The sequence below is a fragment of the Sceloporus occidentalis genome, unplaced genomic scaffold (assembly GCF_023333645.1).
Source record: "Sceloporus occidentalis isolate IW3139 unplaced genomic scaffold, rSceOcc1.0.p SCAF_11, whole genome shotgun sequence".
Classification (NCBI taxonomy): domain Eukaryota; kingdom Metazoa; phylum Chordata; class Lepidosauria; order Squamata; family Phrynosomatidae; genus Sceloporus; species Sceloporus occidentalis.
The window spans coordinates 21732311-21804399 of NW_028316991.1; the positions used below are offsets into that span (position 1 = coordinate 21732311).

Sequence of the window (72089 nt, forward strand, 5' to 3'; positions counted from 1 at the left end):
TGTCCTTGGTGTTAGTAGGATCGGTCAGACGTCTGTGGTCAAGTACTAATCAGAAAGCTCTCTTGTGTTCTCATTGTCTCATTGTACCAGAAATATTTTTGGTGTTGGGTTATGATGTCATAGCCTAGTTATCCCAGGCTTCCTGTACAAGGTAACTTTGATAGTCGAAGTTCTTATTGTGCTTTGTGGCAAGTAAACTGTAATCCAAGGAAGTTGGTTAGATGTCAAGTAAGGAAGTTTTACTTTATTGAAGAGATGGAGGTTAATACAGTGAGGGGATTTAAACACGCATGGGATAGACATACGGCTCCTGAATCTAAGACGAGACCAACGACTGATTAAGGTCGGAGTCTTGGCAGACTAGATGGGTCTGATCTGCCGGCAAATTCAAGTTTCTGTGGGCTGGACTCTTGCAAGGATCACATTTATATGACATACTTCGGGATAATATTTTTATGTGAAATGTACAAGTTCTGTTTTGAAAAGCTCACCCTCCCGAAACCCAAATACATTTCCAACCAGCAGCGACGGCCAAGCGGTGCGGCTGTTATTGTAAAGAACCGGTTACCATTTTTACAAAATCCTTCACAATATTATTTCTTACTAAAGGATGTCCAGCTCCAATATTGCTGTTGGATTCCGATGAAGGGGGCTATAAAAAAAAAAACAGAATTGTAATTTAAAAGTGTATTTATTTACTTAAACTGGACACGGAGACTGTATCAATCTAAATATTTTAGCCATGATCATTTTTTGAACAGGTTCAAACCAGGGAACAGTGATTTTTAATATATTATACGCCAGTCCCATTTATGCCAATGGGTCGTATTTACTGAAGGATCTGTTTGGGTCTATAAGAATAACACGCCCTTTGGTTAATATAGTGAGGGAATTTAAACATGGATGAGGTAGGCATATGGCTCCTGAAGCTAAGACGAGACCAGCGACTGATTAAGGTTTTACGCCAGGAGACACGGACAGACTAGACGGCCCAACTGGGTCTGATGTATTAGTAAATATCCCGTTCTTACAAAATACACAATGAGTCATTCTAATGTATACTTATTTTTTTTAATTTAAATATCCTGCTTGATCTTCTAAATTAAATAAAAGGTTCTGGGCTCGCCCGTCCCAAATTCCAGCTAATTGGTTTTTTTTTGTTTATTTTACTGTAAGCGCATAATAGTACAATATTAGTACTAGCAGATGCCTGATAAATATTAGTCTGGGCTGTATGACGCGGACACATCCAGGTAGCTGGATTCCTGGGACAGTCCAGATTTTTGGACGTTGTCCACTGTCCCTCCCGACAGCCCTACTTTCCTACTTCGGCGGGCAGTGGGGATTGTAGAACAGTTGGGGAGATCCTCAGATCTGAGATGTGAAATGGATCATGGACCCCAATCACAGCTCCTCCTCGCAATGTATTGAAGCTGCGTGACGGGATATGACATCATACCTAGGCGTTGGAGCTATAGTAATGCATTTGTAGGCTTATTGACTTCACAATCTTCTTAACTCTTTCAGCGTTACAGGAGCGACTGCTGAGATGTGGGACATAATGAACTGAATTCTGTCATTGACCGTGAAAGAAAGATTAATAGTAAGTCACATTCGCTGCCAGGGAGATCAACACCTAAAGGGATGATGCAAACGGTTAGTTTTATATTTTACGTCCGTGACACCTGTTTTTGTTTCCCGTGACATGTTTACGAGGTATATTTGAACAAGTCCTGTGAAAACGTGCAGGGAGTCACACAAGAGGGAAGGGTTAGGCTCTCCACCAAACTCCATTCATGTCTCACCAGCATGTGAGAAGACAGAAGAGTCATCAATGAAAAAGGAGCCCCGACGGGGTGTGAGTGAGTGTGTGTGTGTGTGTGTGTGAGTGTATGTGTGTGAGTGCTTCTGCACGTCAGCACCTGGCTGTGCCCCACCTGCAAATGTGTGCTCTCTACTATCTGCGAGAGACACTCCTCTCCTAAACCTTCTGGAGAGTAAACATTTACAGACTTCTAATACTCTAATAGCACTTCTGTGGAAGGGTGACCTGATGGTGACTTTACTTATCACTCACAAGTGTCTCCGTTTATGACGGCCAGTCCCTCTTTGGGACCTAAATCCCCCTTTTCCCTCCCTTGTCTCTGGGTAATCTAGGGTGACCAGATGAACCCTTTGAGTAGAGACTTATATAAAATATACACCAAGCAGCCCAGTTGCCATTTTTTTGCAATATTTATTAGCGTACCTGGTTTTTGCCCCAATGTCAGGGTCTCAGGGCCAAATAGTCGGGAACTGACCTATTGTACACTGCTGTGATCAAATATAAGACTCCCAGTGGGTGTTTTTTCTACCAGTTAAAATCTCTGCTTTAGATAATGGCAAGTCAAGGTTTCCATGAGGGCCGGTATTAGAGCCATTTGGGTAAGACATTTGGAGATCTTTACGATGGGCTACTAAAGGGTTAATATTTGAAGAGAAAGTTCCCAGGTATGTTTTTTTAGCACAGGTGTGCCTGAAGAAGATTCTTTAAATCACTTAAATTCATGAGGAATTCCTTCCTGTCCTTAATTGTGTTTGTAGAATCCCGGCAAGGATGAGGTCAATAGACACAATTGTTATCTCAGCGCTAATGAGTTTGGTAAACAGGCGATACTTAAAATGCTTTCGCCTTGTCCTGATTGTACCCATATATCAGGTATGCCCTAAACACATGCTAAATGTTTAGAGACTTCCTACCCATTCTCCAAAGAATGCTGTTTTGTGTCCATTGTAGACATGGGAAAAGCCCCATCCACGCATGAAAACAGCCACCTGTGACCCAGCGTTTCCTCCCCTTATACATCTTAGCAAACAAAACACAAAGCTCGTGTCTCCTGAAAAACCAGAATAGTACGCAAAACGTATTAATGGGTAACTTTTGGGTTAACTCTTTCTCCCAGCTATAAATGAGAAATCTGAGGTCACATGAGCCTATAAAAACATAGAATGGGGACAAGAGGACATGACTTTTAAGTATTTCAGATCATCCAACTAATTTTAATGTAAGACAAAGGTAACCCGAGTAAACAGACAATGCATTTTTTAACCCCCTAAGGCCAATGGGCGGTCCCTGAACCCATTGAAAACAATGCATTTTGAGCCCGTACATGTACGGGCTTTGTCATTAAGGGGTTAAATGATTGTTTCATGTATAGGAAAAAAGCTACCAACCCTACATGGCCCTAAGTGTAAAAGTAATTTCCGCTTTAGTTACTAAATCAATCAATTAACAAATTTTTAATTGATCATTGGGGATAATTTCAGTAGACGCACCCAGGAATGATTACTGCGGAACAAAGTGAACTCCGCTAAAAGAGCAGCAGATGAAGCCGCGATCTAAAAAATTAAACAACAGACAAGAAACAAAGTCTTTGGCATCTATCAGTCCGGAAAGAGTTACAGAGCCATTTCTAAGGCTCTGGGACTCCAGCGAACTGCGGCGACAGACATGATCTACAAATGGAGGAAACTTGGAACAGCGGAGACCCTTCCGAGGAGGAACCAAAATTCCTCCAAGAGCGCATGGACGACTCATCCAGGAGGTCAAACCCAGACCGCAGGCCTCACTTGTCTCAGTTAAGGTCAGTGTTCACAATTCCAGAACTTTTTTGGAAGGCATGGGTCCTGTTATATCTGAAGTAAAGCTAACACAGCATTCCGCAATGAGGACGTCATCCCAAAAGTAAAACACAGTGGTGGTCGTGTGATGGTCTGTGGCTGCTTTGCTCCTTCAGGACCATAATTGCCATAATTGATGGAACCATGAATTCTACGGCCGGCCATCCGTTTGTGACCAAAAGCTCAAGCGCAGTTGGGTTACGCAGCAGGATGATGATCTGAAGCACACAAGCAAATCCACCTTTGAATAGCTCGAAAGAAACAAAATGACGGTTTTGGAGGCCGAGTCAATGTCCTGACTTGAATCTGATGGAAATGCTGTGGCATGACCTTAAAAAGGAAGTTCATGTGCGAAAATCCTCAAATGCGGCTGAATTAAAACAATTATACCAAAACTCCTTCCCAGTTATCGCAAACATTTGACTGCAGTTGTTGCCGCCAAGAGGGTTACAACCAGTTATTAGGTTTAGGGGCAAGTACTTTTTCATGTGGGTGATATGGGTTTTGATTAACTGTTAACCCTCAATAAATCAAATGATGAAAAAAAAATGCATTTTGTTTACTCACGTTGCCTTTTTCTTTTATTAAAATTAGTTGGATGATCCCCAAATCGGGAAGGGGGTGAATACATTTTCACTGCACTGTATATAGAAATAACATTTACCAACAGAACGGCTGACTCGGAAGACTGATATTGGGGGTTATTGATACAGATCAATCATCCCGCAAATATTTTATTTTCACCTTATCACCATGACAACCAAAAGAACATTATATTGGTTGTTATGGTGATAACGTTGGTTATCACGTGTGGATTTTTGACTGCAAAGCAAAGGTATTTTAGACAAAACTTCGCCTTTATAGGATTGCCTTGGTACTTTGTGTTCTTGTAAACTCTCCATTAAACTTTTATAGGCGAAGACTATTAGACGTCATGACTGCACCAAGGCCATCGCTAGTCAAACATTTCTGTATATTTCAGATTTATTTGAGTTGCAGAAAGCTACCTATTTATGTCCTTAACTCCCAAGTGTCCCTGTTTAGGAGTGACAGTCCCTTTTCAAGACCCAAATTCTCCTGTCCCACGGATGCCTCTGTTTTTCTAGGAACGCAGAATGTTTGCTGGTAATGTGTGTATTGTCTTGTTCTACAGCCCTGGAAACCAAAAAAATTGTACAGAAAATATGTTTTAATTATTATAGTTATTTTTTTTATTGTTTTAAATAGCGCCGTCATATTCTACAGTGCAGTACAACTGGTAAACAGGAAAAATTTGTTCTTATAGAAGGAAAAGGTAAGAAGGGTTTATAAATTAAATATTGTAAGTCAAATACATTTTTCTTTTTATAAATGACTTACAAATGATATAAGTATCAAAACGTTACGTGAAAAGTCTTACTAAGGCCTTACTTTTTTTTTATTTTTGCACATTACCCGGTAACCATTTTTTGTTATTCAACTAGGCCAGATTTGTACCTCCCCCGGGTTAGCCCCCCCATATTAAATTTTTTTACAAAAGATCATGGCATTTATTAGATCTTTGTTAGATCAGGTTTGATCAACTGTTTTTTTCGTTAGATCTACTCTAAAATAGGCAATATTAACAATCTTTTTCAGGGGGGGCTAACCCGTAGCCAGCCCCCCTCAACAAAAATTTCAACAAAATGTTACTGATTATGATAGCTCTACGTTAGATCAGGTTAGATCAACAGTTTTTTTCGTTAGATCTACCACGCAGGAGGCGGTATTCACAATCCTATTTTGTGTGCGGGTAATGGGTATACATAGGATCTGGCCCCCCTCAACTGAAATTTGGATTTTTTTTAATGGATCTTGGTAGATATTCGTTAGATCAGGTTAGATCAACTGTTGTTTTCGTTAGAGGGGGGGGGCCAGACCCTATGTATACCCATTTCCCGCACACAAAATAGGATTGTGAATACCGCCTCCTGCGTGGTAGATCTAACGAAAAAAACTGTTGATCTAACCTGATCTAACGAATATCTACCAAGATCCATTAAAAAAAAATCCAAATTTCAGTTGAGGGGGGACCAGCCCCCCCTCATTAAATATGCAATATCTCAGTAATTAGACTAGATCTAACAAAAATTTTGTCTGATCAAACCTGATCTAACGTAGAGCTATCATAATCAGTAACATTTTGTGGAAATTTTTGTTGAGGGGGGCTGGCTACGGGTTAGCCCCCCCTGAAAAAGATTGTTAATATTGCCTATTTTAGAGTAGATCTAACGAAAAAAACTGTTGATCAAACCTGATCTAACAAAGATCTAACAAATGCCATGATCTTTTGTAAAAAAAATTAATATGGGGGGGCTAACCCGGGGGAGGTCAGATTTGTTTTGAACTTTGAGCAAGTGTTCCCAGGCTGGGATAATATCACTCCCTGTAGTAAAAAAACCTGTAGTTTAACTCCTTTAGTGCCGAAAACATAGGCGCATATGTGGAAACTCTCTGGGAGTTTGACCTGGAGTCTCTGAGTAAAGCCCTGCTTCCCCAGGTCTCCGGGTCACTGTAATGCCTGCTCCCTGCCTAATTCTCCTTCTACTCCCACTACATTTATGCCCTGCCCTTGTCCATGGCTAGCCACACCCCTTGTTTGTGGCTAGCCCTGCCCACTCGCAAAGACACTCCCTCACAGGAGAGAGAGAGGTCTGAATAGTGTGTTCTGGAAGGTTCCCAGGTATGCATTTGTGATGGTTGGCAAGTGGACCCAGGATACCACTTATGTGTCTCATATGTGGCGGAAAATCAATGTCTCCTCTCTCACAGATCGCTAAAAGCGATCACAGCTAATTCTTTTCTGGAGTGTGGGGGACTACTAAGGTTTGGCTTGTTTAAGTGTACATGCGAGACTTCTGTTAAAAGAGAGAAACACTCCTAGTTACATTAAACACAGAGGCTTTTCGGTCACTGACCAATTGGCAGCTTCCCTGACGATACAAAAAAAGTGAAATGAAAGTCCAATATGGCTGCTTTTTATATTTTTGTACCATTATGTCATGCGATTGGCTGCTCGCTTTAAACTAGGTATCTATGAATATACAGTAGGTTAAGTGGGTCGGTAACTATGTGCAAACCGATGGTATTTTCCCGTGGCACACGCCTGAGACGGCAAGAATTGGCTCTTTGGCATTATATATAAAAATAAATACACATTGAATTTATGCAATAGGCACCAAGTGGAGGCATTTGTAAAAGCTCATAGTTGGTCGGGGGAGGGGTGTTTCCCGCGACACTTTTTCACATATTTCCCATCTACTACACTTGGTAATTAGACCACAAACCCTCTGGGCCTATAGATGACTAGACACACGTTTAGGAAATCACCAGGCCACAAAATGTCACATTTAAGAAAAAAAAATATATATATATATAAAAAAGAATATTTTTTATGGAAAATAAAAATATTTTCAAACAACAATTATCATCAACTCACTTGAGAAATTCTTGGGCAGATGGCACCGTGATAAACTTTTGCCCTTTTTTTGAACAAAATTTTCTGGTCTAGCAAGATTCCTTCCGAATACAAGGCCGACAAAAAAAAGCGGATGAGAATGTTTCTGCAAGCGTCCTTTATTTTCGACAAAGAGCAATATGTTTCCATCGCCTTAAATCATTGGGAAGCACAGATTTCCCTTGTTGTTTTAGACACAGCACAATGCATAGTTTCATCGTCCATGGTGGGTGGGCGAGCCTGGTCACAAGATATATTTACTGGCCCTTTTGTCTGGCCACTTTTGATTAAATATTAACATTGTGGATACCGTAAGGGCCACACGGCATGGAATTAAAGGGAAAATGCCACCATCACAGCTTTTAAAAAATATGTAATTTTTGCATTTTTGGGGTTTTATAGTGTAATATTTTGGAGATATTCAACTGAAATTGACTTCAAGGAAGCTGATTTCTATGTAATCGATTTTATGTCTTGAAGTTCTCTTCCTTGTCCTCCCACCGTTACAAAGGCTGCGTGAACCAATCAACAACAATCAGCAGCTTAACAACATGGAAGAGATAACTTAATGAGGAGGAATAATTAGCAGATCATAACAACGGGAAGGTAATATGTTAATAGGTATCCCCATGAGGAAAAGTACAATTTCACTCTGTTTCAGAAGCCATTTGTACGAGTTCTCACTGTTATCTGAGCCCCAAACTACTAGACAAACTCCCCGACTTCTTATAACTACTGCCTGTGTGAAACAATGGAATGGCTCAGTCTTACTAACATAGTCAGATACTCTAAGGAAAGTCTAGGGATGAACGGACTTCATTAGCATTGCCATAAAGTATCAGCTCAGTGTGGTAATTGAGCCAGGAAAGTCACCCCATGACTGACAACAATGGCGGCTCCAGGTCTGCAGAAAAAGGGAGTTTATTGGAACAAAATTAGATAAAACCAGGTTTTAGTTACTGACCGACATTACTGTATACAGCGCTGGTGGGTATTACTGTATACAGCACTGGGGCATTATTAATATATACAGTGCTGGTGGTTCAGTACTGTATTCAGTACTGGGGAGGAAAATATTTTCCTTTATTTAAAAATGTGGATAGTTCACATGCAGCGTCCCGTTACAGTACAAAATGTACACCGCATCATATTTCCTTTATGCAAAAATAAAATTTTAGTTACAAAACTATATACAAACACAAATGCTTATTGTCAGTGCATTCTGAGATATCTTGTCTTAATGATCATTATAATAATAAAGCATTCAGTCCGTATATTGGTGTCTGTCTATGTTCTTTGCCGGATTGCTGGATTGCATCAGTACAGCTTGTGAAAGATATAACTGGTGAACTTTGAGTTCGGTTTTACGTTGTCAGCAATTTATCTGACCCAAGATGGAAGGTGTGATGCAACATCTCAGGTATTATGTGTTGTGAATCGAGAAACACACACTTCATACCTTCAGACCTTCACGTACCTCGTACAAACTGTACAACTTGTTCCATGCATTAGATAGTTGAGATATTACATACTTGCAAAGTGTCTCTGCGTAGGAGGGACAGCCTCTCATGAGAGGGTTGTTCTTTTAATAAAACAAAAGAGTTCAGTCTCATCAATTCGCGTTCAGGAGGACCCTGCGCTCCCACCCGTGTCTGTCTAAGAACCACAGAGAGAACATAGTTTTCAGCCAAAGCCATGGTCATGTGGCTACTGGGAAGAATATGAGAAGAAAGCTCTTCATGGGCCCTGCAAATCTCTGTACCTTCCCTCCCCTGCAGATTGTTTTGCTGGGTATGATAATAATGTGTATAGAAACGCATGGAAATTGGTCTATAAATTATATGAAAATAAATGCATTATTCTTGTAAATGCCGGACTCAATTACATAACCGCACTTGGCTTCTAACTCTGATCACTTTTTGTTCCGCCTAAGGGGGTTTTGACCACATTTTGGGGATACTAGAAATGCCACGGTGTGTCTCACTTTACGGTATAAACCTCAAAGTTGCAAAATATTGAAATATTTCTAGTCTCAGGCAAATCTACATGGGCAAACGTGGAGATCCTAGTGTCAAGTCTATGACAAGTAGATTACGTACTCCATAACCATCGAAGCGGCCTACGGGGGATGCTCCATTGACTTCCATCCCACTAATAGCCCAGGCTTGTAACCTGCATATTTATACGGCGTTTATTATAATGTTCTGAATACTTTTATTAAATAGTGTATTTAAAGGATGATCATTTTAAGAAATAAACTTTCCCTTTTAATGTTTAGTGCTACATTAAGAAAAGGCATGAAACGTCTTCTACGAAATGGAAAAATACTATTCGAATTTCAGAGTCTTATTTACAACCTCATTATAAATAGAATCCGAAGAAAAAACGCATGGCACAAGTATTACAAAATTGTTGTTAAACTGCAGGTAGCACATGTTTGCAAGCATGTTGAGTGAGATATGAGTTACTCAAATACTACAGTCACGTGCACGGTGTTAACAAGGAAACGCTGTTAACCTGTTCAGTGCCACAGCTAGTAGATCGAATTAGGCAGGTGATCAGTACGTTTTGGCCCATCTCAACTCTACAGAACACGTCTCTCTCAGGGTGAAGTCAATTTTGAGTATTTAAGTTGTGATGGTTCAGTGTCAAAGAGATTTGGTCCATGCACATTATGGAGACGGGTTATGACATCACTTAGGCCAACATGGAGCAAGGAGAAGAGAAACTTGTTCCAATGGACGCAAAGAACTTCCCACTCGATCCTTGAAACAAGAAATCCCTGAAACGGGAGGCATGTCCCACATCCCAGACAATCCCATTCTAAGCCTAGTCCAACATCACGGTCACGTGCACATTTTTTATTATGTAAATCCATGTTGTATCTAAATCAAATCAGGTAGAGCTGGGCAAATTTGTTCCTATGGGGAAAACCACAGAAAATTCACAAATTCACACCGTTCCGTGGTGACTTCAGAGGAAACTTTAGAAGAAGACTATAGAAGGAAACTAGCAGTTCCACCTGATGATATCATAATCCATGCAGTGTTTCCTGTAACTTTGTGAGATCATGAATGGTCATGTGACACAAACGGCAGCAGAAACCCGGTAGGAGTTTGGTAGCTGTTTCCGCGGACTTGAAACGGCTATTTTTTTGGCAGAGGCGCCAGCTTCTATTATGAACTATTAAATATGTACCATTGCAGGGAAGTAACATCAAGACAGAACAATTTCATACATATGAATATCTATTTAAAATCTAGAATTTTTCGCAAAAAGGCAATTTTTTTTTCTCTGGCAGCTAATTATCATAATTTACCAAAACACTATGTTCTTAGGTGTGGAGTAAAGCTATGTAATGTTCTGTGCAAAGACCAGGTGTTCCGATGTTTACATCAAAGCCATGCAATTACTGAGCATTCCAGATAAGAGCCATGTACACAAACCATTTGCAAACAGTTCAGAGTTTAGAAGTAGCAAACCAACAGCTATATTGACCTAAAGGTTACTTAAAACTATTCAGGATTGTCTTAAAAGGTAAATAGATGTGGAATGATCGAGTACCTTTAAGGGAAGGAAATGAATCACATCAGTCTGTTTATTTTATGGGTCACACAAAATTCTTATAATGATGGATTTAAGGGTTTGTTTATTAAAGGATAATTATATACACCCTTAACTGACTACTTTGGGAGTATCGAAGAATAAAACCCACATCCTCGCTTTGTAGCTGGCAAAGGTTTATCTACAGGTGGATCTCAAGTGTTTTGGCTACCATTGCACCAGGGTCAACATAGGTCCAGCTAGGTCCAAGCTAGACACATCAGGGTTCTTCAAGTTCAATGGACTTACCAAATGTAAGAAGATCCAAGCAGCAGAAGAAAGCTGAAATATCTGGGCTCCTCTGGAGTTGAAATAGTTGTACCTATTTTAGAAGCTTCAACCCAATAAACAGACCACTTAGTGAGATGCCAAATACCAGTTCACACACATGACGAGGCCAAAACAAACAAGAGAGACTTCAAATAGCTGTAGATCACATTGGCTCATGACTTCTGCACTGATTACTGAGTGAAATTAATACCACGAGAATAAACACACCGACACGTACTGTATTTCAGAAGCCTCAGCATTTTATTAAACAAAACCCTGTGATGTGTTTACTGCATCGAGAGAATAACCTCACATTCCGAAACATTTGAATACATTTATGGACGACCTCTGTCTTCACCATTTACTACTAGTGTCCCACCAAGTGCCGCCTGCCATAAACCAACCCCAACACCCAATCTCCAACCACTTCACTCTCCCCATAGTTCTCAAAACATTGGATTCCTTCTGATCTCGGTTACCCCTCTTTCTCAGGTGGCCTAACCTGAACCCAGATTATCTTAATTAAGACAAGGGCCCTACACCCTTCCAATTAGGGGATAGCGAGCTGTAATTCCATGGATTTTCCAAAGAACTGCCTTCCTGCAGCGAGGGCCTATAAACCCTTCCTTGACCCAGCTGACATTTACTTTCATTCCCTCAGACAAAGGCATGTCCCTCTCTTGCCTAATTTGCTCTAGGAGTATTCTGGAGACCTTAAAACTGTGACACCTCCAGTATTTTGTAAGATATTTTGTCTACAACAATCTTTGTGCTCCTCTGGTTGTTATGCAATGCTCTACGATGACTTGTCTGTCAACAACCACTGATGGGCACCTGTTCCTTCTAACTTTACACCAAAACCAGACCTAAAATTCTATCCACTAAACAGCTGAACCATAGAATAGTCCTAGACCATACCTGTGAACTTTCTAATTGAGCTGACCCTGAAACTCTTTCAATATTAACCCTTTAATAGCCCATCATGAAGATTCTATGTAGTTAGTTGCCAAATGTGTTACCCAAAACTGCACAAGACTGGCTGCTCCTTCTTATCATCTGGACCAGCTGTCCGCAGAAGTACAGGAGCCTCACTCACGCATCCAAGCCACGACAGGCATAGCATGTCAAACGTGGAGTGACAACAAATATAAGAAAACTTGTGGGTATTACAAAGTACTTTCAAGTCTCCTCGGCAGAAAAGAGGTTAAGCTGTGCTGCTCCTTGCCCGTTCTTTAGGTAGCTAGAGACCTCCTTTGAGGAAGCAAGAATGTGTTTTGTTTTTTAAACATCCATCAATGTCATGTATGATGCCTTTACATCCAAACATCAAGTTTCTTGCCTGAAATATGAAACTTGGTTTTTTTCCCCAGTATTTGCATCGATTTTTTTATTTTTTTTGAGGCAGTACAGTAATTCAGTATTATGCAACACGCAGACAACTTTTGTGTATAATGTTACCCCCCCAAAAAAACCAGTTCTGAACATTTTCATGGTTTGTAATGAATCTAAACAAAGTTTATTTATGAAATAATCTAAATATTATTAATGTTATTGTTGTAAAGTTTCATTTATGGATAATTACCGTAATAAGGTGATAATGGTTCTAGTGGCAAAAATAAACAAATACATTTTTAAAATGTCATAAACGATGGGAACACAATACAATATAAGTCCAAGTCTGTCAGGATGTATCTTGAGATCTTTTCTAAAAAGGGGGTATGGCTGTAAATTGAGTTTATGTAAAAAGAGGGGTTGTGGAACATAGCGGTATTGTCTAGAAGGTAGGATCAGGTAGAATCATAAAGAAACTAAAGTGTTTGTCTTTTCTGCATTTATTTATAAGACTAGAATATACAATTTTCAAATCCACATGACCAAAGATGATGCTTACGCAAGAATGTTGGGGTTTTTTGCATTTAGAGAAGTCTAGATAAAGGAACACAGAAAACTCTAGTTCTTTGTAGCATTTGACATATGAAATGGTCCCTCGAAATGTTAAAGGCTCAAGTCCTCACATAGCCATCCACTAAGCTTCTGTAGAAAATGACTTCTACTGAGCTTTTCCTGCCTGAAGACCAGGGCCATCATTGAAATCGTTGATGACTCAATCTTAACAGTCACCTTGCAAACATTGATTGAATTAAAGTTATGTATTTTAATTGTTTTGGAGATTTTAGCTATAAGGCAGGGGATAAAACTATCATATGTAATCATGACTTCCTTACAAAGGCTTCCTGGACCAATCAGCTATGCTCAGCAGAAGAGGGATAACGTAATGGGAAGAAATAACCATGTAGACCTTGAGGAACTAGAAGTGGCGGCTCCAATGGTATACACTTAAAGTGCATTTCTGGTTCATGTATATTGTATATCTATATACATAGATTTATTTAGTGAATAGAAGGGTAAAGTTTATGATTTGGGAAAAGTACACCTGAATTGAGGCCATCAACTTCAAGTACCGTAAAACTTGGTCATTAACGAATAGGCCTCGTGCTGTTTGCACTTTTACATTGTAACAAAATATACTCTTGAGTTTACCAAACCGTGCCAATGCCGCTGGATGATTTGGCAGGCACTGCTATTCTATCTGGGCTTAGTTACTTATTAAAAGCTGATAAAAACAACATGGGTAGAAGAGAGTATGTGGGAATGCATTGTTAAAGTCGTGCATGGCAGGCATATGTGTTAATCGTTAACTCTGCAGAGACTGGCTCTATGTGTTCACAAGATAAAAACAATGAGGTTTGTCTAGAAATATCAAATAAGCCATACTATAAAATCCATTTCCAGACTAACAGGGAGATGTTCTTGTAGAAGATAAGATATTTTTTCCACATATGTTTAATAAATCAACCATCTGAAATGGCGTTCCTGAGCTAAAAAGGTGGCCCGGATAACAGATTGATCAACGCAAAGCTTATTTCACTATAAACGTATAGAGAAATGGTATTATGCTCATTACAGATTTTAGCATAAATAAATACCGGTACATTAATTTATTGTAACTCGCTATAGCTCATGCTTTTTTTAAGTTCAATGTTATTGTTTAAAAATTACTTTGCAAGGGGGTACGTATAAGAGCATGAATGTATATGTGAGCACAAATGTCTATGTATAAGTGCATGTGAGTATGAATGTCTATGCATATGTGCATGTGAGCATGAATTTCTGTGTATAGGTGCATGTGAGCATGAATGTCTACTGTATGTATAAGTGCATGTGGGCATGAATGTCTATGTAAAGTGCATATGAGCATGAATGTCTATGTATAAGTGCACGTGAGCATGATTGTCTATGTAAAGTGTATATGCGCATGAATGTCTATGTAACGTGCACATGAGAATGAATGTCTATGTATAACTGCACATGAGCATGATTCTGTATGTGAAAGAGTTAGTATGTAGGAGCATAGATCTTTGTGAGCATAAATGTGTTTGTTAGTATGTAGGAGCATAGATCTTTGTGAGCATAAAAGTGTTTGTGTGTAACCATGTGTGTGTAAGTGGTGTGTGATGGAGTGTCTGTTAGCATGAACGTGTATGTGTTGTATTTGTGCGTGAACATGAATGTGTAGATATAAGTGGTGTGTGTTAGAATGAGTGTGTTTATGTGTATTAGTGAGTATGAGTATGTGTATGTGTAAGCATGCATATGTGTGTTAGCATGTGTAAAGTTGTGTAAGTGTGTTAACGTATGTTTCAAGGGGCAAAGAAGGCACAGACAAGCTGTTTGGGGGCAATGATGGCACACATGAGCTGTTTGGGGGCAATGATGGCACATGCAAAGTATTTAGGTGCACTGATAAGCTGCTTATGGTCAAGGTGGTGCTGTGGGACATGTTGCTTGGTGAAGTTAGGGGGCCCTGGGGTAAATTTTGCGCAAGGGCCCTGTGGTTTCTAGTTATGCCTCTGCATACACTCTAACACTATAGAGAAGCATGCACACTCAGTCTAACACCATATGGTACCACACATTCTAACACCATAAACTGACACTCAAACAATGTATACTAACACACACTCTAACACTGTACATGGACACTCTACCGAGTCTAACGCTATCCACAGATGCCCCATACACACTCACTGTAATACCATACACCGACACACTGGCCTAAATATTATTATTATTATTATTATTATTTGCATTAGTTGCAGATACGCTTAGATAGATAATTTTTCTTTTTATAGTATGCAAAAATAAAGGAGACTTTAAAAGAGTTACTCTCAGTCAATTTTTTTTGAATATATAATAAAAGTATTCTGTATTTATTAAAAATTAGCATGAATAAATCTAAACATGCTTTCTGTGGGCCGACAACACAAAAAGGTCAAGGATCCCAAACCAGAATTTGAATAATTAATGTAGGACGTAACCAGAAATTACACGACCTGGAATAATGGGTCAAGCCAGTGACTTATTAATGTTGTCAACTGCTGAACGTACAGTTTGTACCTGGAGTAATTGTTTTTGTTGCACCCTGTTAAGGAACGCATTGTCCATCAAATTGGTAGAATGGATGGTCAAAGTGTAATAAATTGTTAGATTCTCTAGGGTTGTTTTGTTATATTTTAAAACATGACATGTAAATGTATTCATAGGTGTTGGTCCCTATTAACCTATAGATCTAGAGATAGTAAAGTAACCAGAAGCTAAAAAAGGTCACAGATACTCAAGGAGCAATGGGCAGTAGGTTAAACAATAAAAAATTAGCCAACCTTTGTAGAGGACAAATATCAGACTCCAGACATACTCAGTCGAGGTTCTCTGATGTACAATAATTATAACAAGAAGACCAGTTAATGTGTTGTCCCTGTTGATATATATACCTGTTATCGTATTATTTCTGTAGCCCCATTGGAAGTCGTGTCCCACACCCCGTACTTTTCCCTGTGCCTATGTGACCTCATAAAAGATTCCACATTCAACCTTTCTGGTTGCACCCCGTGTCTCACCTCCCCAGGTTCAAATCTATAGTTACCTGTACTTTTACCTCCTGACATTACTGGTGGTAAGGGTCAGTTTAAGAGTTTTTTTCCCTGGAGGACATTTACGTGGTGACCTGGAGTGGTTTCCCACCTGTAGCTGACTCACACTTTGATTAAGGTGGCAGCGACAGTCAGAGACCCCCCAGTAGACCCCTGGGTTTTGTTACAATGATAAAATAGACAATTCACCAGAGGTGGAGTCTTTAGTACAATGTGAAACCTTTCATTGAGCCAACATACATAACATAACCTTTTGGGACATCAGAGGTCTCTCAGGTGGAATTTGGGGATCCTAGCCTACACTACAGATATCAACCAGCAACAAAGTCTGTAGCATCTGTCTCACCCGCTGTTTGACCTTCTGTGAGACATTCTGGATCAACAGCATAGCTGAACTTGATGGACTTCTGTCATTTTTCAACCTAAATTACTATGTTACAATGACTCTGCATAAAAAGATAGAGCCCCCCTCTGAACATATTGGGGAGGCTACTGAGGGTGCTCCCCTGGGTCACTCTTAGGGCGGCATACAACATAAATCCAACACTGGAGTCACGGCCACAGCTAGAGATGGCCCTATGGCTTCTTGAATATTAGATAAACCTGTCTCCCTGCACCTGCTTGTTTGGTAATGTAATAAAGAAACCTGGTGGCAGCCATATCTACCAGCTGATCACCCTCGTCAGCCATCAAAGTTCCCTGTATGGTCAGGGAAGCCCTCACAGCCTTATGACCAGGTTTCTGGATTATTATATTTTTTTTTTACTAACTTGACTAACTTTCTTGCCTGTTTATTTTGGGCTACTTTATATATAAACCTTCTGTCAGTGGTGGAGGCCCAGAAACTCTATGTGTTTGGTATACTCTAAGCACAATTTCCCTATTAGATTTTCAATATTTGAAAGCTACGGTCATATAATTCTCTGAAATTATTAGTAATTAATATTAATAGAATTTATGGAACTTTTATTTCATATAATTCAATGCATATAAAAAAAACATGTGCGTCAAATCCCTGTGACATACCGCCATCTAGTGGAAAAGCTTGGTGTTACTATTATAGTTTTATGTCTCACCTGACAAGTTAACATCTTGAGGTTTGCAAAAACATATATAGGTGACCGCGCCCCTCACACCAAGTGAGTATAAATAATGCAAATAATACCAATTCAATGTAGCTTCAAGGAAATCCGAGCAGTATGTAAAATTCAATCATAGAACAGAAACAAAAGAAAAAAACATCATAGTGTAGTTCATCAAAATAATTGTATATATATATATCTAACAGGCAAATTGGACCCTTACGTTTGGTGGGGCTTATTCAAGCCCATAAACCGCGTAGGGGGGTGAGCGGGAGGGATTGTTCGTCTCCCGAATAGATTTCACTCTCCACCGTGGAATTATTCAAAACTTCGTGATCTCGGAAAGAGAGCGAGAAATCGAGGTAACTGCTCCCAAATTCTTCAAAGCACAGATCCGGAGGCGAGGATGAGATAAAGATGAATACTTTAATATATAAAATAAATAAATAATCGGACTAGCGGCAGTTTTCAAAATCACGGCATCCCGCATTCATCCACCGCTGCACAACCGAATGTATATCCGCAAATAAAAGTCCCGTCCTCCTTCTCCTCCGTCACAACGTGCGACGTACGACCCGTTTCGTGCTATACTTCCTCAGGTACGTTGGTAGATCCCTTTCTGTGCTCCTTTATATCCGTCTTTGATTAATTAGATCAGTGGTAAATTGTCCACATAGATTTGTCAATTGTTCATAATTGGGTTCTTTATTATAATTAAAGTATATGCATATAATAAATTAATTAAACAAGATCACAATATAGGATCATATTAAAATAGTCCTTAGATATTTTAATATGATTCTATATTGTGATCTTGTTTAATTAATTTATTAGATGCATATACTTTAATTATAATGAAGAACCCAAATTTGGACAATTGACAAATCTATGTGAACAATTTACCACATAGAAATATGACATTTGGCAGATTTGGCCTGATGTTCCCTTGGTATCCTCATAACCTAATCAATCAATTAATCATTAAAGGAAGAACATATGACCAACCCGCTGAGGATAGGTGCTCCTTCCAGTGGTATGCAGAGTATCACCCAGACACATTGGGGGCCACCTTGCCATTCTATGCACACCTAAGCCATATCCGCCAACATTTCAGGTGCCACCAGCCTGCCTCAACAAATAGCCACCACATGGCCCTAGTGTCGCAAGGAGCCCACATATGAGCAGCAATGGAGATCTGCTCTACAACAGCTCAGACCTCCATTACATTTTCTACCTCCTTAAACCAGTTGGAACAGTGGCGCAACTACCCTGGACATCGCCTGGACTGTCCCACGAAAACTAGGACTTATGGGAGGTATGTTAACTAACCCACCTATTTTATTACATATTAATATTTGTTAGCTCTTATAGCACGGTTGTCTCATATATTTAGAATACAGCTGTCAAAGCAAAGTATTCTGAAATAAACCAGATTGATCTACACTGATCATTTATATTTCAGTTCAAGACTGTGGATCTTTATTTATGTGAACAGCTGCTCAGCAAGACAAATAAATCTTAATTTCACTACGTTCAGAAAAACCAGTCGGTGACGGATGATAATCAAAATGTATTATAGATAAAGAAAATTTATGATTTTGAATCGGAGATTATTAGAAAGTGTGAGAAAGGCTTTAGCTGCTCATAGGATTGATAGAATGAATGAAGGGCTGGCCTGCTGAATGATTTATAGATCAAAGAAAGGCAATCTAGAACTTTTAATCTTGCTTACACACCAAGTTGTGTCCTCTTTACTTATTCTACAGCGTTGTAGCGTAACGATGGCGGTATAAAAATAATAATTTGTTTTTGGTCCATGCGAGCTTCCATGCAGTAGACTTTAGCGTTCCTTGACTGGTACTGTGAACACTCGACACCCCACTTTTTGGGCAAGTGTGTTTATGTCTGGTGTCATTTTATAAGAAGCCCAAACATACAAGAACAAGGGGTCCTGGAAGTGATGTTATGGCCCCCAATCTCAACATCTTTCGAGTCTGCCTGGGATAACACGAAGCGTGAGAAGCAACTGAAGCTGCCTTAATCCACCGCATTGCTTCTCCGGGTCAACACCCGAATCCTCCGGGTCGCGGGGTCCTGACAAGCCCCGCTCTCCACCCATTCCCCTCTTAAGTGAGGGTATGTCTCGTGACGTTCACTGATGTCAGCGGGACCACCCGCAATGTCAGTGGGACCACTCCCTGACGTCATTGGGTAGCCCTGGCTGCATCCCGCAAGGGGGGCTCCGAGCCTAAAAGTTCCCAAGTAAGGCGGTCACACCAAATATTGATTTGATTTAGATTTTTCGTCTGTTCACTCACATAAAAATAAACTATTAACTTTACAGCATTTTTTCACACCGGCCTACAACTTTTGTACAGTACTGTATATATATATATATATATATATATATGAAAAAGTGATTGAACTATAAAAGTTAATTTTATCACCATAGCAATCAATAGTCCAATCAGGAGGACTACTTCATTGGTTGCTATGGTGATTCAAATGTTGACCAAAATTATTTTTTTATACATAACCACCATTGGTTACTTGATGAAGGTAAGAACAATAGAAAAGGAATAAAAGTGGGAAATAAAATGAAAAAAATGATCAAAATTCACCTGTAGAACTACATTTATATCTGTCCCACAGGGCAGACGGGGTTAATGTTGTAAATGACTATTGTAGCTGGAAACGGCTGATTTTTTATGAAATCTCTTCATAGGCGTACAGAGGCCTTTATCACTCCCATCACTCCTGTGTTCCAATGGCCCTTTATCACTCCCATCACTCCTGTGTTCGAATGGCCCTTTATCACTCCCATCACTCCTGTGTTTCAATGGCCCTTTATCACTCCTATCACTCCTGTGTTCCAATTGCCCTTTATCACTCCCATCACTCCTGTGTTCCAACGGCCCTTTATCACTCCCATCACCCCTGTGTTCCAACGGCCCTTTATCACTCCCATCACTCCTGTCTTCCAACGGCCCTTTATCACTCCCATCACTCCTGTGTTCCAACGGCCCTTTATCACTCCCATCACTCCTGTGTTCCAACGGCCCTTTATCACTCCCATCACTCCTGTGTTCCAACGGCCCTTTATCACTCCCATCACTCCTGTGTTCTATTTGCAAGTTGTTTTCGCTGATCCAAGTTTAAAAGGCTAATTGATGGTTAGAAAACTCTTTTCCAAATGTCCTTGTTTCTCATGAAAACATGAGTGACCCCAATCCTTTTTGACAGTATTGTATACATGGTGGTACAGAGTGATGTTTGGATCCTAGGCAACTGCCCCTTTTGCAATGTGGTAAGGACAACTTCTAGAGATATGTTCTGGTCTAGGGTAGCAGTTCTCGGGAAGCTGAAGCCCCTCTACTATCAAACTATAATGGGTAACCAGGTTCTTGATGCGCCTCTGCCCATTTATACTATTGAGGCTGTGCTAAGCACACAAAGCCTCCATAACACACTGTTTTTAGGCAGCCTTAATAGGTGGAGTGATGGCATATGACATCATAACCCAACACTCAGCAGTAAGAACGGATGCCGCAGACTCACAGAGGGGGCAGCTACCCTGGATCAAGCCTAGAACAGCACCGAATATAATTACGGTGATGCCAACATCAATACACATCGCTAGATGTTCAGTACCATTCATATGTTTATGTGTTCCTTAAGGTCGGAGGCTTGATGCTAAAATATTTTTCCGCAGAGAACAAAATCAATACCACAGAATAAAAGTCACAAAAAATGAACTAAATCGTTTTAAAATAAACAAGACAATCATCAGGGGATGGTATCGGTAGCATTCATTATTTTATTTCAAGTACGAAAAGTGCGTATAACAATTTTGGATAAAAAAAAAGCAATACAAAAGCAATCTCATGGAGAGAAACTTTGGTTTTCTACACAAAGAACTGTTATAGCAATATTCATTTTTTTACAAAGGGTAAATACAAAAGGCACGTGTAAACCAAGAAATAGTTCGAGGATTCTAACTTCTAGAACATGCTTTCACCCCCTCTCCCATTTTTATTCAATTTTAAAGAGCAAAGAGTGCTTCAGCAGTATGAGGGAGCATTGAAATTTTGGGCATTGCAATGGGATTGGAATGGTTTTTGAGCAGATGGCATACCTACCAAGTGTCTTGTTATTTGCACAACAGTCCAAATTTGAAGGCACTGTCCAGCTGGTTTTGCAGTGGGGAGCATGGGCCAGTTGGGGAGATCCTCTGATCTTCCCGGACCACCCCAGGAAGTTGCAAAATTAACGAAGGTCTGTGCTGTGCACCTCTATTGCCGCTTACGTGTGGCCTCCTTAATGACACAACTGCTCTTCGGGCATGCGGTGGTGGGTAGTCCTGCCCTACCGCAAAGGAAGTGTCCCGATTTGGACACCTAAAATGTGGAGGGTATGCTATGGCTTCATATCTGATTATGTATTATGAGTGGGAGTGAAATGTGATGGCTTAGGGAACCACGCACAGGTGACAGAAGATGCGTTGTCCATTGTAATAGCAGCATGTGCATTACCTGGATAATTAGACCACATGTCGAAACATCTAAGAGGGTTATCAAGTTCATAACAATACCTGGGAACTCAACAGGTTTGGCCTGGAGGCTCCAGGAGTCAGTTAAGTACTGGGCCTCCTGGGACAAAATTTGACCCCCAGACAAGTAGAGGTCTTTTGAGGCGGTGAAGAAAGGTTCTACTCACTCCTGCCCCCTTCCACAACTACCACCACCGACCATGACTGGCTACCTCTCCGCGACTAAGCCCTTCTATCCTTCTTTCTGTGAAAAGGGAGAACTTTGGGGGACCAATCGTTCATAACCTCTACCGATGGTGCTTCCCTCATACTAATAACATGGATCTTACCAACATCTACCTAATACATTGTATACAAGTTTTATAAAATATGGTGAGATTCTATAGAATTCACATGTTAACCCAGAAGAATAAATACCTATCACTGGTAGTAGAATCCAAATTAAAATAAAAAAATCTAAATTATAACATTTCATTGGGAACCCCCCCCAGGTATATGACATTGACCAATACGGAGGCAAAGTGCCATTTAAATTCTATACACACGTACACTGAATGGAAAGAAAAATCGATTGTTAGTAATTAGTTTCAAGAGAATCCGGAACCTCTTAATACTTTTAGGTTCAGAACAAAACGAAAACAAAAAAATATATATTATAAAAATTTAAATTTTTTTAAAGAAATCCCCGCACCCCTTCATGTAGAAATTAAATACATGCAGGGGACATTATCCCGTCAATATCATATCGCCTCCTTGCTCTCTGCAATAACATCTTATGCTTTTCCTTGTAGATTCCATCTTTTCCAAAAACTCAAAATTAACCATTTAAGCACCCCTCAAAGACTTCCAGGCTCCGTATCACTGGGTGAGCTCGATTCACAACACCTGTACCCAATGGAGGCCTAGATATTCCTGGAAACCAATTGCAGATAAAAGTACAAAATGAATGAAGATTATCAGGATTTTTTATTTTTTTTTAAACTAAAAATGGTTTCTAATGGTTATTGTTGCACAGTATGCCTCAGATTCATTAATTACAGGACAGTCACTGGATATACAGCCCTACAGAGTCTGATGGAGCTATATCAAATAATAAGTAATAACTTGACATTAATTAGAGCATAAAAAGTTCCTTATTTATCTGTAATATTTACCTTATTTGAACAGTCAATTGTGATTTGAGCGCATCTTAATTGCCCACCTATGTTCTACATGAATTAATGTAGATAAAGGATATAGAAACATTAACAAGATAAAAAGTGGGATACATCATCTCAGTAATATTTATTATTTTGTGTTTTTAGCTGTTATTTGGTGTGTTAACAAAACTGTATCATTGGGATGTTCTAAATGGAACTCTCAACAGGTTGAATTTGATGACATCATACCCCCCCCCCAATCTTTAGGTGTCCAAAGCAGGAAGCCTTTGTTGAGCACAAGATTAAAAAAAGCAGGACTGGGGTGTGAAATATACCGTATTTGCTCGATTATAAGATGACCCCGATTTTAAGACGACACCCAATCTGAATATTGATTTGGGAAAAAAAGAAAAAGCCTGAATATAAGACGACCCTATAGGAAAAAAGTTTTACCAGTAAATGTTAATTCATGTAAACTATTTTTTTAAATAAAAGCTATGATTGAGAAAAATATTTTGTTTTTATTTCCTTTTATTTTCCAACCTGCCCCCCAGTTATGCACATCTGCCCCCAGGCTTGCCACTCTGCCCCATGATATGCCTTTTAACCCTCTAAATGCCACTGTGCCCCATGATATGCCTTTTGACCCCCTATGTGCCACTCTGCCTCAAGAAATGCCTTATACCCCTATATGCCACTCTGGCATTTAGGGGGTTAAAAGGCATATTAATGGGGCAGAGTGGCATATAGGGAGGTATAAGACATTTCAGGAGACAGAGTGGCGTATAGAGGGTTAAAAGGCATTTCTGGAGGCAGAGTGGCATTAAGGGGGTTAAAAGGCATTTCATAGAGCACTCTGCCTACAGAAATGCCTTATGCCCCCCATTTAACACCCCCCCCCAAAAAAAACTTACCGATGCTTCTGACTCTCGGTGTGTTGTCCGGGCAGCAAGTACTCGTCTACGCGATTCGCATAGTCAACGTCCGCTGCAGCCAGAAGGAGGTGCAGTTAGCAGCGGGGTTGTCTGCGTCCATCGCGCATACACCCTCTGACTGTCAGAGATCAGAGTTCCCCGCACCAGTGATGGACGCAGACAACCCTCGCTGCTAACCGCACCACCTTCAGTTTGCAGCGTAAGTTGTGTAGCGAATTGCGTAGACGTCTACACGCTGCCCCGGCTACACACCAGGCACTCACAAGAACTGGTTAGTTGGGGGGGTGGAGACAGGAGGATCCAGGTCCCCTGAAGTGCTGCGGGGGATCTGGATCGTAGTCTCATAGTCAGACCTATTTGAGGTCTGATTATCAGACAACCCCGATTATAAAAGACGAGGGGTATTTTTCAGAGCTCTGGAAAAAACCTTGTCTTATAATCGAGCGAATACGGTACTTTGTGATCTGGCAAAGCAGATCACAGTTTCTCAACAAGTTGAGAGGTGGCGCCGAGGGAGCTGTGATTAAGGTCTGTGGTGCAAAAGCCTACACTTCAGGTGATTCTCATCTTGATGCACCAAATGAGCCCACGATCACCACTATATTATATATATATATATATATATATATATATATATATATATATATATATATATATATATACAAAAGCGGCACAAAGGGGTGACTCATCAGGACAGTGCCCGTCAACGGGGACTGACCAATGAAAAGCGGGACACTTGAAAGGTGCATGGCACACACCAGCTGGAATTTTTACACTGGCTGGAAATTCAACTAATCCTTGTATCGCATTTAGAGAACAATAATAAAATGTTTGTCTAGAGTAAGAGAGAGAGACACACAAAGCCGGAGAAATTAAAGTGTCAGGGTTTGTCATTACGACATATGAGTGACACTGAAACAAAAAAAAAGCGGAAGGCACATACAGTAGCACAAAATCAAAGAGCAGAGATGACCAGGGGCTTAAAGTACTGACAAGCCATTCACAGCAATAGGATTCCCCTCTGACTCTTTCATGGAAAAAAATATGATGTCATCAAAAAAGTACGTTTTCAGCCAGGAGCCATCGCCCTACCATGTAAAAATCACTTTGAGTAAAAGTAACTCCTGCAGCAAACAGGTTAAAATATACATGAGTGTCTTAGACTTGAAACAGGCGCTTATTGTCGCCTTGGATGTCCCCACTCCAGTGGTCTCCAAAGTATCCTTTCCCATGGGGTCTTCCTGAGGCTGGGATGTGACGTCACGTCCGAGCACACAACACGAAGGACGAAGAATGAAACCCTGCTCGAGGTAGGTGCTCGGGTCACCACCCTGGGACGAGCCTAGAGTAGCACCCCACATAAATACACCACTGCGTTGATCCTCTCATAAAAAGTAGTTCGGACAGCAAAGCACCTAAAGAAAGAAATATAGGAAGAGGTAGATGGCAGTTCCATCAGTGCTATGACCGAGATAAGCCCTCAAATAACGTGCATAGATTGAGCAATGTCTGAAGAAAGAAGAGACACAACAGACCCATTTTTAGCTCGTGCTTAAAAAAAGTTATACGCAAATTTGGGTCAAACTGGGCCACTCAATCGCTCGTCACTCCGAGACCGGAAACGGGGGCTCCTGACCCAATGTCACTATTAGTAAGTGGATATCGCTGTGGATACATCTGGTTTTTCTTGAAAGTTTCCAAAAGCAAATGAAAATATAACTTGTGGTTCCTGTCTGAGAAACCAAAAGCTTATCAGCTCTCTAACCATGTCCATGGACACACGTTGGCCAGGACTTAAGGATCTCCGAGCTAGCGTAGAACCTGTAGAGAACTGTTGGATATCCTCATCCATTAAAATATGTGACCGCATTTGGGTGAAAAACTTGTAACCCCTTGCACCAAACCTCAAGTCATTGCCAAGCCCCATGGGTTGGATACTATGGTATCAGCAATTTATCAGGAGAGAGATAACATTGTGGCTAAATAACCAAATATATTACAAGCAATTAAAGTTACAAAAGTGGTCAAAAACGTACAATTAGTCACATTTCCCTGCCCATGGCACCAATAATTAAAAAATATATACATCGAAAGCCGTGCTTTATACAAAATCTGATGACAGCACAATTTAAAAAAAAAAAATGGTATATGCTTATTATAAAAACAGGCAAATAATGCAATTACAAATATTTTAAAAATTGTTGATGAATGACCACAAAAGTTGACGTCTGGGAACTCTCTGCGTGTTACCCGGAGTCTTCGGGTATTGTATTTCCTTCTATGAAATCATTGATGGTTACAAAAGGGAGTCTTGTTACTACAATCAATAGATACAGAACAAAAAGCTAAATCGGCACAGTTTTATGAGTTTCTAAAGCGATCGCTTACATTTTAGAACTTCATTGCTGCAGTTTTGCATTCATAGTTGTATGTTCCTCTGTTAACCACATCAACAGATGGTTGAATGGTAGAGCTCTCTCTCTCTTCTGGTGGAGGGTCTTCGTGTGGGGTTGGGGGCTATGCTCAGAGTGTCTTGTTGGGGGGGGGGGATCAGAGGGAAAGAAGGTATAACGTGGGAAGAGAGTTGCGTGGCCAAACACACCGCTCTCTCGTCTGATGAAAGAAGAAACTGACCCAGAGACCCCGAGAAGCAGTGCTTCACCCCAAGACTCCAGGTCAAGCCCATTGAGGTCCCAAACTATTCTCTCTGATGTTTCTCCACAATCACACGCATATTTAAATAAAATGCTAACTTTTACTAAATGTGTTTGATTCTTCTTGGTGGCTCAAGTTTTTTCTACATTTTCTACCACAAGAGGCTTAATATTTCTGCCGGATTCTAGAAGACAGCTGCTATGATGACAATATAACAGCAATATTTTTTATTTATCTGAAGCCTGGTAATGATCCACGGTTATAAACCTACTTAGGAACACTCAGGGTTTTTGACCTAATCTCACAGTGAAGGGGCAGATTGTCAGGGTCACGCAGTCTGTTATGGTCGATATCCCTGCTTGAATGCAGGTGAGACTCAATTAAGTGTATATTTAAATAATGACTAGTCAAGGTTTCCAATGAGAAGAGACATTAGAGCCATTTGGGCGACGCAACTGGCGAGTCACTACATAGAATCTTCAAGGGTTAATAGTTAAAGAGTCTCGGGGTCAGCTTGTTTCGAAAGTTCCCAGATATGGTTATACGCACCAGCCTAGCAGAGAGATTTACATGCCAAAAATAGCCCTTTTAGAGAGAAAAAGAAAAATCGAGCTTAGTAAAAGATCCCCCCCCCAAAAAAAAATGACAAAAAAAAATTAAAGCCATCAGATTTGATTAAAACAATTTAAAGCTACATGAAGAATAAAGATGGCAATTAAATATATAATGCAATAAATGTAATAAATAATTACCAGCCCTTTCCACTCTCCTTAGTTCTTTAGCGCATAGGATTCTCTATTCTAGGAGGGCTACGAATCGAGTTCAAACTCAAAAGTGGAGCGGTTACTAATAGCAACCTACGCCGATTGCTCCGCTTTCACCACTTGGCACCAGAAATGTTATTCCACTTAGACAAAACATTCATGAAATTAATTCAATTTTTTTTTTTTTATAAACAATGTTAACAGGGAAACTTTTTTCAGTTTCTATGGCAACAACTTAGACGTTTTGGGTCACATGGCAATTAAGCATTCCCTGAAAAATTCTGAAGATTGCTAAATTTTACAGGATTAAAGAATCATTTCTGGGAATGCTTTTAGACATTCAATAATACCAAAAGTAATGCTGCTTTTAGTTATAAAAATGCTAAAATACAGCAGAGAAGGTGGAACAGCATCTTTAAAACAGTAGATATCGCCCCCCACAGTGGATTTCACACAAGAATCATCAAAACCCCCTATTTATAAATAAATGAATGCGACGTGATTTAAAGAATGAAATCAGTAACGCCTTACTTTACAAAATACGGATCCTTATACTTCATTTAAGTCTTAAAGGGATTCAAACAGCCGCCCCTTTCAAAGAAGCTCATATTTTAAGCTCCATAAACAAAAGGAACTGGATAGCAGAATAAAATGTTTATTGTGTGAAAAAATATATTTTTTTATCTATAAATGTTTAAAAGGTCCAAAGGTTCTAAACCAAAACATGAAATAAACTGATTTCTGAATTTAAACTTCATACATTTTCAAGTCCAAAAAAAAGAAAAAGAAAAAAGAGCAGCAAACAAACGATGTTCCTCTCGGTATGGCACGCTCTCCACGCCATTATTACCGTATGTAGTGGTTCCAGAAGGAAGTGGAACAATGTTACTTCAGGTGTCCTCTCCACATATGCCATGATTAGAGGAGAAGACATTTTCAAAATGCCTTTGGATCTTAGCTTTAATGGTTCTAGATAGCATTCCCATATCTATCTTCTAGATGCAGATCACAGGGATAGACGTTAGGCCACAAAAATGGTGGACATCGTTGGGAGGTCCTTCAAAAAAAATAATAATTCAGTGGAAGTAAAGAATGATTGGCTCAACCACGTGGTCACTTCACTTGAATAAAGAAAGACTGGTGCGTTGACTTCCCATTGTAGATACTTGGCCATCCACTAGTAATCTGCCGCAGGTCCTTCATGTGGTGCACCAAAGAACATCTAAGCACGCGCGTCGCCGGTATAGACGAAAATTCATTACTTCCATTTACCGTGAGTGGCTCCAAATAAATATTCATTCAAGATATAGGAAAATAATAATAATAAAGAAAGGTGAAGAGTGTTCTGCAGCATTAAACGGTCTCAAAGTACTTAAGTTCTGTGCCGACACTGGTGGCCATTAGCACTTTTGTCACAAAATCACTGGATATTCAGAAATGCACCCAATGACGAAGAATTGGGGTTCTTTTTAATGTCAGGGTCATCTTCCTCTGAAAACCACCACTTTGTTGATAGCAGAAAGATTCCCTATGATGCTTGCCTCGAAGTCACCATCGTGGACTCCAGTTTGCCTAAAAGCTCCTGCTAATGGATTGTTTTCCCAGTAATGGTGCCAATGGCCTCTGCTGTCTGCACCAAAGCCATATATATCCACCTACAAATAAAAAAAAAGAATTATTTGTGCCACAAACAGGGTTTATGTCAGCACGAACTGCAATTCAGTACAGGTGGGACAATCAATAGCTGAGGATCTTCATAACCAAGTTTGCTAGCAGTACCTTGCAGTGGGGTATAGATCTTTAAGGATCCACTAAATGCCTTACGCAATTACATAAAGAGCTACGGATAGGTAAAAAAATTCCATAAAAAGTCCTTGGTAAATCCACGCCTAGCGCCTATTTTTAGTTATGCAAGCCTTTTGGTGCTAAAAAGGGATTAAAGGAGACTTCCCGCATATTTGTTAAATGCACACTGGAGTTAATTTTGCACGCAAATCAGGACATTCTTCAGTTATTGGAATTAGATTTCGGTCTAGCTCCTCCCCCAGCTGCCTCTGCTGAAAGCAGGAAGTATACTGCAGTACGCTTCCTGCAGATTTCAATCAATGACAATCGCAGCATCCAACCACATGTACGCTACCTAAACACTGATGTTTTGCTAACATACATGTGATTGGCTGCTGCTTCAGTGACTTCGATGGGAGTGTTACTGAGCGTACCAGTCTTGGGCATGTTCTAATGCTTCCTGGTTTCAGTGTTTTTTTTAAATACAGTTTTGGAGACTAGATTGTTCCTTTAAGTTTAGTCGAATGGATCACATGTGCAAGCAATAAGCACCAGATGCTTGGAGAAAGCAGCTTGCAACGTTAAAATGACATTTGAAACTTAAATACAGCCCATAAAAGATGTAAATATTATACATATTATATTAGACTTGTGCATTCGGATTCATGGTAAATTCTGCATTTCAAAATGCCTCAAAATTTTTGGCCGAACAGAATGAGCAGGGAATAAAAAAAGTGTCCACATCGTTTTTGGCCCATTTCCACATTTATTTTTATATATATATATATATATATATATATATATATATATATATATATATATATATATATAAAATTTATTTTTTTTAAACATTCAGAGCCAATTTTTTTTTTTTTTAATTGGCAAAAGATGATTAAAGGGGGTTAGTACCTTGTCACAGACATGAAGGGCAAATATCACACTGAGAAGTCCAGTTGAAGGGTATCGACCATGATTTAGCAGCCATTTATCATAGATGTATTTCATGAACTCCGGACTGTAGACCAGAATCTGTAACAGAAACAAAGATATAAGAAAAACAAGAAGTCGAATTATTCTGCAATATATCTTGGTATCAAATAGTGTAGCTTATTTGTAAATTCTCCTGTTTTTACTAATCCAACCACCTATCCATTTTTACCTCCCGGCAGGTTGCCACCATCAGTGGTAACTACAATGGGGACTTTGTGAAGGATTAACGGTTTGTACAGCATGGCGGAATATGATAGCGCTATATAAAAACAATAAATAATAATAATGAGGTCCATAAAGCAGGCTTGGACTGGCCATCTGGCACACTGGCCAAAAACCATCGGTGACCCATAAAACCATTGCGTGCGGCCTGCTGCTGGATTTAAAGTGCCAGGGCCTCATTGACATGATTAGTCGGGCCCCGCCATGACGGATGGAATAATCTGTGCGGGGGAAGAGGAACTGCGTAAGAGCCAAGTTGCTTACGTGGTGTGGCGAGCAGAAGGCAGAGGCTCGAGTGTTCCGCCAGGATGAGAAATTTACATTTTTTTAAAATTTTTGGGCCATAAATTACCATTTGTTTACTAGATTTTTATTATTATTATTATTATTATTATTATTATTAGTCCCTGCCGCGCATCACAGGCAATCAGCAACTGAGGCACAACTTTCAGAAAACTTTTATGTAAAGCTTAATCCCTGAGCTCCAAGTGTCAAATCCACAGCGATCCAAGATGTGTACGTTAAGAACATACAATAATTACCTTCTCCTTGCTGATCCTGATTTTCCGCTGTACGGGAACATATGTGCTGCACAAGGGGGGGGGAGAGAGAATTCTGATGAGCGACAGCGTTACGTTAGGTTGCAATTATCAATAAGTCCACTAGGCGGAGGCAAAACTCTTAGAATTCTTTGCAAGCGCAACTCTCATCTAACTCAGTTTACGTTTCCTTAACAACGTACATTATTGGTGGCGGTTTCCATGAGAGGGTGGTGGATAAGTGGAAAAGCCTCCCAGCAGAAGTGGTAGAGGGTAATACAGTGATGAAAATTGCACATGCGCAGGATTGGCATACAGCTCCTGAATCTCAGACTCAGAAGTCTTGAAAGCAGGAATAATTAACAGGCTGGATGGGCCGAACGTGTAAAACAAGGTCATAGCAGATGTGATACACAGCAGTGCAGGGATTGTGACAGTGTGTGTGTGTGCAGCTGTGGGGACGACGGGTCTCGGGTGCGTATCGCCTTAGGCAGGAGACAGGCATGTGACTTGCAAATGAGGAATAAACATTCCTGATTCTGGTACATCCAGCAGATTTATCTCTCCAATTAATATAAAAATAAAAAAATATTCAAATTCAGTTGACCTGAGGTGACATCATCACAATACATCCAATGCAAATTATTCTACACTGTAATTTGCATACAACGCCGCATAGCAATGTGAGTCATATCCTTTTGTCTTTCTTTTTAATGCTAAAATCTGTTTGGCGAGACATACGTGGGAAAAGTACACGTTGCACAATAATTGAATTCAGATAATTGCAAAAAAAAAAAATGCTATGGGGTACCATGGATACTTTCTAAAATATTGAAAACAAAAAAAAAATATATATTTTCTCAATTAAATAAATAAATATTCTACTCCCTGGGGCATTTGTGGGACCATTTGACCATAAAAGAAAATCTGTTTATGTGAATATCACCGCTTTACAGAAAGCACTCGAAGGGGGCGCTGTCATAACTTTAATTCAGATACACTATATGGACAAAAGTATTGGGACACCTGACCATTACACCAACAGGGAGTTTGATGACCTCACATTCTAAATACATAGACATTAATATGTAGATTTTCCCGTTTTCAATAATTAAGTGGAGTCTCCCAATACTTTTGTCCATATAGTGGAGCATAATGCAAGGTCCATAAAGACACAGCTGGATAAGTTTGGGGTAGAAGAACTTGGCCGGCCGCACAGAGCCCTGACCTCAACCCCATCGAACACCTTTGGGATCAACTGGAACAGAGATTGCGAGCCGGGCGTCTCGTCCAACATCAGTGTCTGACCTCACAAACGCTCTACTGGATGACTGGGCAAAAATCTGAAACTCTCCAAAATCTTGTGGAAAGCCTTCCCAGAAGAGTGGAAGCCGTTATAGCTGCAAAGGGGAACCAACTACAAATTAATGTCTATGTATTTAGAATGTGAGGTCATCAAAGTCCCTATTGGTGAAATGGTCAGCTGTCCCAATACTTTTGTCCATATAGTGTATATAGAGTGCTACTAGATAACAAAAAAAATAAAAAATTCTTACGCACATTATACATCCAACAGCCAGTTGGATGACTGTCTTACAAACCCATAGTGACATCCATGTGTTTTCAAAACCTTATTGTAAAAAAAAAATAAAAAATACAAATATTTATATTATATATATATATATATATATATATATATACACACACATTATATATAAAAATCGTTAAATTAAAAATTGGAATGCACCCAAATAGATGGAAAGCATTTCCAGCATTGAGGTTTAACGCGTGCGTTGTGTCTGATTCTAATTCTTTCTACCTCGCTGTAAAATAGAAAAAGTATTTAATAAACATCACAGCTTCATTAAGCAAAATCAGTAAACGAGCGCATCCTAATTAAAGCGTAACAGATGCTGGGCTTGCTATTTGACGTGCCAGGAAGATTAATGGGCTTTTCTGTATTCTCCTACCCAAAGAAAATACACCTGGAGTATGTTTACGCAGCCACGGAAAAGGCTCGATCCACTTACAAGTTGATAGTTCCATTAGTGAGCGCGCTGACGATCCACTGAAGGTCGAGAGTCTTGAACGGGATAAGAACCATGCTGACGTTTTCCTGTAGTTCCTTGACACTCTCCGGGTATAGAAAGTGGTGAGTGGTTCTACTTCCGACATCATTCTCAAACTTAGCTGTAGGGGCATGGTTCATTCTAAAAAAAAAAAAAAAAAATAAAAATAAAAAAAAAAAAAAAAAATCTAAGAATTTTAATTACAAACAATTCCTGAAGTAATTAACAATTGGGGTAGATTGGGGTAAAAAAAAAAATTAAACAAAAAAAAATATGGGAGGGTGAGGGGAAACCAACTCAAGTCGGCTTACTTTTAACCAGTTAAAGCCAAAGTTCCACAAAATTTTCAAAAACCTCCAAAAGTTAAGTATTTGTGGCTTAATAACATTTTGGAATCTTCACTCTCTTTTGATGGTGTATGCCTATAGCACACGCGCTGTCAGAATGACTTTTTATTGATTTATATAGCACCCACTTTTACATTGAGAGATAATTTTTTTTTCTAAAGCCACCTCTTAAAAGGTCTTCTATAAAAACATGGCGGTTCTAACATAGCTCGGTTTGTTATGACATCATAGTTCTGCGGCTGCATCTTTCCGGTCACATTTGTGAATAATATACATTTACTAAAATGTAAACTATCATTGCCAAAAGGCTTTGTATACACTTACTTGCGAAGGGTTAAATTGGGGTATTTTCACCATCTGTTCTATTAATAAATGAATACAATGCAGCCTCAAAAAAAAAAAAATCTGCTTTCCTTTTGATTTTAATCTAAATACGTCGTGATCAAAATGAAACCCGGGGATAAATTCTAACAATGGAATCACATAATTGCACCCGGAATTATTATTTTTATTTTTGACATGTCATTTTCTCCGTATTAAATTATAGTCTGAACAAAGGATTGCTGATTGGAGATCGAGTTCCTACTCGAGTAAACTACTGGAAATTCTCCAACGCTTTAAAGTCTGCGACGGTTTAACCCTTTGACTGCAAGAAACACAATAAGTTGTTTTTTTTAAATAATAAAAAAACATGGAACCCATATATAGATTAGATTGGAAGTGGCTTACGCTAAAAATGGGGACTTGCCGACCTCTAGTCTGGATGGACTACATAGCAGGCAAAATCTATTCCCCTCTACAAAATTCCTAATACTGATATAGTTATGGAGAAAGATGGTACTAAACGCTCAATTTTATGTTCTGATGCTTTGTTTGAGTCGCTGAGCACTGAGTTAGCCAAAGATGTCAACTCAAGACCCATCACATCAAGTAGTCACTAAAACGCAATTGCGACCAACTTGGCAAGGACCTTCTACATGATCTCAACAGTGGCCTTTAAGACTTATTCAACCGCCCAGGTCAATCGACACTTATACGAGATGGAGTCAGCACACGTCAAATTAAGGGAGACATCAAACACATCACTCACGAGCATACTTATCAAGATAAGCAAGCACTCAGGTAGAAACCAAGAATGGCCGGACTCCACAGGTCCTACCAGTCCATTACCGGGCAGCAGAACTGCTGAAAAGGCTTGTATTTTGTGTTCTCACCTAAAAATAAAATCATGGCGATCAATGTCGGGTCCGTAAAGAGAGTTCTTTAGGTTTCCAGAGTTTCCCACCACTGCGCAACTCCGGCAGCGGTATGGACCATGGTCCACCAGGTCCAGATCGCTTGGAACAATTTCAAATAATTCCCGAATGACCTTGTTGATGTCCTTGGGATTTCTTTCCCCCTGAAGACGCTGTTTAATAAAAACAAAAAGCCAACCCAACTGTAATAATGATATTTTATAAACGTTATTCTTCCATTGAGCAGTTAAAAGAACAATTAATATGTTTTACCTAAAGCATCAACGTATTTGCATCAGGGCCTCCTCGTGATTGCCAGTCCTGCTCTGTCTCCACTACGCTACAGTATAGGTTGCGGTGGTCACAGGGGGGGGGGGATTTGCTACCAACCATGCCATAGGCGGTAGGCATTCTGTACATTTATAACATATGGGACTGGCACAGAAAAAAACAAAAAACAACTCTTGCATGATACAGAGTCTTAAAATCACGAAGCTTACTGGTTTCATTGACGTCTTAATCGGACATCATCTGACTTGACCATATGTTAATTACAGCCAATACTGCTCCCATACACTCTGGGCGTCTGCTCCTCAAGACACCCCCGTTGACTTTTGGTGGTTTGACGGGTAAAGCGGGTCGTGTAATGCATAGAATATACGGAAAGAGAAGGTCACCTCACCAATTAAAGTATGGTAGGAGACGCGGTTGGCCGCTCACAACGCACAGTTAAGTCAGCGTGCTCACATCTGTTTACGGAATAAAACCCATAGCCCCCCTGACATTCCGATTAAGGGCTTCCTATAGAGGAAGAAACATTTCCTGTTCCAAGTATAGCAAGAGCTAAAAGAACAGTCACCGGCATGCGAGAGACTCATTCCACATCAGTAGAGAGGATGCCTCCCATAGGACATCTGAAAACCTTGACTAAGCAAGACTATTGACCACTCTATGGCAGTCACTGTCCAAAGAATAGCTCTCCATGGAACGTCCTGTTTCAAACATAGAATTTAAATGTCTAAATATTCTCCAACCATTAGATACTTACATTAAAATTATCGGGACGTTATTTTTTCCCATATTGAATTTCACCATGGACCACTTACCAGCCACCACTTGTACACGCTCTCGGGAATCACGTTATTTTGCTTAGTCAACAGGGGAGGAATTGATAGATTGTATCGCTCATCGAACCAAAGAGAAACATCTGGCTCCGCCACGCAGGATTCACAGCTGCACAGCCTTCTCGAAGAAGTGATGAATCTTCGGAATTGCTCGGAGAACCTGGAGAAATATTTTTCAGGGCTCCACGTGGCCAATCCAGAGCTCTGCGTGTAATTAAGAAAAACTGATGTGACTGTTATGGCAAAAAGCGTCAAGGTAATAGTGAAAAGTTTTAAATTTCTCTGCCTTAAGGCAACCATGTTTCTTTTTTTCCTTCGGCGTCAGCACGTTTTAAACTTTTCCAAAGTTCTTCTAGAACAAACAAGCCAGGTTGGAGTTATCCTGCTGATTGCTAAATACAGCAGAATCTCGTAGCGTTTTTTTTTTTTTTTTTTTAAATGTCCTTTTGTAGAAATTTAAATCCGAATCAGGCTTTTCTGTGAAAGCTGGAGATTATTCTTCTCGTGCTGTAGATCAGAACGGATAGAAGTCATAATTCCTCATTTAAGCCGAGTTAGAGTTTATATTTGTCGGCGGTGTAGGTGGGAGAATAATTGGCGGTGGGGAAAAAAAAAAGCGATCCCTCTTTTATATCCAAAATGTGAAAGTCTGAAAATAAAGATTTTCTGTTGGAGTTTTCAAGATTAGGAGGTCCAGACAGATTCTCTTAGAGGATTCTCAACTGATACCTGCATGGAGACAGACAAAAAAAAGTTAGTTCAATTGATTGTGTCAAACAAATTAAACATGTTAAAGGTGCTGTTCCACTTCAGTATTCAATAGATGCCTTTAAGTATGGGCTGGATTTTTTAAGCAAAGAATACCCCTTTTTGGGGCATGTGCACGCAGCAGAGACACTGATTTCACTGGGAGCACTTCCCTGCCACAGATTGACAGCTTCAAGCAGCCAATGTGTGGAGCGAAACCATAGACCATGGAGGAGACATTTTGCAGCAGCTCTGGAGCTTCAGCTTCTCCCTAAGCTAAAGTAATGTATTTCACGTGGCAGGTTTAAAGAATACACATAGTGTGCTTCCATTTTTCTCCAAGAGGATGCCTGGGACACTGGAGCGTCCCTTTAACTTCTAAGAAAGGGTCATACAAGAGCCAACAATGGGAAGTGATACAATTTATACAACGTTAAACGCTCTTTGTGTTGTAACCAACAGAACAACAGACAAAAATTCTGCAGTTAAACCTTTGCGACAGAGGATGCGTAGGACAGGCAGATCTATACTGAAACAATGGTGGAACGTTAACCATTTCAGCTACTGTCTCCTTCTACTAGCCTCTGGAATCACAGTTTGACAGAAACTTATTTGAATATTACATTGTATTCTCAGTGTACAGCCCTGCGGAATATGAGGGTGCTATATATATCAATTATAATATTCCTAATGAATCTATTCAGTGGTTTTATGGTTTACCAGATTTAAGAAAATCAAAAAACAAAAAGAAGGAAACCCTCGCAACATTTTTTATTTTTTTTTTGAAATATTTTATTAACAAATTAAGTAGTAAATCACAACAGTGATACATCAGATTTACATTACGATAATCCAAATCTAAAATTGTTGTTCCTATTGTGAAACTACTTTCATTCATTCATCATTCATACGTCATATTCCTTGATCACGTCATTGGTAGGAGGGATTATTTGCAATCGTGTGTCTCACCTAAAAGGAGTCGACACATGAGATGTTGTTAAACCCCCCCCCCAAAAAAAACGAGGGGATCGTTGGTGTGAGGATAATAGGCTAGGACTTGTAGTCGCTCTCCATATCTAATTTAGTTTGTTTGCGAAGTTATCCACGGAGCCCATATTTTCTCATACAGTGTCAGATTTTTTGACATCGTGAAGAAATATTTCTCCATTTTACACTGATAATTTATTTGTGTAATGATATTATTCCATATCAAATTATTTGGTTGCTTCTACTCCCTAGCTATGCATATCTTGACTGCCAGTAAAATGTTAATACCTAGATCTCTTTGGGTTTTTAATTTATAGGGAAATTCTAAATGAAAAGGAAATGTTAATGGAGAGAGAACAATTTCTAGGCCAAACAATTCTTTAAGTAGGTTTTCTGTTTTTTGTTTGAGTGTCCCAAGTTTCTCACAGTCCCACCAAATGTGTATCAAAGTTCCTTTCAATTTATAACATCTCCAACATCGATCGGATGTGGTTTTATACATTCAGAGGCGTATATAGGGTATGGCAGCCATGGCACGTGCCATGGACGCCATCTCAAGGGGGGCGCCGGTGAGCGGCTTTTAAATGCCGCTCACCGGCATTTTTTTTGATGCGGAGGAGAGAGAGGGGCGCCTAGCAACCGCTCGGCACCCCTCATTCTCCTCCACGAGCCCTCTACCCCCATCCCGGTGCCGGCATTTCATGCAGAGCGCCGCAATATGCCGGCATATTGCGGCGCTCTGCATGAAATGCCGGCACCAGCGAGTGGCTTTTAAACACTGATGCGGAGGAGATAGAGGGGCGCCGAGCGGTTGTGTTTAAAAGCCGCTCGCTGGTGCCCGCTGCTTCACTGCTGGGCGCCGAAATATGACGTCATATTACGGCGCTCAGCAGTGAAGCAGCGAGCACCAGCGAACGGTGCAGGAAGACAGCAACATCGTGCTCCCGTCGCTTGACTTCAAGGTGAGAGGGGGTTAAAAAGTGATAAGGCAGGGAGGGAGGGGGTTAAAAAGTGATAAGGCAGGGAGGGAGGGAGGGGGTTAAAAAGTGATAAGGCAGGGAGGGAGGGGGTTAAAAAGTGATCAGGCAGGGAGGGAGGGAGGGGGTTAAAAAGTGATAAGGCAGGGAGGGAGGGAGGGGGTTAAAAAGTGATAAGGCAGGGAGGGAGGGAGGGGGTTAAAAAGTGATAAGGCAGGGAGGGAGGGGGTTAAAAAGTGATAAGGCAGGGAGGGAGGGAGGAGGTTAAAAAGTGATAAGGCAGGGAGGGAGGGAGGGGGTTAAAAAGTGATAAGGCAGGGAGGGAGGGAGGGGGTTAAAAAGTGATAAGGCAGGGAGGGAGGAGGTTAAAAAATGATAAGGCAGGGAGGGAGGGAGGGGGTTAAAAAGTGATAAGGCAGGGAGGGAGGGAGGGGGTTAAAAAGTGATAAGGCAGGGAGGGAGGGAGGGGGTTAAAAAGTGATAAGGCAGGGAGGGAGGGAGGGGGTTAAAAAGTGATAAGGCAGGGAGGGAGGGGGTTAAAAAGTGATAAGGCAGGGAGGGAGGGGGTTAAAAAGTGATAAGGGAGGGAGGGGGTTAAAAAGTGATAAGGAAGGGAGGGAGTTAAAAAGTGATAAGGGAGGGAGGGAGGGAGTTAAAAAGTGATAAGGAAGGAAGGGAGGGGGTGGGTTAAAAAGTGATGAGGGAGGGAGGGGGTTAAAAAGTGATAAGGGAGGGGGGTAGATATAAGTAAAGAGTGTGCATTAATGTGTGGATGCATTGAGTGAAAGAGAGAGAGCATGAGTTAATGTGTGGATGAGTTGTCTGAATGAGGGCAAGCATGAGTTAATATGTGAATGTATTGTCTGAATGAGGGAGAGCATGAGTTAATGTGTGGATGCATTGAGTGAATGAGGGAGAGCATGAGTTAATGTGTGGATGAGTTCTCTGAATTAAAGTGTGAATTAGTGAGTGACTGTAAAAGTGTTTGTGTATCATAGATGTATAATTGTGGAAGGGCAGAGATGGCACTAGCAGGAGGTTTGAGCCTTGGGGACCGAGATGGCACAGGCAGGGTGTATATGGGACAAAGATGGCACTGGCCGAACTGTTTGGGGACAAAGTTGACTTGTGGTGGGCTATTTGGGGACAAAGATGGCAAATCTTATGTGTGTAATCTGGGTGCAGGTCAGGTTCTATGTGGGCAGTGTGGACGCCAGGGCTGGCTTTGGGGTGCAACCTGTGATCTATGCCTGTAATTTAGGGGGTTTTAAATATACCTTTAATGCCGTGTTTTTATGTGAATTCCAATTGATCTTTACCTGCAAAGCTGGGTTTTTGTGTTATTCTGTAGATCCATATCTGCTATGCTATGTTTCCATACATTATTTATGTGTACTTGCAAATACAGGGTTAATATGTCTTATTCAGTTGATCTATACCTGCGATGCTACGTTTCATATATTATTATTGTATACCTGCAAATACAGGACTTGTATGTCTGATTCTGTTTATTTGATATATACCTTCAGTGCTGAGATCACAAGTGAATTTCAGTTGATCTGGGTTTGCGTGTTGATCAATACCCGCTATCGGCAGCAGGGACTAATATATATATATATATATATATATATATATATATGCAGCAGGGGCTAGTAAATGGGTTTTTATTTGGACAGGGGCGCAATTTCAGTGCTTGCCATAGGCGCTATTTTCAGTAGATACGCCTCTGTATACATTTTATGTAGCTTAGAAGGCACTAGATACCATCGGTGAAGAATCTTAAAATATAGTTCCTGGAGATTAATACAATGTATTGCTTTTCTTGTGGAAGACCAAGCAGTAAACCAAGTTTGTTGATCTATGATCTTTCCTAGTTCAGATTCCCATTTTACTATAGTACTAGACTTATCTAACATTTTTTCTTTATCTAGCATATTTATGATTTTTGAGAGGAGTTTAGTCTTATAATTTGCTTCTAATAGCCTATCCGTTACTATGGGTGGAACAACTTGTTTAGAATTCAAATAACTTTTTAGCCTCAAACACGTAAACTTTTCTTTGCTCGTCAACCCATATTTAAGTTGAAGATCTTCAAATCCCATTAAATGTTCTGAAGCCTTAAGGTCTATTATCTTTTTTATTCCCACCTCCAACCGAGAATTAAAATTTATATCACTCATTTCTAGCTGTAGGATTTCCAAAGGAGTAGAGGAAGAGATAGAAGTATCTGCTATAAATTTTCTAGAAGATATTTTGAGAATCCCTATCACAATAGGATTTGCAATATTTAAGTTTTTTTAGTTTCCCTGGAGATACCCAGTATAACATCAAGGGTTCTATGTTGTTGCAAGACCACTTCTCATAATTGTACCATCCTAAGTTTTTTTTCTTTTTTTGTTTTCCAAGCATAAAGGTGGGAAAACATACACGATTCGTATATTTTTAAACAGATTTGGATAATTTAGTCCATCATGAGTTATCTTTCTTTTCAATATCTGTAACGAAATTCTAGATTTCTTGTTATACCATACAAATTCTGAGAATATTTTATCAAATCTACGTATAATAGAAATTTGAATCTGTAAGGGAATTGTTCTAAATAAGTAGATTAATTTTGGTAGCACATAGGCTTTCAAGACATTTATTCTCCCCGTCCATGATAGCTCTATTTTAGCCCACTCCGTAAGTTGTTCTTTTAGATCATTAGCTAAATTTTCATAATTAGTATTTATAATTCTGTCAATCTGTCATAAATTTAATACCAAGATAATCTATATAGTTTTTCCCCCAATCAAAGGCTAAATTGTCTTTTAGACATCTTAATTGGTCCTCTTCAAGATTGAAACCAGAAGCCGATGAAAAATCTGTTTCTTTTCCAACTTATACATGTGGATACGGTCACCAAGATGGATACCTGGTTTAGAGGGATACAAAGGGGTTAAACGCGAAGGTAAATGATATATAATTTTTCTTTCCTTTACAACTCAGGATGGATTGGCTTACGCCATCTCAGTACTAAATCCGATCAGGTGTGTGTGTAATGTATGCTTCCTCTGCTCCAATGTCCAGAATAAATCTTTATCTTGGAGCCGAGAAGAGATCTAAAAACAATATATGTTTCAACTAATTAAATCCCTTAAGAAAAATAATAGTGTCGTCACCGTCTGGTGACTTCACCGGGCGGAATTCAGTTTCAGACAAATGGTATTACTCTCAGGCACCCACGGCAGAGAACAGAGGGGTAACTCAGAGGTACGGCACAGATGGCAAACACATGCTGAAACCCAATAGGTCTGGAAGGTCAACAGGTTTTTTGGATTTGCATGGGCTCCGTTTAACCTAGAAACTGCTGGACTGGATGGAAGCAAACAGATACCATAGGTCTAGTGGTCTTCTTGACGTGGTGTGACCCACATGATCTGGGAATGACTACCATAGCTTAGGAACAAGGTGGGTGGGTGATTAAATTTAAGGATATGGGGATGTGGCGCCAAGGATAGTAAACATAATGACGAGCGCAACAGGTTAAAAGTTTAAAAAAAAAAATATATATATATAAGCATCTCGGCTGGACAGAGAAGACGCAGATGGACATCCGCTGTGTAAAATGCATCAGCGCCCCCTAGTGGTAGTAATGTACAGACACGCTGGTCTTGTGACTTGGAAAGGAATTAGACAAGAGAAGACCACATGCTTAGTTTTAAACATTAAAGTCTTTCTTGAAGAGGTGGAGACTTTTGCATTAGAGTGTGAATGGTGCCAGGGCGTCACTGAGACTCATGTGACTTAAGTGATCTACACATGTATGTCACAGAGGAACCAAGCCCATGAAGACTTGGCTTTTTTTTTTTGGTGGGTGAAGCGGGTTGACCTTTAGAGTCCAACAAGACTTCAGTGGTCCACCTCTTCAGATCTGAAAGGTGACAAAGAAGATCTAGCCCTCTTTCTTTATTTTACCAGGGAAGAAAGGGGCTAAAAATCCCTTTCTGAAGTGTGGCCCCAGAAGAAGTAGTCTGGGGGCCCTTCTTGTACTTTTGTTCACTGACATAGCTAAGCGCGATACTTCAGGCTTCTAACTTACCACTGGATCACTTTTAATGTAAGAACGTAAGAGAAGGGTTACGTGTTTCTAGGACAAACAGCAAGGAAGCATGGGACAGGCATAGGGCTACCAAGAACATAGGTCAAGACCAAGGACCAAGCAAGGTTTGAAGCCTTACAACGGAAAAGAAGAAAAAAAAAATGGAGCAGACTGGATGAGTGTTTCCCTTAAAACACTAAATCCTCTTTATAAAGCCAGATGTAACGGCAGGTATGTCTTCATATTTATGTAAACCTTTCTGAATTGTATTCTTCTTCGGCAAAGCCTGCCTTTTACAAAAGCACACATTTGGGCAACATAAACGCCTCAAACTAATGGAAGGTTTGATGGGAAAAATGTTTGCTATAAAACAAAAGCACAATTAGGTTTACTAATGTTATTCACGGATCTGCAAACATCCATAACTCATAGAAACCTGGATACAGCATCAGGCTATCAAAATGTTAATGAGACCTTTCAAGCAACTCTTAGAGGAAACGATTTGATGAAGGTTTCCGCAGGAATTCTTGGCTTTTTTCCCCCTTTATTTTATTTTTAAACCAACCATGAGATGCCAAGTAACTGATGAATGCGTTTTAATCAATACAAGCATTAAAGGGACACTCCCGCCATCATATGGGCTTTAATGCATGTACCCGTTGCAAATGCATTGGGGGGGTGTCCTGCAGAATCCACCCCATATGCATTTGCCCGTTTCTCCTTGCTCCTGGCAAGGTGGTATACTTACTACCAGTCAATTCAGGCTCTGGCCCATGCGCATGTGTAGGAAGTGCTTCCATTGGGGGCACTTTCTTGCCACTGATCAGCGGAGTAAAGCAATGGACCACAGAGGTGGTGTTTTAATGCAGTTCTGGACCTGCAGCTTCTCCCTAAGGAAAGCAATTTATTTTCATACCAACACGAAGTAGGTGGGGTGCTGTAGATATGGAGCTGCAGCTTCTACTAAAAGGTAGGTGGGAAAAGAGAGCAGAAGATTAAAAAAAGAAAATAAAAATTTAAAGGGGATACAGCAATCAGTCATCTCCATTGAAGTGCATATGGTGGCTATAAGCTCCCTTTAATTCTCATCCACCCCATATGCCTTGAGCTTGAGGTTTAAATGCAAAGGCGTAAACGTGAGATGGGTTACACAGCTGGGTCCAAAGAATCTTTGAAGGAAAACCTTCCAGGAAACACAAGACAATAGAAGACAGAATATGTCAACAAGGATATGAAGAATGTCTTGCTGAGAATTTTGGGATATATTTTTTTTTTTTTTTTTTTTAATGGTCATCAACAAGCAGTTCACAGTCAAAACATGCTGGCAAACCAGACCATGGTGCAGAAGAGAAAGGGAAGCCTAAACGATGGGCCACGTATTTTATGTAGATTTTAAATGCATGCATGGGGCCTTAGGAAGAGATCCGTCTCTGTTTAACAGCTATAGCGTGGACTTTATTAAAGCGACCAATGGATGTCAAGCTAAGACTTTCTAGGGTTTAAGAGCCAAAGTGAAGTTTTAAGGAATATATAACCGTTTAATAAGTGTAAGGAGGTCCTTGGCCATCGTTGCCACCTTCCCATAGCGTAAGTCGGCTACAAGTTGGTAGCTGATCTGGTTCGCAGTGTAAAGCAGGCTCCTTCAGTAAAAGTCTCTTGAGGAACCGTAACCACCAGTCCCAACATGACAAACAAGTTAGGATGCAAAATAACACATACTGTGTCGGGGAGCAACAGAACGACGGCAACAGAATGATGGTAAGGCTGGCTAAACACACAAATATAGAGTTGTTCGCAGCTACTTCGGGCCAATGGAGCATCAAGCATGAAAAGCGAGGGCTCATGTGGTGGGGTCAATAGCTTAGAACACGGGGACCAACTGGAGGAAGAGACAGCCAACCAGAAATGTGCCTACAATGTGAATTTGGAATCCCGAGCATAGGCACCAAGGAGAACCCAGGGGAGTACGGTGCGGGTTATCAAGGCAAGGGACGCATCTGCCAACAGAGCTATGACGCAAAACGATAACGTAGTAAGCAGGTCCTTGGTCGTGTTGGTCCTTTTTATGTAAACTATAGCTATTTGTGAAGTTACCCCCCCCCCCTCTCATTTGCCTATTTCCTTTCGTGTCTGGGTTTACCTGTTACATTCTATTACAATAGCATTGTTTGTTGATCTTATCTTCTAAAGTTCACCACATCCTTTTTAACAGCCCCGTATCGCGAAACCACAGAAGGATCGAATGAAAGTGAATTTGTGGAAAGCGCAAATAAAGCCTTACGCTGCTGAAGTCACCCAGAATGCAAACTCAGGTGGGGCGGACATTGCCTTACCGAGGAATCGAGATCTCTTACTTCAGAGTGTAGACCAAAGAGGTTGGTGACGCCTGCAATATTTGAAGATATGAAACCCAGTACCGGGGATAAACCACAGAGTTTACCTTCAAGAAAAATAGCGGTCATACCCAGGAAGGACAAAAAAACCCAAACCAATGATACCGAGTGTCCTCCTTGCCCACTTTACTTTGTAAATTAACCCCTTAAGGACAATGGGCAGTGCCTAAACCCATGGAAAACAATGCATTTTGAGGCCGTACATGTACAGGCTTTGTCATTAAGGGGTTAAAGGACACGTCAGATGAAAGGGTCACCTAACAGAGGACACATTTTCAGCTGACCCCAAGATTCTGGAAATATTAACCCTTTGATCGTGGGGGCCCATTGGGAAGATTCTATGTAACGACTCGCCATATGCGTTTCCCAAATGGCTCTAAAACAGTTACATAGTTTGAAGGGGGGGGGACCATCATTATTTATACGCGCACTCACATCACACTGAGCCGCTAACTCACATAAAAAGATGGCCCGGAAGCCGCAGTAGAGTTGTAGGAGATGTTGACTGGCAGTTAAAACAGGGTTTAGACCTATTACCAGTAAATCGTGCTGCCGTTTAATAGCACCAACAAACTCCATAGTGCTGTAGAGCGAGGCTGTACACGAACATGACATATTTAAGCAGACAGAAGGCACGGAGGTCTCCCAGCTCACAGGATAAGAGATTATCTAAATGAAACTGACATTCAGCAAATGCTATCATTTCATTCCACCCAATACATCTGCTAATTAGAAGCCCCTAATTAGCCGCTAATTGTCGAAAACAGTTCTTGTGAATTAGGGGGTGGAAGTGGCTTCGTAATCAGACATTTACCGAACCGTCTGGGAATACGGACTCCGCGCCCGCTGCTCGCCCAGAAACGTGGAGAAAAAAAACCCCAGAATTACTGGAATGTCTCGCGGGGAATAAATACCGGCAGGTGCCGCGAGTCATCGGTGACAACATCACAAGAGAACGCGAGGACTACGTGAGCCATAATCATTAGGAAACATGAATAACGTCCATACATCCAGAAGCCACCACTGCACCGCGGAATATGATGGCGCTATATAAATCAATAATAATAAAAAAAAAATGACATGGAAACATGATGGCAGATAAGACCCATTCAGCCCGTCCGTCTAGTCTGCTGTAAAGACCTTAATCAGTCGTTGGCCTCGTCTTAGATTCAAGAGCCATATATGCCATACATGCTTAAATTCCCTCACTGTATTACCCTCTACCATTTCCTCTGGAAGGCTGTTCCGCTTATCAACCACACCCTCAGTGAAGTCCAAGCAAATACAGACATTCTGTACAAATGAACCCTGTTTAGATGATATGAAACAGACCTATGAGCAACGATCCAAAAGTATATGGGGTTTCTAACATGCGCATCCACGCTCTGTGTAACGGGAATTACTAGGAAGTCATCAGGAAATCATTACCTCATTTGGAAAGGACGTTAACGTCTTACTAACAAAATTCCAAAAGAACAGAAGGATACGATTTAAAAGATACCGTATTTACTGGATTATAAGACAACCCTCAAACTCTAAACACGCATGGCGTAGGCAAATGGCTCCGGACACCCAGATGATTAAAGTCATATGTGGGATCATAATAATTACAAAATAATAAAGAGGGGGTTTGCAGATTCCTCTCATTGACTTAATGTTATGAAGGGGTTAACCAATGACAAACAACTGCATGTGGTGCCAAGTATCTCCATTTTGAAACCAGAAATCTTGTTTAATAAAGTTTTCTTAAACAAACATTGTATCAATCAATAAGGTCTTCTTAAAAACGCTTGTGTCAATCAAAGTTTTCTTTAAAAAAAAAAAAAAAAAAAAAAAAAAAAGGAGTAAAATCAATAAAGCAACATAAGAAGCCATGAAGCAAGAAACCCAGAATGTCTTTTTATTGTTTGCAATATTATGAAGGAACATGGGAGATTCCCCCACCGATTAGGGACTGGATAGGCCAAAAAGAGTTAAAATAAAATGGCTCCAGCAACCGCGCAGCTACATGCCCAGTCAAACTGGGGGAATATATACTGGGGAGTTCCTATATAAATGGTTATATTATATATATATATATATATATATATATATATATATATATATATATATATATAAACACACACTCTGGGAATTCTCCCGCTGCTGCGGAAGGAAATATCTACTTTTATTGGATTTCCTGCGCAAAAAATATAATAGATCATCACAAGGCAAGGAGATTTCCTTCTGTTAACCCTTTTAGCGCCAGGGTACATCCCCCTGGGAGTCCAGGCCAATTGATTTTGACGAGACTATATAAAAGTTTTCTATAATTTCCATTTTATTTATATATATATATATATATATATATATATAATTTCATTGTTTTTCAAAGAAAAACACATTTTGTCCATTAAAATCACATGAATTGCAAAGGCGCAGGCTGACTAAGCCGGACATTAGATAGGTATAGGGGTCATTGAAAGGTCAAGAGCAGGTCAGGGCACTTTGATTTGAGTGGGCCTTGACAGCTCAAACTGTTTTTTAGGTTGTCAGGCAGGTAGGACAGGCAGCACAGCTGATTGGTTAATCAGCTGTACTGCGGCACAAGCATTTGCGTGAACGTTTTGGGCGGGGAAATGCGTGCAGCTGATTGGTTAATCAGCTGGGTTAGCAGTGCGAAACAAGTTCAAATTTAAATGAATAAAGATATTTTTCTTACCTCAGCTGAAATTGCGAAAAGCTGTTCCAGAACGAGCTACTGTTGTAGCGTTTATGGGGGTAAAGGTCGCCTCTGGTTTGGGGTGGACAGAGGCTGGGTGGTTATTTAACAATCTGACTAAAGGAATGGTGGATTGTATTTGTTATATTTAATTGTTTGTGTGTTAATTTAAATGGTTAATGTTTGTTACGCCTCGTATACCCTCTAATAAAGCTACGGCCGTTTGTTATCCAATTTAAAATGGTGTTTGTGGCTTTTTATCATTGAGTTAAGTTTATAATATGTACATGCAATGGATCAGAAACAGACACAGACGGTGCTAATGACTACTAAACTTTAACCCCTTAAGGACCGGGCTCATTTTTCGTTTTGTACCCTGTGGGACCGAGGCTGTTTTAATACTTTTGTGGTGCTTGTGTTCAGCTGTAATTTTCTCCTCACCCATTTAGTGTACCCACATAAGTTATATATTGGGTTTTTTCAGGACAAGATGGGCTTTCTTCAGATACCATTATTTTGATCGTATCATCTTATTTACTATAAAAAAAATAAAAAAAAACATGGTGAAAAATTGAAAAAAAAACACATTTTATGACTTTTATTTGAAAAATCTTTTACTCACCTAAAAAAGCAAGTAAAAAAACTAGCTAAATAGATTCTACTACTTGTCCTGAGTTTAGAAATACCCAATGTTTTTATGTTTTTTTGCTGTTTTTTGTAAGTTATAGGGCAAATTCTAGATCCAAATTTTATTTGCAAATCACAGCGATACGAATACACGTTTTCCTGTACTGATAGAAGACGGTAGCGGACTAACCTTTCTGCTTTACAGCAGGCTGGGGGGTAATATTCACGATTTCTTAAAAGGGGTTCATTTGGCCAAAATCTGCCATTGTGAGTTCCACAAAGGGTTAAACACCATCTGGACCCCACTTTTCCTCTCTTCCTTCTCTCAGTTTTAAAATGGACAAGGGGGGTTTCGCTCAAAACCTTAACCACCCCCTATTTGTAACCTTGTCTTTTGTCTTGTGTGTGTAGGCTATGATGTCATATTATGCTTCCCCCAAACTCTGCAACCAATACGACATGATGCAATGGGATTTTTAGAACAGCACAAAGAGTCCCATAGAGAACAAACATAGCCTAGAACGCCCAGGGGACGGTGTGCTCGGCGCACAACTTTATTCTGTCTTGTGAAGGTTTGATTGCATAAAGTGACTGATCTGCTAAGGTCGGTTAACAGGCTGTGAGCGTAATGAATGGTTTGTCCAGGTGGAAGAGGACCTTTGGACTATAATACGACCTCATAATAGGTATGTGCAAATAGGGTGGGTGCAGGGTGTGGGACCCTGGAAGATCGGTAAATACACCTTATGGATGGGATGTAAATAGGGGATCGCGCGGGAATGCGGAAGATCTTTAATGTTATCTTGCATCACAATCAAACATGTTTAGAGGGACACTCCACTTAAACACCTAAAATAGCAGAGAGCTCCCTTCCAATGTTCATTACACACCCCCAATGCGTGCCCCTTCCCCCCCCCCCCCACATAGTGCAGGTATAACGTGATGACGTGAGATACTTACCCCCAGAGCTAGGCGCGTGTTCCGGTGGACGAGGCGCTCCTATTGTCAGCGGTGCCCTAAAAACAGGGGAGGCTGGAGCTGCAGCTTCTACTAAAAATAGCTATTTTTTTATGTTTTGGCAGGTTTACAAAGTACTCTTATGCATTTTTGTTTAAAGGGCTGGCTGAGACACTGGAGCGGCTCTTTAATTTTAAGTCGGTGGGAGACCGATGTGCCTAGCGTGCTTCCAGATCTACATCAGATTCTTAATAAAAGCATCTGAAATACGACCCCGGGACTTCCAGCAACGGAACACTTTGAATGTTAAAAGACTTACTCGCATATTTTTGGCTTTAGAAGAGTGCATTAAGTGCTTTACATTAAAGGAGATTAGAACACAGTAGGATGAGGTTACACACATCAGCACCTGTGAACATGCAGGGACAGGCTGGAGGTGTTAAGTGAATCATTGGCAGCTATTGTTCGATGGCAGCTCCGAGCACGTAGCTAAAGTAATTAGAGACCACTGCGAACAGCTGTCCCGATCATGGGGTTATGAGGGGAATGTGCGCTGCACTGGATGGAACAGCCTCCCAGCAGAAGTGGTAATACAGTGAGGGGATTTAAACAATGCATGGGATAGGCATATGGCTCCTGAATCTAAGACTAGAAGGGCCGAATGGGTCTTAAGGGCTAGCAGTTTTTCTATCATAAAGGGGAGGAATCTTAACATGTAGAAGATCCCATTAGGTAAGAACATTAAAGAGATTTAGTAGATCATGCCCGAGCCTAGCACCCAAGTCCCAACGCCACAGCTTTATAACTTGCTGCGACACAGCGGTTAATTATGCAGGTACAGGGAGGCTCTTCCCGATCAAACGGAGTGTTTTGCCTCAACACGTCCCCGGCAGACTTTGATTTTATTAAGAAACGTGCAAAACGTCTCGCTTTTATCGAGTACGCGTACCTTAATTGGGGAGGGGGGGGGGTATTTTCTTAAAGAGACACCCCAGATCGTGTGCTTTAATGCATATGATAGCCGAGAGGTTCCTTTCAATCTCCATGGTGATCCCCTGCATGGGGGGGGGGGGGGATTCTGCAGCTAATCAATGGCAATAAACTTCAGAAAACACAGAGGAAGCGAGGAGCTGCAGCTTCTCCAGAAAGCGGTTTTATTATTATTAATATATTATTAATATTATTATTTTTATTATGCTAAAAAAGTACAAGCTCTCTTACCGCCTTACTGTGGAATATTAGCACATCGACATCTGTGTCGTTCCGTTTCTGTTAATCTTATAATTCAAATAATTTGCCATTTTATCATTAATATAAATACTGGTTCGATTTCACTAATTAAGCAAATAAATGTATTTTATTTACGCACTTTGACGGATAACTAAGTCTTCTGCCGCGTCCGCTCACTTTATTGATAAGGAAAACGGATGTAGCCGTAAGAGCCCGGGAGAAGTCTCCAGGGGTCGTCTTCATCTCAGGTTGATACCTTTTATTGAGCCAACATACGAAAAGATGTGAAGCTTTTGGGACCTCAGAGGTCTCTTCTTCAGCTGGAATCTTTTTTTTCTATATTAGGTCGATAAACGACTCTATACATGTTAGGCTACGTTAAGTTGTCCTACACAGTAACTACAACTCTGTTATGATTTGTTCAACCCCTCTGGCACTCGCGGTGTTAAATGATGCGTCGGACGCCCCCCGTGCTGTATACATTAATATACCCCACTTTCTTATGCAAGTAACCTTATACGTATTGTGTCATCAGCTATATAGGAGAGAGGGGGGATGGGATAGAAACATTTAAATACAGAAAGGGATTTAACAAACTAATAATGCTGTCTAAGCCCATTGACCACGGGCTGCCTTGCCCCACAGGTCAAGTTCTTCAAACAAGGGGGTCCAAGTCGACTGGATGTGAGTAGTAGAGCAGCAGTCGAACCATGTACGAGCAGGGCAAGTGTGTGTGTTAGTATGTGTCAGTGTGTGTGCGTGTGTTACGGGAAGCAGAGGCAAAAGGGGCCACTTGGCTTTACCTCCAGGCCAGAAGGTGCCAAAGATTATGAAACTTATAAAAGCTTATTTGAGTTTCTGTCATCTATGCAAAGCAGAAACATCAAAAGTTCCAAGTTCTAAAATAAAAAGCAGATGTATGGTGTAAAGAAAAAATAATAATTATTAGCTGCAGTTGGAAACAGGGCTAAGGGTTGGTGACTTTCTTAACTATTAATTGCTATTTTTTTAATCATCATTACACAAGAAAAATGTACGTTATTGAAATAATTTAGAAACCCGTGTTTTTGCTGTTTCTATACACATTATTGTGACTTTTGATGCTATAGAACCCTGTGATACCCAGCAAACATTTCAGGCTCCCAGGAAAATATTAGAGAGAGACAAAGGGACTGTCCATCAGAAACAGGGACACTTGTATGGCATGTATAGCATTTCTTTGACGTGTATAACAATGGATACACCAATTATCCATACCTGGGAACTTCTGGGCTCTGGCTACCCGGAGCCTTCCCTTGCAGGACACGGCCAAGACTGCCCACTGATATCAGGGGGCGGTCCTGTGACATCGTTGGGAGGTCCCCCTGCCGTCAGTGGGAGGTCCCGTGATGTTAGTGGGCATTCCTGCTGATGTCGGGGGCATTTCCACTGACATCAGTGGGAAAATAGGCAAGACCCCGCTCCCGCGTCCCGGTGAACCGGTGCCCACCCGGCAATCTCCGGCTCAAATCTGGAGAGTTCCCAGGAATGCAATTATCCCACCGCACCTGATTTACTATAATACCTGGGAACCTCTCAGGTTAGGCTACTTGGAGCGCTTTCTCTCCTGGAGGGGAGTGGCTTTGTGTGGGGGTGGGTTTAGCCCCAGTCATCATTTAGTGGGCAGAAACTGGACGGGGTAAGAAAAATGGGGCAGGGAGTGGGCATGGTCACACCTGGAGACCCGGGGGAATAAGTGCTTTTCCCGGAGACTCCAAGTCAAACCTAGAGAGTTCCAAGGTACGCTTACTAGATGTCCAAGGTATATACAACCAATTAGAGCTGGAATGTTCGCCCTGTTTATCATCTATTGGCTACACACAGTTCTACCTTGGAACAATGCCCCAGATTCTTCAAATTTAATATATTTTGATCAATATGAGAAAGTGAAATAGGTTTGCCAATGTCTGATTAAACCCCTGGCACCATCCAGAGCTCCCCGCTGTCCTTTTTAAGATACATTCTGATATGTTCCAGTTCTTTCTGCATTTTAATCATGTCATCCACTCGATTTTGTGGCTCGCAGACTAATCAAACTTGGAAAGGCCGTTTCCTCTTGGAATGGAGTAGATCTGAAAGGCATCCATCTGATTTTTGACCAAAGAAACAAGCCAACAAATATCTGACCGCTAAAGGCTGTTAATTTCATGATATTCTATTTATTTACTATCTTTATATGAAAAATATTTAACCACATGATGGATCCACGCTAAAATGTGGGGAAAAAAGTATCTTAATTAAATATATTATTGCCTCAAAAATAAGATTATTAGGTCAATCGTTGTTACTTCTTCTACTTGACGTTGACTTAGATGATCGGTTAGCGGGGCCGGGTAAGATCGCTTAGAAAGAGAAAGACATCAAAATTTCCCACGGAGAAAATGAATGAAAAAAATGAAAATAAATTCTGGGGTAACGCAAAATGAAAATGTTTCTGGTGTATCTTTAAATTTTTTGTGATCTAGAGTGTAACGGGACATGGGTGAAGCAGAATCAAAGGAAGATAATGAGAGGTGGATGGAAAGTAATGTCCTCAACATTCTATTGTCTACAGATCGCTCTTTATGCAACTATGGTTGGCCCCTTTGCAGTTGGTTGGTTGGTATCTACAGGGCCACTCCTTGTTGGTCCATGCTCTGGTCATTGGTCTTTGTGCATATCACTAATGCGCTTTTCTATAGGTTGAAACCTATGTAACAGACACATTCGCAGCATTATGTTTGGACTAGGAATGTGGTTTAGAAGAGGATCGGGTTGGACTTGGATGGCATTTTCTTCTCAGGATCGGATATACTGGTACCAAAAAAAAAAATAAAAAAAAGGCAGAAGGAGTAAAAGGATCTGCGTTCTGGAGGAGAAAATTCTCCACCTCCAGGAATGTGATAATTTATCCCCTCTGTCTCTTCTCTCCATACTCAGGGAGAGCTGCCAAGTGCTCTAAATGAAGCCTGTTCAGCGATCCTGAGATCTGAACCTGTTTGGAAGGTCGGGAATGAAAAAACACAGAAACAAAAAAAAAAAAAAAAAAAAAAAAAGGAAAAGAAAAAAAAATTGGATTTTGTTCAGAAACCAAGACTCCAGAGACAGGTAGATTCCATCCCGACGGACTCCTCCGAACTACACAACGGCAACGCAGAAAGAAATATGTCTGCAGCGGCTGCTAAAGTGCTAGAAACTCATGTTTTTGCCTTTTTTTGTTTATTTTTGCTGTATGAGTATCCAATTATCACTCCCACCGACACAAAGAATGCTAACGTTCTGGGTGTTCTAAAAGGATTACTGTAATCTCATGTTAACCTTTTAAATGCCAAAGTAGTTAACAGGAATAAGGAGTCTACTCCCAAGTCCGCTTTCCCTGCCCAGATATTTATTGCTATTTTACAGGTCAGAGGGTATCCCAAACCGGCCCTTAAATTGGGGGCAGTGGGGGCAGCTAGCCAGGACTGTACCCAAAAATCACGACTTTCTCATGGAAAATGGGACTATTGGGATTATGCATCTGGAAGGGAGCATATCTTTTGGGTCATACATGCATACGCCGTGTATTTTTTTTTTTTTTACATATGTAGGTATATATGATATTTACATGTCCCCAACATGTTGCGGAGGCTGGTATTAGACCTACACACTGGGGATATTTTTGGGGCTGACTTCTAGCAAAGCCATATAGTCCAGGTGCCTTAGACAGCTGCCCGATTCCCCTGGCACTAAGATAGCGCCTTTAATTCATTATTGCTTAGTTATTATTAACACATAACTCAATTTTTCCTAGATTCTCATGTAAAATATATATATTCTAATAGAATCTAGAAATATATAGGCTTGTTGTTATCTGGATCCTCCCCATTAAGTTATCTCTTCCTGTTGTTAAGTTGCTGATTCCCGTTGATTCGTTCAGACAGCCTTTTGTAAGAGATGGGAAAGGAAATTAATTAGATCCTTGGTGGCCCTGTCCCCGTGACACACAGATCTCATTTAACCCCTGTATGAAAATCCCACAAACAATGAAACTTTTTTGGGGGGAAAAGCCAAAACCTATACCTAGTTTTACAAAATTAACCCATTCACGTACATCACATTGTGGTCTCCGGTATATAACTTTTACCGTGATACGTATGTACTGCCTTAAATACTAAGTGTGACACACATGACCCCGGACTGAATTCAATAAACTACACGAATATCTAAAAGGAGTGCAGGAGAGACATGATGTCATCAGAATGCATTCATAACGTCTCACCTCGAGTAACCTCGACCTTTGTGTCTTTCCCGCGCCTATAGGAAATATTCTGTTGTATATGAAGCCAGATCTGTTATTTCTGCCCCCTTATAAACGCACGGAGGGATTCGTAAGCATGGGAGGGGAGATCTCTGGGGCAGAATTGTTGAGTGGTTCCTGGCTACAGAAATTAGCATCTAAGTAGTCAGGCAATGCTTTATTAAAATTAACCATCAGACTTTTATCATTAATATACAATAGACCAATATTTCCGAGGGTTAAAGTAAAAACAAAAAGGACATTCCACAACATACCCTTTATCATTTACCCCACAGACCCCCCACTTCCTAAACAATAGCCCTCAATAAAGTGATTTGTTTTATCATCGAATCAAACCACTTCCTAGTTTATTATATTCATCGACGGCAGCATCGTGGCAACCGGCAGGCAAAACCGTAGACAAGACTTTACAAGCTCTCTAGATTCAAAGCATTCGAATCCAGTGACGTGAGTGACAGTGACGCTGCCGTGTATTGTAAGAAGGATTAGTTGGGTTGTTTTTTTTTTCCCTCCCCCTTTCTCAGATTATAATGCGTTTAGGAATCTGGTATCCTCGTTACCAACAACACAAACGGTCCAGAAACACTTAATCAGGATTTAAACAATTAAAGCGGCTCTCACGTCGCGGAGAGTACATTCCAAATGAAAATAAAAAGGTTTCTTCTGCCAGGACCATTGTACACGATAATGTTCCCCATTTCATATACCGTGTGCTGTAAAATCTCCGGTATAATAATCTTTTCAAGAGTCCTGAACTGAAAAAAAGAATAAAAATTACCTCTAAACCATGGTGGCAACACTGCCTGCCCAGGAGCAACGGGTAATGACATCATACCCTGGCTCTCAGTCAGCGTGTGGGGACCGAGTGGACATTGATGGAGAGGGCTTTGCCGGCGGCCATGCTGACTTTAGTATAAGTATGATGTCATTTCCTAGCGTTCTGATGCAGGCAGGGTGCATGGACTGCGGGGGAGCAGAGGATCAGGTCCTTCACCAGCTGCTGGACCACAAGAGGAGAGCCTCCTCCTAAACCCTACAAACAGGGCTGGCTGGGGGGCGGCCAATGGGGTCATGTAACATAAATTACATGGCCCTGCAGAAGAAGCTAGCACGGCTATCCAGAAAGTAAGAGGAGAGGGAAAGGAGAGATGTGATAGGGAGAGAGGGAAAGCTGTGAGAGCAGGAGAACTGTGATGAAGTGAGGTGGAGAGCTTTGAGATATTTTTTTTCTACCATTCCTGGTCCCAGGCCTCACCATGTTTTATGCCTGTCCTGCCTACAGGCAGGCAACCTTTGGAGGGGGCCCTAAATGTAGATGTGTGTGTGAGGGATAGAGTGAGTTTGTATATGTAAGTGTGTACATGTGTAAGTGTCAGTATGTATGAGTGTATGTAAATGTGTGTATGTGATGCTACCTGGGAAGAGTAAATTTGTGCCTGTGCATCAGGACTGTCCTGCAACCATTGAGGCTGTTGGAAGGTATGTATTACAATGGAATACAGCTAATCTCTTTCACACCATGCGTACTTAGACATAGTTTGGAACCAAAGATTTATCTGCATCAACCTAGAAATAAATGTCACCTGCCCACATTTGTTAACAATAGCCAACGCGTTTCTCTTTATCTCACTGCATTTGTTGGGACTTCTAAACGCTGACATTTAAAAGGCAGATCGGAAATTCCTCTTCCCGCCAGGAAAAAGCTATAGGTGACATCCCAGCAGCTCCCGAAGGTCCAGCATCAATTACGTATTATAATGCTACGAGCTTTGACATATTAAAGTTTTTATATATATATTAAAAGCTCATTTCTATCTGAAAACACCAAATGCTTCTGATCAAATGTGACCTTTTCAAAAATCTGAATCCGTATCGGAAATTGGCTTTGAAATGGACATGAGAAGACTTCCTTTGTCAAAAGAAATTTAAAGTTAATAGTTTTTTTAATGCATCCCTCACAGCTTGGCACCTCTGATAGCGCTCCGGAGCGGCGTGGGCTTACGCCACATGCTTGGATGGCATGCCGACGGAGAACATTTCCACCAAAGTAATTGCTCGCCTCTAAGAATGGCTTCGAGGGACGTAGAGCTACTACTGAAATGACTAAACGCTGTGCTGTGCTCCATTGTTCACTTCCTTGTCAAAGTGAATTTACAGAAGACTTGTGTTTGATATGCCTGTGGTCTGCAATAATTAAACTGAAAACTGCAATATAAATCTAAATATACATATAGACACACCCACACATACGCACTCCGCCATTCAAGAGTTTGGTGTCACTGAGCGGTTTTCAGACATTTCTATTTGTAACATAATTTGCAAAAGGGTTTTCTAACCATCAATTAGCCTTTTAAACTTAAACTTGGATAAGCGAACACAACGTGCCATTGGAACACAGGAGTGATGGGAGTGATAAAGAGCCATTGGAACACAGGAGTGATGGGAGTGATAAATGGCCATTGGGACACAGGAGTGATGGGAGTGATAAAGGGCCATTGGAACACAGGAGTGATGGGAGTGATAAATGGCCTCTGTATGTAAACAAACTGGTCACTAACCATAGGCACAGGCATTTTACTTTCCCGATTGTAAACCACAATCGGGAAAGTAAAATGCCTGTGCCTATGGTTAGTGACCAGTTTGTTTACATACAGAGGCCATTTATCACTCCCATCACTCGGGAAAGTAAAATGCCTGTGCCTATGGTTAGTGACCAGTTTGTTTACATACAGAGGCCATTTATCACTCCCATCACTCCTTCGTGACAAAGGCTGATTTTACTTTTTGTACCCTTCGTGACAATGGCCGTTTTAACATTTCTGCGCTGCTCGTGTTTAGCTGTAATTTTCTTCTTTCCCGTTTACTGAACCCACACACATTATATATTGTTTTTTTCAGGACAAGAAGGGCTTTCTTTAGATGACATTGTTTTGATCGTATCATATTATTTACTATTAAAAAAAGTATAAAATATGGTGAAAATTTTAGAAAAAAATGACTAACTTTTAGTTGAAAAATCTTTTACTCATCTATAAAAGGTAATGAAAAAACCTGCTAAATAGATTCTACTATTTGTCCTGAGTTTAGAAATACCCAATGTTTTTATGTTTTTTTGCTTTTTTCTACACATTATGGGGCAAAAAGTACAGGTAGCGTTTTGCTATTTCAAAGCCATTTTTTCCAAATCTGGTAATTCTCCTAAACGCTTTTAAAACGGGCGTCTGCCGCCATACAATGTATGGCGGTTGTTGACGCCCCGGGGAGGGGCCAGACATGGCCCCTGGTGCCGATCGTGGCGTTGCTGAATGCCTCGAGGTCGAGGCATTACAGCAACGCCGTTTGGGTGCAGAAACCGAACGTAGATCGCTTTCTGCACCCGTTTAAAGGCGTGCCGGTTCTGGCACGTCATTTGTCATAATCGACTTGTTTTTCCGTGCCGTGCCAGAACCGGCAATTGTCATTAAGGGGTTAAAGAACTCTCCAGCCATCATATGCGCTTTAATTCTAAATTGCTTTCCAAATGTATGGGGGTATTCTACAGACTAACCCTCCTCCCCATTAATTTTACTTTTTCCCCGTCCCCCCACCTCCTAGGCTGAACATGCCACTGCCCAGGCGCACACCGGCTCACTGCCAACCAGCTCTAGCGCTGTGTAAGACAGTCCCTAGAAATCATGACTGTCCCGTGATAACTGGGACTTAAGGGATCAATTAGAGGCCAGAATATTGCAGACAGAGTCACAGAGAAAGATGTTTTCTGATTTTTTTTTAATGTTTAGAATATTCTTGTTTTAGATTTTAACAAAAAAAATAATTTATTCACCAATTATTTCTTTTTTATTTCTTATTTTATTTATATTATTCCCGATGCTGATGAGCCATAATAGGAAGGCTTCTTCCTGTTTGTGTCCAGCGATGATGTTACATGCGCATGAAGGACTACCTACTGGGGCTCACCAGCAGCATGAACCTCTTGGAAGGGCTGATTAGCCGCCATGGAGGACTGCCGTAGACTGCTGTGTTTTTAAATGTATACGGATACTGTATTTAAACGTTTTATTAAATAAATTTTTATTGGCCACTTCTCGCACGTTTATGCCCTTAGGAAGTGTCCACAAACTTATTCCATGAAGACATCCCAAAAGGGAAACCAGTTTGGTTAGAAGTGTGTATATATATACATTATTACACACATTATTGGGGCTTTTAGTGCTCTAGAACCCTGCGATACCCTCATACCCAGCAAACGTTCCGAGCTAAAGCCCATTCTATACATAAGATGGGTTTCTAATAAATATATATCATTTAGGAGTTGTTTATTAACCGTTTCACGAATGGACTGTATTAAACACAATACATAAAGAAAACCCTATTTAAAAAATTGTTGCTTTCCAATCAAGCATTTCATTTTTTTTTATTTATTTTTTTAAAACACACACTAGGACTTTTGTCATCGCCCTCTCCGTCCATCCTCGGTGTCAACGACCCAGAAAGCGGGGTCGTACCTGAAATTAATGAATAAGAGCCGGTTCTAAGGACTACAAAAAGAGTCTTTATAAAATAAACTCTACGTGTCGTGGAATGTCAGACTCTGCACCTTTCCAATGTATATTTAGTAAGTCATAGCAACGGGTCTGTGACAGAACCCTCCATCACTGGGGCCCCTGGAGAGGCCTGAGAGCCAGCCTCCTCCCTATCGACTATGGGCCCAGGCCTTGTAGAGACTTCTGTGTGTGGATACAGGGGTTCAGTCTGCTGATGTACCCCATGTTTTAGCACTCAGAGTATCAGAACTGTAACGTCAGCTGGACATCCTGTGGTAGGAAGAAGGCTGATTGTCTGTGTATTGTTAATTGTATAGGTGTGAAGTGTTTCCCCTGTTATTGTGTGAGTTAGCCCTTGTCTTAAGACCCCCTGTAGGTATGACTAGGTGTCACTGCTGCATACCTAATTATCAATTACACAACAGGTAGCTGTTAATCCTGTGAGCTCCTGTTATCCCTGTGTCCTGGCCATTGTCTGTCTTAAGCCAATTATATGTCTATCGTCATTCCACGTCTACGTCCCCAATTAATGTAATTATTTACGTCTCATGTCATTCTGTCCTTCCCCCGGATATTGTGTTGCAGGATTTGATCTAATTACTTCCTTCCTGCCATGGTAATTAGATCATGTGATATTTGTCTTGCCCCTTTTCTTACTTGTGTATATATAGCTCTGTCTTTGGTTTTAATAAATGAGTCCTGCTTTCACCTCAACATGAGTGTTGCCTGATGTTTGGGGTGGGCTGTAGCCACACTGTGTAGCTAAGCTTCGGATAGCCACAGTGCCAATGCGGCTTCGGTGCAGCGACGTCCCTCCTTCTATCTACAACGCTGGTTCTGCCCGGCGCTGAAGGGGTTACTTGTTGGTGTCCCGTCAGGAGGAAGCAACGTTTGGCGGGAGTACCCAGTCGGGGTACAGGTCGGTCCCGTCACATTGGTGGCAAGCGGTGGGATGCTTCCTTAAAGAAATTTGTTATGGTCTGATTTCCGGGGCCGGAAGTTTCCTCTTTCACACCGGAGCGGGGACATCCAAAGCACCAGAATTGGTCACCCTTCGGGCAGAGAAGGAGCAACGCCAGGATCCTCAGCTATGGAACTGGAGTTCAGATGGCGTATGCAGGAGGCATGGGCCCAACACAACGGACCTGTATCGGCTGAGGACGAGCTGCGGTGGAGTGATCATATCCGTCGGCAACTCTGGTGGGAGACTCTGCGATGGGAACAGGAATACTTGGGTAAGTGCCTCCCAACCAGCAAGGACATCTACTGGTTCCAGCTGGAGGCACGAATGCCGTTGCTGGGAGAGCAGCCCAGAGAGGAATGGGTGGCAGAGTTAGAGGTGCTGGTCCAGACAGAGCTGAGGTTGGACGATGGATATCGGGCTCTGCGGTGGTATGCAGCACAGCTATGCCCGGGGCTGGAGAATAAAGGTCCTACAGAGGGCTATGGCTTCGGCGGCCCGGGATTACTATTGGAAAGCATCGAAAAGGATCCCGACTTCGGAAGTACATCGGAGTGTCGGGGGGAAGACATCCAGGAGCGCAGGGCAGAGGCTATCCCATATGTGGCCGAGCTGTGGGCTGACCTGGATTATTTGGTCACACAAGAATGGGAACTGGAACAGGCATATCAAGAGTTGTTCGACCATGTTCAGCAGTATGCCCCAGTATCCATGGATTTTGTTGACTGTTTATACGAGGATGGTAACTCAGGATGGGTAGATGAGGCTGCGGTATTCACACCGGGGTCCTCCGAATGCTGGGTAGTTCGCCCAGATCCATACCCCTCAGCTGAAGCGCTGACAACAGGGTGGAGAGCCCCTGGCTTCTGCCCCGCACCTGCAACAGGAATCCAGGGAGATGCGGCAGCCGGCCCATCTCCCCAGCGGAAGCAGGAGCACGAGGGAGTGGAGGGTATCGTTCCTCCTCCCCAGCGGCTGTTGGATGACCCGGGAGACAGCGCAGCCGGCTCATCTCCCCGGCGGCGGATCCCAGTTGAGGGAGCTGAGGGTATCGTCCCTCCTCCCCAGCGGCTGACGGATGACCCGGGAGACGGCACAGCCGGCCCGTGTTCCCAGCAACAGAAGGAGCCTCAAGGAGGGGGTGCAGGTGGCATCCCTCCCCAGCGGCCAAGTGAGTGCACAGGAGATGGCGCAGACGGCCAGCCTCCCCAGCAGCAGCTCACAACTCTGGGAGCGGAGGAACCTGTTCTCCCTCCCCAGCGGCAGATCCCAGCTGAGGGAGCTGAGAGTGTCGTCCCTCCTCCCCAGCGGCTGACGGATGACCTGGAAGACAGCGCAGCCGGCTCATCTCCCCAGCAACAGATCCATATTGAGGGACCCAAGGGTGTCGTCCCTCCTCCCCAGCGGCTGACGGATGACCCGGGAGACGGCACAGCCGGCCCATGTTCCCAGCAGCAGAAGGAGCATCAAAGAGGGGGTGCAGGTGGCATCACTCCCCAGCGACCAAGTGAGTGCACAGGAGATGGCGCAGGCGGCCAGTCTCCCCAGCAGCAGCTTACAGATTCGGAAGTGGAGGAACCTGTCCTCCCTTTCCAGCCCCAGACCCCAGTTCAGGGAGCCAAGGGTGTCTTCCCTCCTCCCCAGTGGCGCACAGATGACCTGGGAGATGGCGCTGCCAACCCATCACCACAGCGACAACAGGAGCCCCAGGGAGAAGATGCAGGCATCATCACTCCCCAGCGACTGGGAAGATTCCAGAGAGAAGGTGCTGTAGGCACTTCTCTCCAGCGGCAGTTGTATTTTTCTGGAGAGTCAGAGGTGGGGCGGGGGAGTGCTGCTCTTGGAGGGGCAGATTATTTGGGGCACCAGTTTCGGGAGGGCATTGATGGGCTAAGTGAACTAACTGACTACGGAGTCAACCCGTTTGGGGTTTCCTCCTGTGTCAGTCCTATTTGGAAGGGGGAGAAGTGTGACAGAACCCTCCATCACTGGGGTCCCTGGAGAGGCCTGAGAGCCAGCCTCCTCCCTATCGACTATGGGCCCAGGCCTTGTAGAGACTTCTGTGTGTGGATACAGGGGTTCAGTCTGCTGATGTACCCCATGTTTTAGCACTCAGAGTATCAGAACTGTAACGTCAGCTGGACATCCTGTGGTAGGAAGAAGGCTGATTGTCTGTGTATTGTTAATTGTATAGGTGTGAAGTGTTTCCCCTGTTATTGTGTGAGTTAGCCCTTGTCTTAAGACCCCCTGTAGGTATGACTAGGTGTCACTGCTGCATACCTAATTATCAATTACACAACAGGTAGCTGTTAATCCTGTGAGCTCCTGTTATCCCTGTGTCCTGGCCATTGTCTGTCTTAAGCCAATTATATGTCTATAGTCATTCCACGTCTACGTCCCCAATTAATGTAATTATTTACGTCTCATGTCATTCTGTCCTTCCCCCGGATATTGTGTTGCAGGATTTGATCTAATTACTTCCTTCCTGCCATGGTAATTAGATCATGTGATATTTGTCTTGCCCCTTTTCTTACTTGTGTATATATAGCTCTGTCTTTGGTTTTAATAAATGAGTCCTGCTTTCACCTCAACATGAGTGTTGCCTGATGTTTGGGGTGGGCTGTAGCCACACTGTGTAGCTAAGCTTCGGATAGCCACAGTGCCAATGCGGCTTCGGTGCAGCGACGTCCCTCCTTCTATCTACAACGCTGGTTCTGCCCGGCGCTGAAGGGGTTACTTGTTGGTGTCCCGTCAGGAGGAAGCAACGTTTGGCGGGAGTACCCAGTCGGGGTACAGGTCGGTCCCGTCACAGGGTCCAGTATAAATAGCTTAGAAGGATGGCTTGGAACATATGGAATAACGTTTTAACGAGCGGTAAAATCCGTACCCCCCCCTCCCCCCAGCACACACACATACAGCCTGTTTGCTGCGAATCGGGGGCATGTCGAGTGACAGTGCGGTGTTACTCGGGTTATACACACGCCGAAATGTAGCAGCAAAGTCCTAATTGCTTTAGGGATGACGTTCATTCCTCACCCGGTTCTAGCGCACCGGCAGATTCCGTAGAGCTGTACTAAATTGAACAATATATAAAGTTTACATTAACACATGTACAGAGGTACTAGTACGGGAGGAGAAGAGGGCCCTGCTCCCGTGAGCTTACAATCTATTACTAAATGATTACATTAAATCAGTAGACAATAATATTGCACAGGGAATGGACATACTCACAATACAATAATAACCTTAATTATCATTGAAAATGGCCAAAGGGGGGGTGCTCTTGTTTAAGGGGTGCATCCATGGGTCGCTTGTTTATAGTGATTTATGTACTTGAATAAGGTATTTAGAGGAACAAAATGTATTTTATTTACTCAATGTCATTTATAAAACCATTTCCTGCTGTTTCTATTCACATTATTGGGGTTTTTAGGGCTGTAGAACCCTGCGATACCCTCATACCCAGCCAACATTCCGAGCTCCTAGAAAAAGAGGGGCATCAAGGGAGGAAAGAGGGGTTTGGGTAGCAAAAAAAGGACTGTCCCTCCTAAAGAAGAACACTTGGGAGGTACACAGTTCCTTTGCATGGTTGCACATTTTTGTTGTAACAGATTCAGGAGTGACAAGACCGGTTCACGTGAACCCGTTCTAGCAGAATAATGACTTCCATGGATGGTTACACTTAAAGATGCTGCTCCGCTTACATTACACAATATGATGGGCACTCGAGCAAGCAAAGCAAATAAACCCGAGAGATATTTTATTTCATTCTAGTACTTTATACAAATAAAAACAACAAAGAAAAGTTTGCGTTTTTCCCATTTCTACAGAAACAGCCTATTAGCTAGGTTTGGGCATTCAACGGAGCAAGGAATGATGTTTCGACTGCTGCATTTAGTTAATGATTTACTGATTATGGATGGCTGTGTAAGCTGGCCTAGGTATGAGGGGGCAGGTCTGGCGCAAAACAGTGGGCAGATGGACCTATTGGGCAATCAAGCTCCCTGGTGATGGTCAACGGGACAGTTGGGGAGATGTCCCTTATAATCAGCCAATTTTCGCTAAGCGATTCTATGTATGAGTGTTTTTGCTCCTTAGAAAACTCAGACACACAAAAAAATAATGAGTGACCAAGAAGAAGATGGTGCTTTGGGCCACAAAAGAAACTTGTAAGTTTTGTGTATCTAAGTCATATGCCGGAGACACACAAAGGTTTTGGCTACCTGGCACACTAGAGTTATCCACAAGGACCACCACCTAGGGACGTCAGAGCATAGAGTGGACAAACCTGCTCATGAGAAGCACTAGTGGAGTCAGAGCCAAGAAGGACCCTCGTGTGACTCATGGAGCTGTGAAAAATGTCCCTGCTTATTGGAAAATAAGAGTCAAGGACCATCCGGTGTAGATCAGTACCTGCTTCTATATGAATAAGCTGCTCATGATAACCTTGAAGTTTTCACACCAGATTCTATTGTAGGTACCCGCTAATGGAGACCACCTACGTTCACAACGGTTCTAATAATGGCCCTGATGATTTAACAGCATAACTGTTAAAAAAAAATCTTTTTGTTACCTGTATTCAAGCAGGAATTTCGGCGGACAGAAACCAGTTTTGATGTCCGCATCATCAGTAAATCATAATAGAAAGAAAATGCGTCAGCTCCGGACTGTTCCCCCACCCCCGAGGATCTGCCTTTTTATTATTATTATTTATTGTTTTATATAGCGCCATCAAAAAAATCTTTTTGTTACCTGTATTCAAGCAGGAATTTCGGCGGACAGAAACCAGTTTTGATGTCTGCATCATCAGTAAATCAGAATAGAAAGAAAATGCGTCAGCTCCGGACTGTTCCCCCACCCCCGAGGATCTGCCTTTTTATTATTATTATTTATTGTTTTATATAGCGCCATCAAATTCCGTAGCGTTTTCACCCTGATACACAAGTTCTACAGAAGCTCATACATTCCGCAACTGGAATGCTCGTGACATTTGACTTTGCAGTGGTGGAAACACAATCCAGGAGGCAAAGTAGCCTTTTTTTTTTTAAAGTGCCATAACTTCAATAAAACAGACCAAGAAGTGCAAACAGTGCCTTCAGCGCTAAATCATACGTGTAAAACCCTACCCAACAAACAGAAAAAATTACCAAGGTAAAAAAAACATTAATAAAATCAGTTAATTTAAAGAACTTAAAATGAAGAGAATAAAAGTAAAAAAAATAAATATAAAAACTATATATATAAATTATATATGAACAAAATAAAAATAAATTAACCCCTTGCCATTAAGTAGAAAACTATATTAATGCAATAATAATAATAATAATGACAAAACTTAATTATCGACTAATACATACATACTTTCATGGTAATAAATAAAAAAAAAAATCTCATTTGATTAAATAAATGTATTAATTAATGTATAAATAGCCATAGACCGCTTTGGCCTTAAATGAGGTAGGGCAGTTGAAATTTTAATGTGCATTCATTATGATTTTTAACTTTAGGAAAAATAGTTGTCTAAATTAGTCCAATCAGGTTTAATTTTCTATTAAAATGAAACATTCAAAAAAAAAAAAAAAAGTTGTGTAACGTTGAAGGACAATTAGTATTAAAAATGTCTTTTTTCCAATAATGCGAAGAACAGCTTAAAAGATTAAAACAGCCAATTATAGAAGACGTTTCGCTTCTTAATCCTTCGGAAATTAACCAGTATATCCAATACTTTAATCCATGCTGCCGATTACTCTGCTTTTAATTATTATTCAATTTATCATGTGCGTTTCGTGACGTAAATAGCTACACTTCCTCCAAAGGAAAATAGGCAAAAAAATTGTTTTATTAAAAAATAGATTATAGGAAAAAGTGTAATAAATAAATATTAGAAGTGGCTAAAAAAAAGGCAAACATCAAAATTACATTCAGATATGTTTACTCTGTTATAATAATAAAAACTTTGTGGTCACATATAAAAATTGATTGGGGTGCAGAGTTTGAAAAGTGCTCCTATCACTCTAGCAACCAATGGAACGGCCCATCACATAGTGTGAGAACTTCTTGCACATGCTCAGCAGCGCTCCTATTGATGTCACTAAGAGAGCAGCCAATCACAAGTATGCTAGCAAAACACCACTGTTCATATAACATGCATGTGATTGGCTGCTGCTATTCCCATTAACTTCAACAGGAGCTCAACTCCTATTGACTGTGCGTTCTACTGAGCGTGTGGAAGAAGCATACTGGGGTATGCTTCCTGCTTTCAGTAGAGGCAGCTAGGGGCGGAGTTACATGAGACAGAAGAACTCCAATAACTAAACAATGCCAGCACTGATTTGCATGCAGTAAATTGCAATGGGGTCCATGTAAAATTAACTTCAATATGCACTTAACATGAAAGCGAGGCTGGAGTATACTTTTATTGCTATTGCTGTACACATTTTGAGCGCTTATTAAAAAAAAAAAAAAAGGTATTTCCGGCTCAAAGTGGGACAACCACTTCTAAGTTTAATATCAGTGTGGTGTCATGGCACACGCCCCCCTTTCACAGTTTATACACAAGTGAAATATTTCAGCGTGAAACCCACAACAAATCCATTTTGGTGAAAAACAGGCTGAATCATAGTTCTTCATCTCGAGAGCAGAAGACTATAATGGCACGGCATGGGTGGGGGTTCTAAACACGCATCTCCTCTGCCCGCGATTTATTCTTATTGCTTTATAAATAGAAGAGACGTATTGTGCTTTTCCAAATACAACTGAATTGTGATGAATGCAGAAGAAAAATGGTTAAAAAAAAAAAATGTAATAACTTCACTGCCGTATTTATCCTAACAAATATTCGCGTATCGGTCTCGTAAGAAGCACAGGATGCCCTAAATGTGCCCGGTGTATTGCCCCTGCATAGCTGCCAGCTGTCCTGAAAAAACAGGTTGCCCCTGGATAGCAAAAATTGCGGATACAAAACAGAGTTGACAAGACTGGCCTGAAAATCTGAGAATGTTGGCAGCTTCACTTCATCATTAGAGGCATCCGGGCTTACACAGCATTGCTGATATTTGGGCGATATTCGTTAAATCGTTTAGCTAATTTGAGATTTCAATTTGAATTAATCTAGAGCTTTTAACTCCTGATTGGGATAGCCATCCGAAGAATACTTTGCCCACCCTTGCCAAAGATGGTCACTTGTTTTAGTGGCGTTGGTCGTCGTGGCCACGAAGTAGGGCTTTGCAAACTGTATGTGGCGTGTGGCCCTTCATATAATCAGGTGAGATATTTCTTATATTACTTATAAAATCTACTTTGGAACCACACTTTGGAACTTGTAACACTTTACCCAGAGACCCCTGAGCAACCCCAGTATGCTCCCGGGTACACCTTTACCTAGCAAACATTCTGAGTCTCTAGAAAAGAGGGACTGGCCTTTGTAAACAGGGACACATGGCAGGTATGATTCTTCTAGGGGCAAATGAAAATTTAATACCAGGGTCCAATTTAAAATAGGACACCCCAAGCACTTTAATGCACGAGAACTGAGAGGTCCCTTAAAGTTTGCACCGTTCCCCCTTGCAAATATAAAGGGGTTTCTGCAGAAGCTGCAGCTTCTACTTCAGGTTAAAAGAATCTTAGAGTCATTATACTTAATAATACTTAAAACCAGATGAATATTCCATACGAACCAACGTCTCACGCGGGCCTCGTTAGGCTTGTATGTTCGAAGTCCAATCCATTCTAACAAGAAGATGACCTTTTTCCCAGCCCCGTACGGCTCTATTAGCAGAGCCCCCCCCGCGCTGACCTTTTCTCCCAGCACTGATTGGTGTCGAAATGTTTTTCACAGGGATGTCAAATGTGAGAGCGTGGAACCGAAAATAGCGCGAGGCGAGCTAAACATCGGTGTGTCACTGTTGGCACATACACGGCGATTCACCGGGAATTCTCCGACCCGCCGCGCGCCCCCTTCCTTGGAAACGCACACACCGCGGGGTATATTCTGCGCCTCCCTATCACCAGACAATGAACCTCAATCTGTTGAAGGGACACTCTAGTGCCCAAGAGAGCCCGCTGTGAGTCCTTTCACGCGCATTCTTTAAATGTACTAAAACCAAAAATAAAACGTGTCTTGGGGAGAAGCTGCAGCTTTCCAGATGATTTTCTCCACTGATTTGCTACTTGAAGCAATGGGAGCAGTTTCCATGCATGCGCTCAGTGGTCTCAATAGACCCCCGGCCCATTGGGTTTGGCCGAGCCAATGCTGAGGCTGCCTTGCGGTGAGGATATCACCTGTCCGGAGATGGGGGCAGGGAAAATGTATGTGCAGGGGGGGGGGGGGACACCAATTTCACTTAAAGGGAGCTGATAAATGGCATACAGTATCGAGCTTTGTCATTCCCCTTGAATTTATGTATTGTATTAAGCACTGCGTAAATTAATTAATAAATAATATGATTATTATTTTTATTATTATTAATATGAATATATTTTTTTAAAATAATTATAATAATAAATGTCAAGACCCTGTAGCAAAGCAGGGTGATTTCATGAGAAATAGCTTTGTAGCTAATTACTTAACCTGATCCAGCCTGGAAAGCTTCCCGGGGCAGCTGGGTTCAGTAATGTGCCCGGCCACCAGGGGGCCTCACTGGTGCGATCGGCATGTCTCAGGTAAACGACGTTCTGGTCCGGGAAACTGATCACTGATCCTTTAAAAAAAAAATGGGTATTACTGTCCCTTTAAGGCAGACCATCCCCCGACCGAACCTTTAGAACAATCACTTTGGGATTAATAAACTGCATCCGTTTCAAACAATAACACAATTACAGCCCTTTTCTCTTCCCTGTGCATTGCTGATGCATTTTAGAATAATACGCTCACTCTAGGAGATGATATTTCCAAAAGCCACTTGACCTTTCGCTGATTGGCTGCTCGTTTTCCAGTTCTTGTAAGTGAGAAAAGGACGTGGATTCAACAAGTGCCCAAAGTGCCCGGGGTGCCGTGTATTAGAGGGCTGATCGGAATGTCTCACGAGAGACGTCTGGAACGTTCAAAATGTTTCAACACACGCAAAAGAGAGACCGTCTGAAGTGCGTTACTGAGGCGGGTGTACAGGAGATGACGGTTTAAAAGGAACACGCCAGCCATACGTTCTTTAATGCATATTATCTGAGGGCTTCCTTTAAATGGGGGGGGTTATAGAATGCCCCCTATACATTTACTCCTTTCCCCCTCCCCCCCAGCTATTTTCCATGTAGAAGAACACATCTCCTGACACTTGGCATCCTTCCTGCCAGAAAGTCACAGGGTTGGGGGGGTTAAAGAAGACCCCCTAAGTGCTTCTACTAATGGCAATACTTTCCGGCCACTGACTGAAGCAGCCAATCGGTGGCGCGAAGCATCAGAGGGGGCAGGGAGCTGCAGCTTCTCCCTAGAGCAAGGCAATCTTCTTACCGGGTCCTAATATCATATAAAGAGAGGCACTGAGGGGTAACCCTCACCTTACCTAAGCCAAACAATTCATATAGCGTGTCTCTCTAAATCATTAAAATCCACTTATTCATCCAAAGATTATAACAGAAAAACCCAAAGATGTATAAATATTAAATATTAGGTATATAATATTTGTATATAGTGCAGCTCTAATGTAAGTAATATTTCTCTCTCCTTTAAAGTTAATGTATTCATGCATATGCGTTCACTGTTATATTTTATTACAATATATTTATATTTCTTATTTATTGTTTTGTATAGTGCCATCACACTCCGTAGCGCTGTACAATGGGTAGACAGGACATTACAGGGGCTTACAGAAACAATAGGCGAGGAGGGCCCTAGATCTAGAGGATCTTATGCTTTGCATTAAATACACAGAAGACCCCCATCACAGATACCCCCGAGCCCCCGATAAACCCATCATGTTGTAACGCTGCCATCCCATAGCATTGTATGTGAACATCACATCTCCCGTAATAACATTATTGCAGGTCTGCCGCTCGGATTATTTTCATGCCGTAAACCACCCTTTCCTTATACTTTGGAGAAAAATATTCCTGCCAACCTAAAGATGGCAGTAAATGGCAGTATCTGCCCCGGGCCCTGCATTACTCCGCTTGTTTATGTTTTTAGATTACTGGATAGCGTCCGTGCTTTAAACCCCTTACAAGGAAAACACGGTGTAACAGATTATGTTTACCTGTCTGCGTACGCGGTAGGGGCCGTGTCTCGGCAGGAGATAATCACCAATAAAACTGGGTATTACCTGCGCAACTCTCATAGATAACAAGTTTATTTGCCTCACCTGGCACTGAAAGTGTTAATGATGCGCCCAGTGAGCGCCATGAGTTCAAAGGGTTAACTATATGCTCTGTCAATCCAAGGCATTAAGTACCCTCATCTGGCACTGAAAGTGTTAAACAGAATTCATAGCTAGCCATGCGAGCATTTTTTTTTTTTTTGTCGAGTTAACCTTTTAAGCTCCAGAGCCTTGAGCAACGCATTAGTGTTACAACCTTTAACCAGTTAACTACATGCTCTTTTAGTGCAATGCATCCAGTGCCCTGGCACTGAAAGTGTTAACCAGAGTTCACTGCTTGCCAAGCAAGCGCCATGAATTGTTTTGTCCCGTTAACCTTTTACGCTCCAGAGCCCTGCGCAAATCATACGTGTGTCAACACTCAATGGGTTAAATAACTACATTACAGTTTCATCCCTGTTAACCTTTTAAGTTCCACAGCCCTGAGTAATGCATTGGGCGTACATTTAACGGCTTGCTGGATTAACCACCTCAATGCCACATTGCACCTGGCCCTCAGTGCAGCTAAACAAAGCTTGCAACCATCCGGCATTCACCAGGTTAACTGTGATTTGCCTTCTGACATCATTGTAAGCCGGTTGAGAGGCCGTAAAATTTTATTTGCATCCTCTGTTATTTTTATAGTTTGTTTACGCTTTACAAAACCGTTAACGCTGCTCGGTTAGGCACCGGCGGTTTCGCTATCCAACGACCTCTAGCTGGGATAACGTATATAATGATTATTCTGCCAACACCTGAGCTTTTGGAAGTTGGCGCGGAGCCACGGCATGTCGCTTAATCAAAAAATATTTCTGCGTTTCCGTTAACATTCAAAGTCCGAAAACTTTATTTTCAAGTCAAAGCATTTTGGGTTGCGATGCTGCCTCCTGACGCAGAGTCTGTAGGTCGTAGCGAGAGTTTTACGATAATCCCTGGCTCTAGTTTAATGTCCCCGGGCTGCTGTTTGATCAGCTGATCCCCGGCACTGGAAGAGAACACTAAACTGCTGAGTTTCCACTAAAACTTCAAGCAGCCGCTCGGGGGATAGACTTGGCCGGCGGCGACGCATTCGAAATTTGGGGAGTTAATGGAGGAAATGCTTCTCGCTGCAGAGTCAGACGGAGGATTTAATCCGCTGAACAGAGGTTTTAACCAGATCTCCAGTGTTCCTGAATAACTACTCTCATGACCCTCAGGCTTGAGGAGCATCATGGGAAGCTGTGGACCATCTAGTCTGTCCATTTCTCCTGCTGCAAAGACCTTAATCCTTAGTCTCGTCTTGGCTTCAGGAGCCATATCCCTATCCCATGTATGTTTACATTCCCTTGCTGTATTAGCCTCTACCACCTCTGCTAGGAGGCTGTTCCAAATGAAAATCAATGGCAGTAGGTATATCATGTACATGGAGATCTCTTGGGCTGAACATATCTCCTGCATGGTATTTATCGGGGGGGGGGGGTCAGTGGTTTTGGGGGGATTCTGCAGAACACCCCCAGGCAGTTTATAGGGACCACACACAACTATCGTATTTAGGTACATATGATGAATGGAGCATCTCTTTTACGTGATAAACTCATTATGGCTCTGTACCTAGCACACCTAGTCCATACAGGGTTATGAAACCCAGTAACATCCCTCCCACGTCTAAAACTAACTTGGAAGCTTAAGCTAAAGGAACAGCCAAATTTCATGTTTGTTTACATCAGCCACCTACGATCATGTTCTAGAAAGCAGTTTGCCTGCCGTCTGTTTGGTAATTAATATACACGCTACGTTAAACCGCATTACGGAATAAAGTGCTGAAGGCAAATGGATTTTGTCCCATTTGGGAAGCAGAGGGTTAAAG

General features: G+C 41.4%; 1 protein-coding gene across 1 annotated transcript; it reads right to left on the reverse strand.

Annotated features, from left to right (window-relative positions):
• Positions 1-28604: 28604 nt before the first annotated feature.
• LOC149305696 (CMP-N-acetylneuraminate-beta-galactosamide-alpha-2,3-sialyltransferase 1-like) lies at positions 28605-35734 on the reverse strand. The gene is made up of 6 exons (XM_089477389.1): positions 35417-35734; positions 34290-34483; positions 32690-32869; positions 30663-30708; positions 29818-29937; positions 28605-28778 (listed from the first exon to the last, which is right to left on the reverse strand). Exons 1-6 carry the CDS (start codon positions 35732-35734, stop codon positions 28605-28607), a joined length of 1032 nt encoding a protein of 343 aa, XP_089333515.1.
• Positions 35735-72089: the final 36355 nt, after the last annotated feature.

What these genes read in the sequence shown, in the direction of transcription:
- LOC149305696 (XM_089477389.1), bottom strand. Translation starts at nt 35,734, where the DNA reads ATGGTTGCCTTAAGGCAGAGAAATTTAAAACTTTTCACTATTACCTTG. An exon ending in GCGTGTACAAGTGGTGGCTG is followed by an intron (nt 34,484 to 35,416) that starts GTAAGTGGTCCA and finishes TTTATTAAACAG; the next exon opens with CGTCTTCAGGGGGAAAGAAA. An exon ending in CCCTTCATGTCTGTGACAAG is followed by an intron (nt 28,779 to 29,817) that starts GTACTAACCCCC and finishes TTTTATTTGTAG; the next exon opens with GTGGATATATATGGCTTTGG.